The sequence below is a fragment of the Dendronephthya gigantea genome, unplaced genomic scaffold (genome assembly GCF_004324835.1).
Source record: "Dendronephthya gigantea isolate DGI-Jeju-01 unplaced genomic scaffold, DenGig_1.0 000296F, whole genome shotgun sequence".
Taxonomy (NCBI): Eukaryota; Metazoa; Cnidaria; class Anthozoa; order Malacalcyonacea; family Nephtheidae; genus Dendronephthya; species Dendronephthya gigantea.
In genome coordinates, this window is record NW_021163306.1 from 39 (window position 1) to 72,127 (window position 72,089).

General features: G+C 36.6%; 2 protein-coding genes and 1 long non-coding RNA gene across 8 annotated transcripts; 1 reads left to right on the forward strand and 2 right to left on the reverse strand.

Moving 5' to 3' along the window:
• Positions 1-12,393: 12,393 nt before the first annotated feature.
• Positions 12,394-19,529, forward strand: LOC114541497. The gene is made up of 6 exons (XM_028561413.1): positions 12,394-12,733; positions 15,684-16,127; positions 16,595-16,665; positions 17,386-17,492; positions 17,853-17,962; positions 18,331-19,529. Exons 2-6 carry the CDS (start codon positions 15,915-15,917, stop codon positions 18,724-18,726), a joined length of 897 nt encoding a protein of 298 aa, XP_028417214.1. The 5' UTR covers positions 12,394-12,733; positions 15,684-15,914; the 3' UTR covers positions 18,727-19,529.
• Positions 19,530-20,265: 736 nt separating this feature from the next.
• LOC114541498 (calcium/calmodulin-dependent protein kinase type II delta chain-like) lies at positions 20,266-26,695 on the reverse strand. Of its 6 annotated transcripts, none has more exons than XR_003689288.1 (4): positions 26,548-26,621; positions 26,292-26,462; positions 25,865-25,945; positions 20,266-20,305 (listed from the first exon to the last, which is right to left on the reverse strand). XR_003689288.1 is itself a non-coding variant. In XM_028561415.1 (3 exons), the coding sequence occupies exons 1-3, from the start codon at positions 26,557-26,559 to the stop codon at positions 25,868-25,870; spliced, it is 258 nt and encodes an 85-aa protein (XP_028417216.1). In that variant the 5' UTR covers positions 26,560-26,621; the 3' UTR covers positions 25,728-25,867. The 6 variants fall into 6 exon arrangements, 2 of the variants coding, with proteins under 2 accessions (XP_028417216.1, XP_028417215.1); XR_003689289.1 differs by lacking the exon at positions 20,266-20,305 and adding an exon at positions 23,110-23,149; XR_003689290.1 differs by lacking the exon at positions 20,266-20,305 and having other exon boundaries at positions 25,728-25,945; positions 26,292-26,459; positions 26,612-26,695.
• Positions 26,696-27,240: 545 nt separating this feature from the next.
• LOC114541499 lies at positions 27,241-27,682 on the reverse strand. Its single transcript, XR_003689291.1, has 3 exons — positions 27,643-27,682; positions 27,367-27,442; positions 27,241-27,284 (listed from the first exon to the last, which is right to left on the reverse strand). It is a non-coding gene; the product is annotated as an uncharacterized LOC114541499 (long non-coding RNA).
• Positions 27,683-72,089: the final 44,407 nt, after the last annotated feature.

Consider the following 72,089-nt stretch of genomic DNA (forward strand, 5'->3'; position numbering starts at 1 on the left):
GCTTCACTTTTAAAGTGTTGTTGTATAGTATACCAATGCCTCCCCCTCTACCTTGTTGTCTCGAGATATTGTTAAAGGAGTAGCCCTTCGGGGTGAAATTCCCAAAAGATATATGATCAAATTTGTCAGGGTGAAGCCAGGTTTCTGTAATCGCAAATATATCAAATTCATTCTCAACCACATAGTCTTTGACTAAATTCGCTTTGTTCCGAATAGACCGGCAGTTGAAAAGACCAAAAGAACAAAGCTGAGTAACAGCTGTATCAGGAGTGTTGGCAATGCCTGATAAAGGAATATTGATGAGATTGATTCTCTTAATATAATTTCTGCCATATATATTTACAGGCTTTGGGACACGGTCCGTGATTCTAACAGGGATAGCTTCCTGATGATTTGCAGGATGATAGTGATTGTATAGTGTGGCGGTGGTGTTTGCGAAGTAGGTATTATAGCAAATATTCCTATAGGTCATATGGAACAACCAACCTTTCTGTAGATTCAACTGCCCAAGCATTGAACTAAGCTCCTCAGGATTATTAGCGGGTCGAAACGTGTTCATCAAACGTAACTGCTTTCGATGTTGATACATCTCATCCGACTGATTATTATCAAAAGATTGAGGACCAGGATTAGACGAAACATCCACACACATTGTTAGATCCTGCTTGAAGGCTTCGTACACAGGACTAGACTAACAAATCCATGTTTCGTTTCTTTAGCAATCGCAAATGAGACTTTGTATTTAGATTCAAAACCAACTCGTTGTATGTTGACCCGACATCGAAAAGCAATATCTCCACAAATACTCAAGGTTATGCCATCCGCAGCCAATCCATCCAAATCCGTGCAATTAGTACTCTTAAATGCCATATTAATTGGTCGATATGTACGAAACTCGTAGATGAGATAAATATCATAAAAAATATATAGAGCTGCCGACCAACCGACATATTGGTCGTGAATTAAGCAGTACGAAAACACAATATTCATTTCCATACACCAAAAGATGGTGATTCAATGATAACATCACGTTATCAGCTTTAGAGAATTTCTTTAAAAACTTGTTTAACGAATCGGATAGAAGCAAACGGGAACGAGAAGAAGAAGAAGTTGTGAAATCATTGTAAGTGTGTTTATTTCTATTTAAACCCGACAACTTTACTTGTTCAGGGAAAGACATATTAGAGTTGTTTACAAGTAAAAGCTATGTACACACACCTTGGGTGGTGGTGGACAAAATATTGAATCATTATTATTTATTCTAGATCACTAGCTGCCTGTGAAGGAACATACAAAATTTTACTAGAATGCTACAAAAACAGCTGGATTGAAGGTTGTCAAACTGAAATGGTCTCCCAAGTGGCAAATCGATTGCTCGAATCCTACCATAACCGTGTTTCATTATAAATCTGTGAAAAGGATAAAGTAAATTAAATGAACATGGCCGTTCAGCACAAGAACTTGTAGTCGATTGGAGAAGACAATTGTCTCCCAAGCGGTAAATCGATGGTTCGAATCCTACCATAACCGATTTTCATTATAAACTTCGTCATAAGAAATACAGTAATTAAATAACCATGGCCATTCCCCATAAGATCTTGTAGTCTAGTGGCTAATGCAATTGTCTCCCAAGTGTTAAATCGATGGTTCGAATCCTGCCATGACCTTTTTCATTATGAACTTCGTGAAAAGAATAAAGTAAACTAAATAACCATGGCCGTTCAGCACAAGACCTTGCAGACTAGTGGCTAAGACAACTGTCTCCTAAGTAGTAAATCGATGTTTCGAATCCTACCAAAACCATTTTTTATTATGAACTTCATGAAAGAATGAAGTAAACTAAATAACCATGGGCATCCAGCACAAGACCTTTTGGTCTAGTGGCGAAGACGATGGTCTCCCATGTGTTAAATCGATGGTTCGAATCCTACCATAACCGTTTTTTCATTATGATCTTCGTGAAAACGATAAAGTAGATCAAATAAACATAGCCGTTCCCCGAAAACTTTTGGTCTAGTGGCCAAGACAATTTTCTCCAAAGTTTTAAATCGATATTTGGAATCCTGCCAAAACTTTTTTTATTGTGAACTTCGTAAAAGGATAAAGTAAACTAAATAACCATGGCCATCCAGCACAAGATCTTGCAGTCTAGTGGCGAGGACAATGGTCTCAGAAGTGGTAAATCGATGGTTCGAATCCTACCATAACCGTTTTTCATTATGAACTTCGTACAAAGGGTATCGCTTCAAGAAGCTTTGGTTCTAAATGATGTTTTGCCTCCTCACCTTTTAGCAGATGCTTTTAATAAAGCCTTAATTTTTGGGTACAGTTAATAAGAAACGCGATACGACTTTAATTGTGACAAGTATACTCAGTTCAACACTTGGTTTATTATGGAATAAGGTCATAGCCTCGACGGCAGACAAACTGAAAGACGGCGAAATTCGTAAGATTGTCGTACGCGAGTTAAATGATATCAAGTCTAAAATCGATGGCCTTTCTAGATCAACTTCACTCGCCAGTTATAATTTTCTAGAAGAAGGAGTAGAGTTACTCAGTGTTTCTCTCGATAAATCAAATCTTGAGCAGAAAGAGAGCGAAACTCAGGACGAACCAGGTGAACTTTCGAGCGTTATTCTGTCTGGTATCTTAAACCAAGCAATAGAGCTTCCTCCAGCAGGAAAAAGCTTAAAATCAACTCGGACAGAGAGTTAGAAACTGCGAGAAAAAGATTCGAGGAAGCGCGCAAGGCAGCAACCACTGCTTTCTGGAATGAGGCATTTAGTATCGAAGATCGAATTTTTGCAGCGAAGCTACGAATAGTTTCAAAAATAGTGGAACATCTCGATTGTCCTGAGACCGCAATCACCGAATGTTTATCGTTTGGAAGAAGCTGCATAGCTTACAAGCCATTCAACTGATTCAAGAGATATTCTCAGTGTCTTTGAACGATGGAGTCAAATCGTTGTTGAATAAAACTCAACGGGTGGAGAACGTCTGTCGGTTATGTTAATCAACTATGTTTTGTTTCAATATGTTTGCAAATTCAGTAATAAATGTTCATTTGAAGTGTCCGCCTGCATGCTAACGATTGAACTTCCCACTCGCAGTTTTCATCCATATAATAAGCTGGCACGAAATTTCAGCAAGAAATTCTATAAAAGAGGAATTGCCTCATCCTCCAAACGAACAGACCCTTCATGAAAAAAAAGAGCTTCTCCATATGCTGTGAAAAGTCAGGGGTGTTCTTACTTTCCCTCGTACTCCGCCTTATTAGAAAATCATGATTATCAAGGAGGAAGGAAAAATTAAACAGATTGAATTACCTGAAATTACAGGCAATATTTTAATGGCCCTTTCTGTTGATATCAATAACAATGTTTACGTGCTAAAAACATACTGGTGAAGGATTCCTGTTGACGATATTGAACGAGAATTACAATGTAAAAGCAGAAGACAAATTAGATTTGCTCGAGGACAAATATCTTCTGTAGTTAGAATCGCAATATGCAAAGACGATGATATCATCATCATCCAACACAGAGGCCTGATGTGTATGTTTGTAACAAGATGTGTCAATTGAAATACAAATTTGACAACGACTCAAGTGAGGCATTTTCATTGAGTATTTCCTAGCAGAATGAAATCATGATACCAACAAACGATCATACGGCAGTTCAAATACACACCAAGGAAGGAAATCTGAAGACAACAATAAAAGTCCCAGACCATCATAAAGTTGTCAGAGTGGCATGCATTTCACTAGGTTATTTGTAAAATATTGGTTCTAACCGTGGTAGGGGAAAAAATTCCTATTTCTTTCTGCGCTACCCTGAAGCAGGCGGGAAGCTGGAAACTCTTACCTTCTTTTGTAAAGTTGTCGATGTGCAGTATCCATATCTGGTATCCCATAATGGCCCTATTGTTGTTGTAAGAGAAGGAAACTTCACTTACCTATGATGAGACTCAATTGTTATAAACAACCATTTTCTGCCTAAAACACAGTAAATATACTACCGCTACTTTCCTGAAACAGTAACAGGTACCTTTCAATAAACTAAAGTAAAGCAAACAATAGATGTTGCTAGATTTATAAAATTTGTGAGCTGTTTCATTCACGTGGTCTTGTTTCCGTTGTAAGGAACACAAGCGTAACTTATATTTAAATATTGATCCAAAAAAGTTCTTTGATCTTGAAATTAAATTAAAGATAATCATGTTTTTGTCTATCGTTTTATGCCAAATTTTTCCAGGCTTATTTTTTCGGTGAAGCCAAAAAACGACTTAATAATTATGACGAAGTTTCTATCCCATGTGCATGATGATACGATTTTAATTCAACGCCAATGTTTCTTCATATGAATTGATTTTTGTATCAAATAACCGAAGACATGCGGATCTCGTTCAAGTAAACTTTCCTATTCATAATGGAATATTGAGGGTACGTGACATTTTACTAAACCTTTGTGACGATTTGCTGACAAGTGCAATTTTCGTAATTCGGGTGTGTGTGTACATTGACATATTCCAACTTCGCAGGCCAGGCTATTCTACCTACGCTCCACAACCCACGCTGCGGCGAAAACCCTGGTTAAGGCTGGTCATGTGATAGCGCAAAAATTTTTAATTAGCGGTTAGTTCATATGCAAGGGAGGGGCGGAAAAGGGCTATCTTTAAAGGCTAGTTTCCACTCAGGAAAATTCTCCTTTGGATCGGAGGGGACGGAAAAGTTTCTTTTGTATAAACGCCGCCTGAGAACTCAGCGACAAAAGAAATTTACTGTCCATTCCGATCCAAAGGAGATTTTTCCTGAGTGGAAACTAGCCTTAAAACCAGTTACGGGGAATCGAGGAAGGGAACGGGGGACGATAAAACAAGGAAAAGGAAAAGCCAGAATCTTTAAAACTTTAAATCAAGGAATGAGAAAAGCCGGAATCTTAAAAACAAAGAATGGGAAGAGCCGAAATTTTTAAAACAAGGATAGAGAAAAGCCGGAATCTTACGGCTGGAAGTTTGTAACTAAATTAGTTACTCAATTTATGCGCGAAATACAAAATATTAGGCATTTATAATTGGCTTTGGTTAGCTTTGTCGGGGAGCGAGAAAAAAAATTGCTGATCTCTCCCACTTTTTCCTCGCCTTCCCCGACACAGCTAACCCAAGCGAAATATAAATGCCTAATATTAATACATAAGATATGCTTGCGGAGGAGGCTAGCATTAAGCATAGTAGAGACTTCTTCTGCTATCTTTCGTTAAGCAATAGGAGGTATAATATCGGGTCCTGTAGACTTGTTGGGATTTAGCTCTCGTAATGAACCCAAAACGTCAGAACATGTAATATCTCTAAAGCTGAATAAATTATCGTACCATTTATCTTAAATTTTACTACGCTATTAGTTGTGTGTAGGGTATTGAGCGTTGCGTTTCAATACATAAAATCGGTGCTGTTATCAGAAAAATCCATAACTTATCTACTCGTTCACATATATCAAAAGAAGAAGATGGCAGCAGCAATTGAAAATGTAAACATGTCTTAATATGTACCTCTCCAATACCGACATCTCTCTGATATGAACATATCAAGTCAAGTCCGGAATTGCAAGTTAACCCATCCCCTGCTAATGATGTGATTTATTGCGTGAAGTGCGTGAAGAGATAAACAATTGTGATATCAACAGCCCGTGTAACTCAGGTATATTTACTAGTCAAGGCCCTGTAAAGGAGTTTGTGTGCATTTCATGCAAAACAGGTTATCTCAATTGTTTAAGGGTAAAATGACCATGGCGGTCATAACCGCCATAGCTCTAAATCCTGAATTATCAAAGCTACAGTCTTTCTGAATTGCTTATATGGTTCAGAATGGTTGCTTTTAGGGGTGGTCACTGGAGGGTGAAATTATCATCAGTTTTATATTTTACAAGCAAATTATGTTTACCATTCCAGGTCAACTGCTAATTAGGCATAAAATTACTGATTACCCGGAAAAGTCTAATTTTTTCTATTTCTAAAAATGTTCGCCATATGAAAAAAATGCTTTTAATATATTTATTATAAATTTCCAAAGAAATAACGATGTTTTGTTGCGATACGACATATTTCATTTCACTTAACCCCACTAAAACACAATTTCAGCCATATTTTGCAAATTTAATCGCTGTTTTTCGTCGTCCGTCGCAAGCGCCTTCTAAACATGGTACTCTAACACGACTCTAGTTGACTAAAGAATTCTTTTCGCCATTGATTTCATCAATTATGTCGCCATTGCAATGGCATAATCCTCAACAACTCCACCAAGTCCACCTTCGTCACTCAAGCCATTTTCAATTGTAGTAAATCATATCTGTAAGTCAAAAGCAATTGCTTGTCAATACAAAACAACTTTATACTGAAATATGTAAAGTAGATGGATATTAGAATAAAAACAAATTAAAAAAAAAATGTTCGTGATATTTGTAGCAATACAATCGACTTGCAAACTTCAACAAATGTTTTAATTCCCATCGACAACTCTGGTGACGGGTTGCAAATTTAAGTTTGGGAAGGTTTGACTTGGCTTTCTTTGATAATTTTCCACTTGGTGAGTTTTTCTCTCCAAATGTTGCACTTTCTCTTCATGTCATAGATGTTTCAAAATATAAAGTGATTTTTATAGAGATGAATGAAAGAGTGCAATGGAATAATGGTTTTCAGTCGAGGCCTAAAGAAGTCTTTCAGCACTTTTTGAAATAGTATAGCTAGTAATTTTCAATAAGTGACCGTAAGTAACGGGTTCAAACGGCTCACTCCTTTCACTTACTTGCGAATGCCACACAGAGAGAAAGATACATAAATATATGCGAGTGAATAATACTGATTATTACTGAAAATGAAAAAAATAGGAATGATCTAGCAACGGCTTCAGCCAGTGCTTCTTCTCTCAGCAATAAAAAACTCCATAATTCGAAACTCGCTAAAGTGCAAAATTAATGTTTCGAAGTTTTCTGAGCGTCATTTAGTAATACCAGCAAGTGTGTTGAAGGTTTTGAGGTATACGATACTCATCAAAATTTAAATTAAAATTTAAATTACAAAATTTATCCTACCTTCATTTTGCTATCGGAAACTGCAGTAGAACGAGATTGAAGCTATAACACAAATTGAAAATACCAGTTACGGATTTTTGTTAGCGTTCAAAGTATTCTACAAACATCGTGCTTATAAAATGTCTCAATATTTTGAACCATGTTTCATGGATTTGTTTTCAAGAAATAATAGATGGACAGAAGAAACAAAATGAGGCTCACATCAAATCTCATAGTTGGAGAAAGAATAAAATTAGACCTCTAGATCTCCCAACCTAGGTTGATCTTTTTGTTATTTTTCGGAATAATTTTATTCATAAAAATTTATCATGTTCGCTCTCTGTTGTCATTTCCTACCATCTGTTGAGACCTCTGTGCCGCTAGGCAAGCTACAGCGAAAGAGCACTGGCTTCCACTGTGATATCTTATCTGTGAAGTCTTATCAGTGCCCGTTTCGTTGAAGAAACGATGAACCAAGATTCAACTTCGCGTCATAAAATCTTGAAACATCAGCCCGACTTTCTTCATATTTCAACTGAAGGCATTTCCGTGAAGTACTTTAGATAAAAAGTCATTTATATCCGGATTGGGTTCCTCCTCCAGGCAAGAGTCGTGCATTGACCACGTATAACGAAACATTCTGAGCTCATCAGTGAAGGATGAACAAATCGTAAAGGTTTTATTGCAACTCATAAGAATTACCAAAGGATATATTTTAAAAATCTATTATATTACGAGCGTCTTCCTTAAGTCTAGCGACCTACATTGTTCCGGTACCGCATGAGAAACTCTAGCTCAAATCCTCTTGATCTGACGTATTCTTTGTAACCAATTACAGCCTAGGTATCTGTAGTTTTTTTCTGATTTTGGTGAATAACTGACGCAATCTTAAAAAGAAAAACATTCGTATACCGTCAATATCACATCCGGACATTTAAATTACCCTAAGTTACTGACCAAATTTATTTAACATGCATTGCAATATGACGAACCAACTTCGGCAGGTTTTTATCGGAAATAACTCTAGGGCCATAATTTGTATTGTTTAGAATATCCCTGAGTTCATCTTTAACGTTCAAACACACGATATTACTGTCGTTATCAATGGAAATGTCAAATACGTTCCTAAGAGCTTTCACTAGAAGAATATTAAAACTTGGTCGCTCCTGCAAATATATTTTGTTGCTTAAGCATGAATACGCTGGGCAACAGTGTATGCAATTTAAACAATGATACTGAAAGAATTTTCCTTACCTGACTAATTGAGGCCTCGTTTTTGTTTCTCTTAAGCTCAACTTTTAAAACTTCAGGCTCCGTGCCCTTTGCAGTGAATTCTCACACAAACTTTTCCTGCCGAACAATATGCGCATGACATGTTCGAAGTTGCCTGCTTGTTGACTGTAACCGTGATCAACACATTGCCAAGCAACCAACTTCTTGACACTCCATTGCGCAGGAGTCGTTCAACACTGCAGTTTATAAAACAAAAAATAGTCATCTTCCTGAAACAGTGCAGAAATACGAAAAAACATACAGACCTTTTTGGTTGGGTCAAATAAGAAGAAAATGTATATTTGACCATCATATCACCCACGATTTCCATCATCTCTGAACTAAGTGTGTTGCTTGGTCTTCCTTTGATTTCTCAAGGGAGTTTGGGAGTGAATGGAATTTGGTGGGGGGATTAGTGACTAAGGGTATGGGTTTGCAGCATCTGAAGATATATCTGCGTTGTTAAGACTCTAAAGGAATACAAGGACAAATGATTGAAAACGAGCTTGCATTAAGCAAATTATGTAACATGAATGGACAAGTTTATGTAACAACACTGCCTAAGCTGTATAAAGTTTTAAACACCACTTCTTATATCTATTGAAAATTTAGCAAGCAATCTCCGTGGCCATAGAATGACATGTGGACTTACTTTTGTAATCAATGGCACGAATTGTGTTCTTACAACAGTGGACAGTTGACAAACCAGGATGAAATGACATTATCCGCAGAGTTACGTGTATTGAGAGTATCTAAGGTGAAACATATCAGTTCGTTTATATTTTATTCAATTTCACAAAGCCAATAATAAAAAGTTTGAGATGTTATCGCGTTAAACAAACCTCGATGATGCTGTGTGAGGCAAACATATTCCAATGACTTGTTTCAAATGGATCGCTGTGAAGTTTTTGTACTAATCACGAAGCTTTGACAATGCTATTTAAACGTTTTAAAAGAATGTTAGCAACTTTTCGTCGAATACGATTGAGTGTTTATACAACCTAGCTCTCCTTAGGGGGTACATTGATATTTCATAAAAGATTTCTTAATTTACGTAACTTCAAGAAACATACCAGAGAGAAATTCTAACAGTGGTATGACAACTTGAGGCGTTGGCGAAAGTTTAGTAAACTTTTCCAGATATGTTGGGAGCAGCCTAAGGACAGAAAATTTAGAAATTATTACCCAAATAATCTTGTGAAGGAGTATCTCGCATAACAAGAGACGTTACATTTAGGCTGGAGTTTATTGAAAAACATTTCTGTAAATTCACTGAGCACATTATCAAGGCACGATTTCAAATATCTCGAAAGTAATAAACTTCTAAAACGCTGCAATTACTTAAATCAACTTCATTCTTTACAAAGTGCTAATGGACATAAAAAACGTCTCAAATTCCAGACAATCTTAAGTAGCCATACCTTGCCATAACTGAAGACATTTCTAACATACATATGGTGAGACAAGATACGCTTAACGTCGTGGAATGAGCAACCAAACCAATCTCCAAAGTACGCATCAGACAAAACTAGACGAAATATACAACAACGTTTAAGCGAGAACAGACAACCGCTGAAAATAAAGTGAAGCAGGTTCTTACCTGTTCATCTTGCCCAATAAAAATGTGGTACGTACACAGCTCTGTTAATACCTGCACATGTTACAATAAAAGATCCAATTAAATCATTAGTATAGTATGATATAATTATGGTATAAATTGGTTATGCTATGGTATGGTGTGATATAATTATGGTATGATATGGTTATCGTATGGTATGATTTGGTCATGGTATGGTATGGTGTGATATAATTTTGGGATTATATGGTTATCGTATGGTATGATATGGTTATCGTATGGTATGATTTGGTTATGGTTAGTTATGGTATGATATGATTATATGATATGATTATATGATATGATTATATGATATGATGTGGTATGGTTATGGTTATGGTATGGTATGGTTTTGGTATAGTTATGGTAAGATATTATGATAGATGCAAAAAACTGAATGATAAGAACCGTACTGGAAAAATTCTAGCGTACAAATGAGGTCGGCGCATATCATGAGGAACACGAAATAATCCAGGAAGAAAATCATAATTTCAAACCTGAATGCAAAGTAAAATTTTTAGTTCATGATTTTAGTGTGAAAAGTGCACAACTTTACATCCCTTACCATTTTAGATAACACTGTACATATTGAACGTAAGTAGTGCTTTCGAGAATGTATCAAGTTTTTATCTTGCAGTGCCTCCGGAAAGTTTCTCAGAACAACATCCAACACCTCCCATTCCAATTTCTAGAAAATGAAGAAAGTTGAACTTCAATCGAAACTTAATGCCAGATGATATATTATGATAGAAAAGTTTACCTGTTGTAAGCACACAGGAATAACATTCATCGCCTCGCTGTAAGGCAGTGAAACAATCCCGGTTGTCTTATCTTCTGCAGAACTAAAACAAAAATGAGAATGTATTACACTAACAAGAAAAGGAATTTTGGAAGCAGAATACCTGACATGCCTTGCACTATCATCATTAACCAACGTTTTCCTTTCAGAACAATTAACATACGAAGTGAATTTGACTTTTCCACTTTTGTCTTGCACAAGGCCTTGACGTTGTCAGCTCGCAGACTGAGAAAACATTGAAGAATCTTTACAAAAAAACAATGTAAGATATCATAGAAAAATCGCAAGAAATAACATTGAATTTGGCTTACCACAAGTCGTATCTCCGATGCAATAGACGTCCGATAGCCATTGTCATAATGAGTTTTTATGTGGTACACTAATATATTGAATATTCGTTCTGCAATTACATAATAGGAAAGGGAGAATAAAAAAAAATTATATAACATCAGTGTAAAATGAATGATGGAACTGTACAGAAAAATATGGTGTAGGCATAACACGTGGCCCTGCGAAGTAGTTGGCACTAAGAACCATGCTGTCATGCCTGCCATCACCAGACATCATCAGATAATCTTGGTTTTTTAATGTTGAAAATAATCCGTTTTGATACTTTTTCCTAGGAAGATATATCACAGGGAATATTTTTTTCCTACAATTATTATATACAAGTACTATAATATCTAATTCCCTTCTGGTCCCTATTAGGCTATTACTCCTGACAATATTGTCGCACAGAAGAAAAACATTAAATATCTCAGCAAGTATTTGGGCTAAAGACCCCGGAATACCAGTAAACGATAGCGGTTAAAACGATTCTTTGAATAGTATATTCCAACCAGCATATAGTTATAACCTGCATTTGTATTATACGTGAAAATAAGAATTAAATAATAGCTTGCTTTGTTATCTGAAATTACTCACCCATTGCAAAATATATTTTGGAAATTCCATATTTTTTCGCTTTTTTGGTCTCTGTTGTCTTCAAAATGTCTAGAATTTGACATGTTATCATTCTGTTTTAAATCTGAGTAATTCTTGGTGTAGTATGTGCAAAAAAATCAAAGAAAGAGCAATTTATAAGTTCTAAGCGATAATCATTGCTAATCACGCGTGCTTAAGGCAAGCTCGAATCGGACCTAGGTCAGATTTTCGGCTTTTGGCCCGAAATTTTTCACAGGACGAAAAGCGTGCCATTAATTAGCTTTAGCAAAAATACTAAAGGTATTAAATGCGTATCTATAACTTTTAATAAGCCGACTAAAGGTGATTAAAGAAAAAGTTACATTTAATCGCATTTATTTTGAATAAAACATCTCTTTTGGAAACCGATAGATTTAATTGCATTTAGTGAGCATTTTAAAGTGGGTTAAAGCCGACATTAGTGCGCGTATAGTTTAATAAACTTTAACCAGTTGTTTAAATGTTGATTAAAGGCAGAGATAGCATTTAATCACCTTTAATTTGATTTTAAATGAAGACAAAACCTGACACCTACTTTAATTCCGTTAGGACGGCAATTTAATAGGATTAAATATATTGTTATTGCAACAATTATATGGTAACAAATAAACATGATGATATCTGATACGTTTGTTATTATCGAGTAACGTAATGCTATAATGCGCCTTTATTTCACCTGAATTTAAGCACTTCGAGACACTGTCGGACAATATACAAGAAATAAGAAAGACTTCTTATTGTGCAAATTCGCTCATTAGTATAATTATAAAGTGCGGAAGTGATTGATATACAAGTTTATATAAATTTGGCCAAAGTGCGTGGCAGTTATAATACGATATGGATAAGGCGAACAGTTACGTGTTTTGCGACCACTGCGAACAAAACGTTTCGGAAACAACATTCCGTAGACATATGGCTTTAAAACAATCTCGCCAGCTGAAGAGAAGTTTGAAGAAAGATTCTTCAACGTCTTCATCCGACACAGACGGAGAAAGTGATTGTAACAGTTACAGTTTCAAAGGTGAGAGTGTTTTGCATGCAAGTCCATAATATACAGCTATATCATTATTAGCACACTGTCCACCAATTCCATAAATTCAGTAACCAATATGTATGGCTTTGATTGTACATTGATACCAAACAGAAATGGCAAACCTTATATAAGAAAGTATTATGAAATTATAAATAAATAAAATAAGTCATGAGTCTTCTTGATTTCATGTACAGTACAATTTTACACAATCTGAATACAGAGACATTGAATGAAGTTGATCATGAACAATCAACTATTAAAGCAGAAGTTTCTCAGCTTTAATTTTGAGTGAAAATACAAACTTCAGGATCAGTTTTGCTAGAAGAGTTCCCATACTGCTAATCATTATTCCACATGATCATACCTAACGGTAAACAGGCCTATCCCCAACATTGATAATTGGTGGTGTGGGGGGGATGGGTGTCATTAATATATCCATGTAAATATGAACATGAATATATGAATATCACACCCCTCCCAACTATCCACGTAAACTCTGTTACAGTGCCGTAAGTTTCAAGTATGCTGTAATCATAATAATTAATCATTTTCATACCAGGGTGATCAAATGAATTAATCATCATGGCTTCCTTTTCCACATCAGTTCTACTTGTATGGCTTTTAAACTGTTTCACAGCAACTACATGCCCTCTGTACATCTTTTTTACACAGGATGCCAAATGTCCCCTCACCAATTTTATTTTTTCGTCCACTTGACAATATTTTCAAGTTGGCTGGGTCAATTTCATGGATAGACCTAGAAAAATTTAAATAAATAAAGCCAGGTTGATAGAAAATATTTAGGCTTGAATATTGTTCAGCTTAAACTGCTATTCAGTATACTAATAGTTGAATGCATAAGGTGGCAATGCCCCCTACTTATTTTTTACTTGTCTAATGTCAGATTATTTCATTTGTCAGGGGGAAGCTCTGCCACTTAATGTGTTAACTACAAAAGCTGACAATCTCTCGAGTTAACGCATTAAGTGGCAATGTGCCCGGCATGCCCTACTTATTTTTTACTTGTCTAACGGCAGACAATTTTACTCATTAGTGTGGAAGCTCTGCCCCTTAATGGGTTAATATAAAGATCAAATGATCTTCAAGACAGTGTTGTTTCATGAATTGACAGCTACTGTAAGCACAACTATTGTTTCAAAAGGTTGGAGACATATGGTCATATCTGTAGCTAGCATTTCATGAGTACCCCATTAATGTTCAAATGCTTTCTCTTCTTAATTGGCCAGTACAATAGTAACTCCAAACGAGCAGAACATTTTGAGCACATTCTAGCTTCGGAAAAAAAGCTAGTAAAGTGAGCTAAAATTTACAACATTTCACAACCAAACTTTGAAAATATACTCAATTTAGTATGCTCTTTTCCAGCTTTGGTGATTATTTGAATCTCCTTGTCTATTTCAGTCCATAATTGGAATTGTCAATTGTGTCTAAAGTTTTTATGAATCATGCAAGATAAATGTACTAGGGACAGAGGATTCTAAATACTATACTATTACACCATTTATATCAGACCCCTATGTACAAAGGCCCAAATCAAACATTCATCCCATCGCTTTCCACCCACAGCAAAGTTTGTATTGAGTATTGAATGAAAAGTTGCAGGGGAAATTTAAATTTCACACAAAATTTGAATTATAGTTTGATCACTGTATCATCATTCAATCAAATGCAGATTCAAAAAGATTTTGTCTAATCGGGCAATCAGACAAAAAAGCCTGAATCTGGCTTTTTACATGCAGCATGGTAAAGAATATATCAGGTCCTCCTTCATTTGTCGCTGCCAATCAATCATAGCGAATGAAACATACTGTAGGCCTGGGCATGATACTTAGGTTACATTGTGTGGTCAATGTTCCACTTCATTTAATAATAATAACCCCTGCCTAAATGCAGTTTTCTAAGATGTGGCCAGAACTGGCCAAATGAATTCTGTTAAGGTTGGAAAAAAAATTTCATTTCTGCAAGGGGTTCTTAAATCCAGCGTTAAAAAAGCACATATTAATATTATTCAATCAAAATTGCTTAGATTCTGGAGGGTCAAATATACTCCATAAGGGGGGGGGGGGGAAATACTGAATATAATGTGGGGTGCTTTAATGCAGTATAACAGTATTAAGTAAATACACACAAGTTTAGCAATCTTATCGATATAACCCTGCTTCTAAAACTGCTCAAATTAAATATAAGGAGCAATACATGTACTTACATACGAGACGTAGTACGCAAAGACTTTCCTCTCACTTTCTCCAAAAAAACTCGGCCTTCGATCTCATTTCAGTCGTTGTGGCTTTCATTCTTTCTCAATATTTTCTTTATTTTCTTCTCCAGCCGTCTTTGCTTGACATCTGGTCTCTTTACGTTTCCTTTCTCGTAATTTCTGTTACGTCGGCGACGTTTAAGGCGCACTTCCTCGACATTATTTGGTCTGGAGAGACGACGCTGCTTTCGCAGGTATAAACAATTCTGTTCAGCCTCTGGGTGGCACTGGGCTTTTAGCTTCCAGAAGGCTGCGCATTCCACTGGTAGCAAGTGCGCCACTCGCTGTGTGGAAAGACTGGTTAAAATGTGCCATTTCAACCGGTTTTGCGCAAGGTATACCACCAAAAGCTTTACAGAATTTTTCAATTTAGGCTTTTCAAAATATTTGTCGTTCGTTGTCATTGCGCCCAAAGTACGTAATGTGTGCTTCCCGCGCTTTTGCGTTATTTAACAATTATGAATTTATGATATTTGTCTCCGATCGGATAACTGTCCCCTATAGGGTGGGTAGGCAACTCATAATATGTCTGTTCTATAAATAACGCGACTAAAACAATGGCGGATTATCGTTGTAGAGGAAATGTGCACGGAATCAATTTTTAAATGACTTAGTATTCGTAAGGAAGCCCAATTTACATTTAGGCCAGTGCTTTTCTAGGTTATCTGGGTAAAGACTTTGATGTTCGTGTGTTATACCTAACGGAAGAAATATGATAACGATAGAATCCTGCTGTGAAAGTTTTCTACAACCAATGAAATATTGGACGTGATCGCGCTCAATTATAAATCTACATACAATTCAACAATCAACTGTGTCAATGTGTTCAAAGTCCTTTCGCGACAAACAGCTGAATCTGACTTCACTGGATTTTTCGACATATCCACTGAAATGTCTTTGCCCGATCAGTACGTTTTATTATTACAAAATGTGGTCGAGGAAAACAGGCTCTTGAGAGCTCAAATGGCTAATACCATTTCAAGCAATGAAAGTGCTTTGAAAAATATTGAAACAAAAATGGACATCTTGTCCCAGACAACTTCACCTGGCAGACGAGTCAGACAGACCGGGCAGAACAAACATAAAGTGCCCAAAGCTTGCAGTGTAAGTAAATACAGTTTCATTTTTTCCTATTAACCATTTCATCTGAATGGCTTTATGCCTTTATCCGTTGACCGTTTATGTTGAATAACAGATTTTAATAATATGAGGACAAAAATGTCCATATTGTTTGAATTGGTCTTTGTTTATATATAGTTATCTTTGTATGTTTTAAAGTCTTTATAAATGTCTCCTTATTATGGTAATATAATTATATTTACTATCAACCTATTCACTGCTTGTACCATAACACTAAAGGAGTAAAATGTCTGGTGTTACACAGAGAAAATCCAGGGGGCATGTCTAGGCACATTGCCACCAATTTAGGCTGACTTTTCAACTAAATGTTCAACTAAAAGCCAACCAAAGGTTTAACAGAAATCAATTGTAAGAACTGTAAAACCATGTTTAAAAAACCATTATTTTTAGATATTTAATTTTGAAAATGTGTTTACTATGTTCTTCAATAGAATAATGTCCGAAGAAAACTCAAGGCTCTTAGGAGTGCTGATGAAAATATGCACTTTAGATTAACTGAAAGGTAATGCATAAAGGCAACTTCTTTCAAATACTAATTTATATTAATAAAACTGGTGAAGTCATGTTACCGAGATGATGTACATTGTTTACCTTTCCGATGTTACTATTTTAGATTGAGTCTTATCTTATTTTTATTGATTGTAATTAATATATTACCAATTAAGCACCAGCACTCTCCCTTAATGAGTAAAATAGTCTGGTGTTAGACAGAGTAAAACGCCAAAGTAGGGCGCATCAGGGCGCAAACTTGATGGGTAACCCATTAAGTAGCAATGTGCCCCAGGACACCCTACTTATATTTTTTACTTGTCTATTGCCAGACGAAATACTCGTCAGTGGGGAAGCTCTGCCACTTAATGGGTTAAACTGCATATTAGACTGGAAGTTGTGCTGACATGCTATAAATATAAATTATACCAGTCTTTGAAATTTTGTTTGAAGCCTTCAGAATTCTATGTGAGGCCTTCAGAATTGTGCGATATATGTTGAATTCAGAACATGTGATAATTATGCAAAATTCTGAAGGCCTTAAAATAAATTCATAATGGCATACATAAAATTCTAAAGGCTGGTATATTTTAATAGTGTGTCCCTTTGTACCACGTACAAGAACACTATCTTTTGAACAGTAACTCTCAAACTGAGCATGGAAGTTCGACAGTATGCTACACAGGTTAAGCACAAGTAATAATTTTGAACTAATTAAGTTTCTTGTTTCTAGCCCCGATTCTCAGCAAAATTCACAGCTATTTAAAAGAGTGGCAGAAGAACTGCAACATGAATTTGGTGGTCAGGAAAATTGTCCTTGGCCAACGGTTGTTTTAAAAGGTATATACTCAGAGTTTTAACTTGTAATGTAAAAGAAATATAGCAGCAATAAATCAGTTGACTAATATGTTCCTTAGTTCTCCAGTCTCTGAGTATAGACGTCTAATAGGATAGGGATTCAACCCTTTTTGCGGGAGTCGTGTAATTTATTTTAACAAGGCGCATCCAATGAATTACGACATATGAAAACCAGGTTTAAACCTTCGTCACAGGGAAAACCTTTCTCTGCGCTGGTGGTGCCCCATACGCACAGCTTTTTTGCAACTATGTTTTCAAATTGGGTTTTCCCTCGTGAAAGTAAGTTTCCTAGAAATTAGGGCCCTGAATCTAGAAGGTGATTGTTGCTTTTTTATGTTTTAGAGGCGTTTAAGAGGTATTTCAAGTCATGCAAAGCAAAACAGAAAAGAGTTGCTCTTGGAACAGAACAGCAACACGTTCAAATTTGCAGGAGAAGGAGCAGAAAGGAGGAGGTATGTTTTTACAATATCTTTTTAAAAATAGTTGATACTTAATGATTATTTTAGCTTTGCTTCATACTTGATTGAACACGACTATCTAACTACTTTTAACGTAACAGTTAAACAGTGTAGTAGGTTATATGCAACTACATGGAAAATAAGAAAATTCTTCGATGTTTCGAGCGAAGCCCCATCAAGAAGTTGGTTGTAGTACTTAGTTGGATAACCTACTACACTGACATGTAAGACTCGAACTCCGAAGAGAAAAACCACCGGAAGCAAAATTAGCAACTGGATTTTAGGCGAGACTATACTTAGCACCACAATCCCAAACACTTACCCAAGTAAGAATATAATTATTCGACGATATTTGCTTTTAGAAACTAGCGAGAAGATTAAAAACGATCGAGAAAATGGGTTGGAACCAGACGAAAGTGGCAAAGGTGGCAGACGTCATGAGAATGGACTATATGTCCTCTGAAAAAAGCGAGGTAGACGAGGAAACAAATAGGATTAAACACTACAAGGTTCGGAAGCTTTCTTGGGAAAGCAGAGAATTAAAGCGAACTAAGAAGAAGCTTGATAAAAACCACAAGGATTCGCTACCTGGATTGTCCAAACGAGCTGTTACACCAAGAGAGGAAGGAGAACCCTCCGGTAAACCAAAACCAGCCAACTGTCCTGGTTGGGCGTGTGTTGTTCTAACTGAAGACCCGACAAATGAACCAGTTGGAGCACAATATTTAGCCGAGGATGATTTGAATCTGTCACGATAGACTCTTTAGTTAAAAATTGCTACAAAATTATTTCAGTTACATGTACATTGACGATGGACATCCTAGAAGATGCAAATAATTATGTATGCTAGTCCGATGCTCTACCAAATGAGCTACAAGGCCAAGTCGGTTCTTAAATATATGTTTACTCCGAACTCAAAGTTCAGTGCCCTTGTTTATTGGTCTCTAGACGCGCAATATATTTTTGAAAATATATTGGCTATTGCGCGTCTGGAGATCGATGCACTGAACTGTAATTTAATTGTTGAAAACACCATATTATTCACCGTACCAGAAACATCACATCATGCAATAATATTAGTATAGGAATCATGGATGTATACTATACATTACGACTTATCTATTTATTTAAAATGATGAATTTTTGTAAATACACGGGTATAGAGGGAAATAAATGCTTTTTTGCAATGAACTGGTGATGCTTGTATTTGTTTGACTATAGCTAGCTATACGTGTAGCTTGTACCAAATATAACGATTAGAAATTTAAGTTTTATTGCGAGTTGAGCTTGTAATTGAATGGAAATCAGTTTCTTCGTTTATTTACATGGAATAGGTTATATAAGTATAACAGCCATGCAGCTAACGAATTAACAAAAGCTGAATTATTGTGAATATAATAGGTTAATTAAAGACAGTTTAAATGTGCATTTACGCAAGGTTTAATCAATGTTTTAAGGCGATTAATCTATACTTATCTCACGCTTTATCGACCTTTAAACAATGTATTAAATCTACTTTTAATACACTTTAGCCAACTAGCACATTTATGATTAAAATCGACTTTAGTAAAAAAAGTCAAGATATTAAGGGCAATTATACGTTCCTTTAAACTGCCTTAATCTGCATTTAATCCACTTAATTAAATCTGCCTTTAGCACACTTTAATCAACATTTAGTCTTAAGTATTAATCCCGCCGTTAATACACTTAGTACTGAACATTAAACGTGTCTAAAGGTGTGTTTAGTGTATTTAATAAATCGCATTAAGTGTAACTAAACACCAATAAAATACACGATTAATCTGCCTTTACAACCGTATTAAGGGCACGCTTTTCGTCCTGTGTTTATTATTGTGAAATATTATTGCCGGTGATGCGATAATTCATATCATCAGGTATGTTTATATAAAAAATGGGCAAAAATCTTCTAAAGGCTTGACTTTGACGCTAAAGATATCAAAATAATCCTGAATATGTGAGCTAAACCACTGCAACCGGTTTTCGTTTGCATTTGGGCAATATCCAAAGAATTAGGCCGCTTTGATGTGTAATATTGAATATATACAACACGTGAATATCGTAGCTGTGAATAGCTATGTATGCATGGCGGTAAAACGCCGTATTTCCACTGGAATTTGCAATATTTAGCCTTAAAATTTACTACATTTGCGAATTTGTCAGTTTGCTATATTTACTATTATTCCATGCCATGCCCAATTCTACAATATTCTGAAAGGTTCAGTAGTTAAATGTACCACAGAATTCAAGTGCTACAACAGTTTGAAAGATTTACTTGCCTTTTAAATTCCGACTTTCCTGTTCGATGGGGTTCTAAAGCTGGTAGGGGAATAAAGCCTTTTAATAATGATTGAACTGTAATTTTTTGTGAACTTCATGAGAGAAATAATGGAACAAATACACTCATACTGTGATACATTGGCTTGGAATATGGTCCAAAACGTGTGAAATCGAACATTTGTTGTGCAATCACCTTGAAAATATCAAAGAAACGGTATCAAATTTTGAATATAGATTAACCAATCTGATTTGTTTTTATTGAACCAATCGTGGAGTACAAAAATTGACCAATGACAAATTGACCTGTGTACAGAAATAACCAATCAAGTTGTCTTAATTTTGCTGAATTATGCAAGAGCCTACAGGCTATAAAACAGAGCCGTCTGCCACCGTTTTTCTCAGGTAAGTGAGTTCTTTCTTTAGGTAGGATCAAGGTATGTATAATTAATTTTTTAAATAGAAGTAGACCCCGTGGCCCCACTGTTAGCTAAGAATCTCTCTCCCCGTATCTGGAAACACGGCTCACTGCTTGTCTAACTGTGTTTTGCTTTTCGTTTTCTAGGGAGCTACTAATAATTTTTTTTTGTGTTTTTCAGACAAAGACGATCGTAGTTTAGTTTCAGTATCCAACCCTAAGAAGCCACCCCATATCCATGCCGTCAGTTAAACCCCAGCCAGCAATTGCCTTCATGCTAATTGTGATGCTTAATTTTCTAGGAACAACTCACCATATTTTTGTCGTTTCAGCTACAGAGTTAGTGGGTTGTGGGTTGTTGGATGTTGTGTCGTCGGTTGTGTGTTTTGTGTTGTGTTGTGTTGTACTGTCTTGTCCTCTACGTTTCGTATTGTCTGCCAGTCGGTTTGGGAGAAGCCCTGTAGCTCTCTCTTTTTCCTGGCCACACAAAGAACACATTTTGCGGATACTCCTTTTTAGGAGTTCATGGGTTCGAATCCCATGAATGTGTCAATTTCGCGCTGATATCTAATGTGGTCCGTCTCAAATACAAAAGCACAACATCCAACGGACAATCTGCATCCTTTCATCACACCAACTACAAGTGTTGTCATCATACAACAGAATTGAACTTCCAACGGAGCAAAGAGTAACCAATACCCAAGATGAAGTTCTTGTACCTTCTCAAACAGGACAGAATGCGGCACTTGTTAATGAAGTATTCTCGATGTTTAAGGGATCGTCTCAGTTAGACGTCCGATCAGAGGATATTTCAAAGTGGTAAGCTCATTTAAACTTGTGATTACTCTGCGAATACTTCACCCATTTTAATAAATATGAGACCACTAAACTTATTGCTGTCCGGTCGTAAACGGCGCACACAGATAATTTCGGTTTTATCTGGAAGTGTTTTATCAATTCAACTAGAAATTGTATTATCTTAAAGAAAAAACATTTACCTATTTGTATAACTTTAGTTCATTTCAAAAGCTTTCCTATAAGCAGAGATATTTATTGCAGAACTTGTACTTTTTAAATTGAATGTTAGAGAAGCAAAAATACGCAAAGCCTTCCAAAAATCTCGCAAAAAACCTCCAAATATTTGTAGCTTACATTGGGATCAATATTTTCATATATTTTACTCGAAATACAGTTGCTTTGGCGATTTGTAGTGATATTTCCAACAAATGTGTTTACAAACGGAAACCCGAAAATGTGCATATAATTATCACCATATTAACGAAAATTTGACAATTATGACCTCTAGAGACAATTTTACCCAGAAATCGATTTCTGGGCTTATTTTACCCCCACGGGGTAGGCAACATTACGTTTTTGACACCTCTAACCTCACGCGACAACCACTTGTGCATGCAGCTGAGCAACGCCTCGCTATACACAATAACAAATTAAAAAATCTATATTTTTCGAGTTTTTCTGCCCATCCTGACTTAAATCCTATCAGAAAAGATAACTAATGCCTTTACAGTTTATATGTAACGGTTAAAAGACGACAGGATAAAAAATAACGAAGAAAATAACGAAATTCTAAAGGCGAGTTATATTTCCATTTTGTAATCCTGTGTAATTTGATATGATTTTTAGAGCTGCACTGCAGTGTCAGGTTAACAACAATATTGATTAATTTCTTGATTAGAAATTTTCGAGCTATATTTTGGTGGTATTTTTGTGCTTTTTAAATTAAACGGATTAATTTCAACATTAAAAAACCAAGATGATTTCATGATATCTGGTGATGGAAGCATGACAGCATTGGTCATAGCGCTAAGTATTATGCGTACACAATATTTCACTGGTGTTATAAAAAAAATTTTTTTTTCTCCCTTTCCTATTATGTAATTGCATTTACCAATATATATGTAACTGTCAGGGGTGGGGGTATTATGTGAATATGAAAGAAAACAACCTGCATTTTGTTCTGTATATTCTTGTGTTATAGAAGTCAAAAATACATGCTGTTACTATATTGTATAGTCCCTTGTGATTCATATACAATTATAGTTTCAATTGTGTGATAGTTATGTTTTTGTAATCTCAATTGCAGATTCTATGGCATATAGAGTCGAATTGGTACGGCAAAATATCTTTGAGAATTGAAGTTTATGGCGGTTCTTCAGGTATGTTCTGGCAATTCACTGAAATACTATTTGTTCGCTAAGGAATGTTGTCCCATGGTAGCGGTACGCATGAACCTGGGATATCACAATGCTGATAGCCTCACAACCCTGGACAATAATATAATAATTTACTTGTTCCTTGTGTTTCAATTTTAGATCAAATAAAGTATGGCAACCCAGGAGTTGCTAACAATTATTACCTTTCTCTTATCACTGACTACACCTCCATCCATCGCTGTGCCATACATGGATTTGATGGACTGACATACCAAGCAAGGTAAATATTGCAGGCTACATGGTATATGTTCAGTTTATTATTATGTCATATTAGGACTGTTGGACATTATTTTTTTATTCAGTAATTCCCCTATATGGGAATGTGATAAAATTCGATGTTAACCCCCAAGTAAAGATTTCACAAAATCAATGGAAATAACGCTGTACCTCGACTGGTTTCAATTCTGGAGGAGCCGTGTATGGCAAAATTATATGCATTATCATTTCATTTTTGTTGATGATTGTTCGATGGTGTTTTGGTGCCAGAAGATAATTGATACTAATTATTGGCCCACGTACTGAAGACACATAACATCCCAGATAATAGCAACAAGTGTTGGGAATGCGGATAAGTCGACAGGACATGGTCGCTTAAATGAGGCAGCTTCCTGGTCTGCACGGAAAAATAACCAGGACCAAATGCATTTGGCAAGAAAGATGTTTGTCGGAGCGATTTCACTCAAAGTCGTCGTGATTATAATTAGTGGGTGAAGACCTATTCTGTGTCCTGTAGTTCCGACGGGCAAAAATTCGATCATTACAAAATAAATGGACTAGTCAGGGTTAGCTGGATTAATAAGCAAGGCTTCTACATATTACCCTGTCATGTTATATGCATCACATCATTTCCATGCGGTCATATATAACTTTTAATGTGTGATTAAGATTAATTGTTTAACAAATTATTCATTTCATTAGAGACTCGCTGGTGGAAAATGTCCTATCACCAACTGTAACCGCGCTTTACATCCGCATTCATCCAAATATATGCAACATATCTTTGAGAATTGAAGTTTATAGCTGTTTTTCAGGTATGTTCTAGCAATTCACTGAAATACTATTTGTTCACTAAGGAATGAGAAATGACTGAGAGATCCATCTGACTGAAATATATAGCGAAAATTTTTCAATAAGTGGCTTATGTAAGAGCGAGTTTTTGATTTAGAAATAAATTCTTTACACCCTACCAGCGGGTTTTTCAGGTTTTTTACTAACTTAGGTGCATTGGAATACAAGTAAAAATAAGGCGTGTTTTAGAAGTTATACCTGGACGAGGAATCCAGCATATCATTATGAGGAACAAAGCTATTATAGCGGTATATACTCAGGGCTATCACAATCAAGTTTAGTGTTATCGCTTTATTTCAATGCTTGCTGCACGGTCGGATTCTAACAATTAAAGGAAAATCAAGCGAAAAGTTTCACACGTACAAAAGTATAGGTATGGAACTGGGGCCGTTGTTCGAAAGATGGATAACTTATCCAACGGATAAGTCCTATCCAACGGATAAATCTGGATAGTTATCCATTGGATAAAAACGCGTTGCAGGAAGCGTGGATAGTGAAGTGGATAGCTATCCAATATATAAGTTAAAATTTACCAGAAGAAAACAGGATTATTCTGAAATTTCGTACCACAACGTCAGCTGTTGCTAAGCATTTACAACATTGAATTCATAATCATTACGAATTCTCGAGTATAGTTACTGAATGGAAAAGACTTGAACAAGTGATTTGCTCGAACTTTGCACTTCACATCATAGTGATTTTATTAATTAAACACATTGCAATTTTATTCCTTGACCTTGCAACGCTTTGCCTTTCGGTCCCATAGCAAATTTAGAAACACTATTTTAATGTTTGTGAATGAAATTACTTAGATATTAGCAAGTTTCCTTGGAATAGGTTGAATCTTTCTTTGCATATTCGCGTTTATAAACTGATTAGAAGCGTATAGTAAATTTACCACCTGTTATAAATGCGAGGATGTCCAAAAAATCTTCGGTCGAACGGAATGTGTAGGCAACGTGAAACGCTGCTGCGACAAATTGCACTTCGAAAACATTTTTAATATATAGTGAATACAATCATGATGTGTATTAGTTTGTTGAAACACAGTAAGAAGAATATTGCATTTTTGTCCTATTTTATATAAATGTTTACAGTGTTACCTTGTATCTTTGAATTTATCCACTGGATAGTGGATTTAAACCACCTCCGGACCTTCGACACATTTATCCGGTAGATAGCGATTTTTATCCTCTGGTTTAAGTTATACAAGCTTCGTGCAACCCAAATCACACGCTGGATAAAACTTATCCGTTGGATAGTGAGTTATCCGTTGGATAGCGACTTATCCACCTTTCGAACAACCGGCCCCTGTTCTTTTATTTATCGGAATAACTAGTGATGTGATCTTACATGAAGCATTTTCAGTCATGCTGCTAAACTGTCGTGCTGGCTTCGCCACTGAGTATTTTATTTGCTCGCAGAGCCTCGTCTGCCGAACGTGACCGTCGGCCAGTCTTCACCATGTACGGTGACAGTTATTTTCTGCCTTTTAACTTGCCGACATGCAATGTTTCATTGCACGGTGAGTTTTCAACTTTACTGAAGGCGCTACTATACAATATGCAATTTTCCTTACAACTTGCAATGCAATTATAATTCCGAAAGATGTTAATTTTTAAAGAGTGTTCGAAATACTAAGGAAACGTTAGCAGATCGTAATAGATGTTCGTATTTGACAACTTTAGATGCCTCAGGAGTAGAATGGTTTTGCAATTTGCCAGGAAAGTTGCGTAGTGTAACAGCGCCTTGAGATTGTTTCGGAAAGCTGGTTAAATTTCGATGTAACTTGCAAACATGTAATGTTTCATTGCAATTGCGAGTTGAAAATAAGGGTCATTGGACGGAAGAACGGGACAAGTATCGTAGTTTTCAACATACCTTTTATAAGGGCGGAGACATTGATCTTCCATCCACGGTCGGTTTTATCATTTTTTCTGCTTTTTCTATCATTTCTTTATCCTACAAAAGACACAAAAAAACTTTTAAATCGTGGATCAATCTAACACTTTAAAAGCTTTTTCTCCTAACTGAACTAATTTTTTTATACCGTATAGTTCTGTCAGTTCTAAAATTGTCCTTCATGGAGGTCCAGTAGGGGTCATCCCGTATTGATGCAGTGTTACTACAGGAGGAAACCTGAACTAAACTGACTTTATTTATGCTGGATAGCTGTATCAGTTCTAAACTTCAACCAAACTAATTCTAACAATTCGAAAAAGCTGGGACTTCAGACGAAAAAGGTCAGCCGATTTTGAAAAATCTTAGATGCGGGGTGTTATAAGGCGGTTAGTAATTTCATCATCACCTTCATCCAAGGATGTTCCAGAGCTTCTGAAACCGTGATGCATTTTCTGTGACCAACAGTAAGCAGTTTTGTTATAAGATCCTTAGCTTCACTGCTAACATTCTTCCAGAGGTTGTTCGGAAATTTATACGACCCTTCTTTGACTTGTTTCTCCAATGGGTTATTTGCCTGCTTTGAAAATAAAGAAGATCCGGAAAGTCTAAAACACGTTAACTTTTCATTGACGTACTCCAATTTTGAAATGAGGTTAAGCTACCTCCAGCTTCATTACAAATCGTGTTCACTACGTGAATTTGAGTAAACTGAAGTATATGGCATACCAAACATATAGTATAACTCCCAGGCTCCAGCAGTCACACGATTTCTTGTAGGATCGTTCTTCAGGCTACGGGATTAACATTTTGTAGCGAGGTAACTTGGTGTACCACAGAGTGTTTCCATATAGGAATTCTGATCTAAAAAATTAATTGTTATCATTGAGATCTGTAACAATGAGAAATAACTGAACCTAAAACGTTTGCAGAATGCGCTCTGCTTTCGTAAAACGAAATAACGGAAAAAAATCGGAATTGAGATTATAGTGACTTCCAGGATTTGCTGGCAATGGTCACATCGAATGGTTTCTTCAAAGACAATTTAAAGGGCAATTTAAACACAAGTTCAATACACAACCGACACAAACCTTTATAAGCGTTTCATCATACGAGGAACACAATAAAACATTTTCTGGCTAAGAAGAAAAAGTTAAATTATGGTCGTTAAAGTTTAGGATATAAAGACAGTAGTGATAAATAAATTAGGGCGTGCTTACCTTCCAATCCCTGTTAGTGATGCCATTTTCATGTAAATGCTAAAAATACGAAACAGTATGAATAAAGTTAGTTTAGTTCAGGCTCCTGCAGTAACACTGGATCAATAACAGATGATCCTTAGCTTGGTGTCATTAAAAGCTCCAATCTCTTCGTGATATTTTCCATAAACTTTAGTCATCGCCTGTGAATGAAATATTCCAATTTGTTTAATTCATTCTTCGAAGGCTACACATGGCTACATTCCCGCTAAACGACATCCTCACCTGAAGGCACATTGCTTTCATAGTTGGTTTAGTTGTCAATAGGAATCAGTGATACAGATCGTTAGACAACTCGAGCCTGAAAACAAAATAGAAAAGTCGATCGAATCTTGAATGGTTTCATCCATGATTCTATACTTCTCTACTACATTCTGCAGGACAAATAACATTGCGTGAACTGTGCAGCAATATAGAGAATAGGGGGAAGCCAGACAGAAAAGCACATGGAAAGTAGTTTGAATATTTGCAAACCCTGATAGATAAATGTCGTGGACTCACACATTTGTTATCGGCGTCTCCTCGTCGTTTTGTTCCAACAAGACTCTCAAATAATAGTCACCTGATAGCAGAGATACGTTACTGAGTTTTTCCTATCGAGGAATAAGGGGGGGACGCTTTATGAAGAACTGTTAAAAAGCTAGAGCAGTTAGGCTTATCACTAACCTGTTTCAGTTCATCAGCTAAACATTCATACAGGACTTCAAACTAAAGGTGATTCCAAAAGACAACGTAGTTTCCACTCAGATCTTTTTCCATTGCAAATGCGTGCAAATCAGATTCGAGTGCCCCAGAAGTTCCTCTCGCGTCTGTCACATTGAAAACATAAGAAATTGTTTCATACTCTTTTACGAGAACAGTTTAGAGAAAGAGGTCAGGACTATTGAATTTGTCTTGTTATACTCATAGCGACAGGAAATCCTCCATTACATTTCCATATCCTATATTTTCAACGGAAACTAACCTTAACTTCGAGACTACCTTGTAATTCCAAATCAGGTTGTACGCTGTCAGATCTTGACTGAATCTGTAAAAAAGATCCGCTTAAATATCATTGCTTTTTCATCTTTCAAACGACTAAACATTTTCCCATTTTCTTAATACGAACACTTACTTGTAATAAAAAAACTGGATTTAAATTCTCACATCTTTCCTGGATTTGAATCCTATTTTTGTCCTCCAATGCGAGAGATATCCTTCAAGTTGATTCCTCAACGTTCCCCTCGTTTTTCCAGAGCTCTAAGACACAAGTATAGCACGTGAAATAACAGGCTTATACGTACATGCAAGCATGCATTATGAAATTTTGGAACACGATTGTTGATTTAAAACGTACTTCTGCAAGCTTTACATTGTCACGAATTGATAAACGATCTTCTTCAGTCTCTGGTGGCTGAAGGAAAGATAAAAACTTTCCAACAAAATTGTTTCTTTACAAAAAGGTTTTACACTTCTGAATGAATTACCATTTAATTATTTCCTCAGTGGGGCAGTTGGCACAGTTTAAGGATGAATGATGGAGTTTAGTTACCAAAGCAGTTGATACCACTTAGTCATGAATACGATTGGTTAGTCAGAATCACCTCAATGGGTTTATGTAAATAATGGCCCTCGCAAAAAAGTTTTCAAAAATTTCTTACTTCGTCAGGGCTTTCAAGGTAATAGAGCAAACCAGCAGGCTGTGAAAATCGTATTCAAATTTATTACATAATTGTTTATGAACCAAAAATTATGAACAGGAAATCTCGCATTTAAACTTTCTTGTATATTTTAGACATTAAAAACTATAACTACTTTAATACGAACATTATTCGCGCAAGTAATGCCATTGCTGTTGGATGATGCAATGCCAACAATAATGATTATAAATTACTTATGGAGTATGCTTGTTAGTCTCAATTGAACTATTTACAGATGATTTTCTTGTATGATTGCATGGCGACTTTAGTAATTATAATAACTTGTAGGTACACCACGTAAGTATTAAATACTGCAAAGCTTTCGGTCCGTTAACCCGGACCTTCATCAGTGCAATTACTTGAATACACGTTTGCGCGTCACTTAAATATCATGTTAGTCGTGATTAGTTTGCTCGCGCTATTAATTAAACGGTTTCATTTAATTAAGTTCTAACTAATGCGCGCGCCCTAGACAAGTATTTGACTAAGAGACACCGAAAAGAGCACGCCACGTACTATTAAGTGGCTTTCCCTCTTGGACGATAGTTTGATGTTTATAAATTTCAATAGATTCTCTCATTTTACGAGAGACAGCAAACTTATCGTTTGCTAAAATGGTAGCATCGTTCCATTTAATGCGATGATCATAAGTCCATGCATGGTGAGCTACTGCAGACTTATCCAGTTTACCTTTCTCGCAGTTCGTCTTATGTTCTTTAAGACGTATTGAGAGATTTCTACCGGTCTCTCCAATGTAAACCAAACCACATTCACATGGAATGCGGTACACACCAGGTTTCTGTTGTTCATCGACGCCATCCTTGTGTGTGTAAAGAGCGCGAAACAATTTGTTATTGCTAGAATGGTAAACTTGTATTCCAACTTCTTTTAAAATCCTAACGATTTTATATGAAGCTGGGCCAATATATGGTAAACAGACAGAGGATAGATATTCCGTGTCTTGCCTCTGTCTTTGCTGTTCATTCATAGCATGTTCTATGAATTTCTTAGGATAACCATTCATGTGCAGAACATCCTTCAAATGCTTTAACTCTGAGTCAATGCTATTTGAATCACAAATTGTTTTGGCACGGTTGATTAATGTTTTGCATACTGATCTTTTAATGCTAGGATGGTGAAATGAACTATAATTCAGATATCTGTCAGTGTGTGTTGGTTTTCTATAAACTTTATGGCCCAAAGTCCCGTTCTCTTTTACATCAAATAAGATATCTAAGAAAGATATAGAGTTATCTTTCTGTATTTCTAATGTGAATTTAATTGAAGGGTGTATACTATTAATGTGATCTAAAAATTTATTCAAATTTTCTAAACCATGCGACCAACTACTTAATGTGTCATCTACATATCTAAACCAGAAACCAGGTTTTAAACATGCTGTAGCTATAGCTTTCTTTTCAAATTCTTCCATGAATAAATTAGCCATAACTGGTGATAAGGGACTACCCATAGGAGCACCATGAGTTTGCTCGTAGTATTTCTCCCGCCACTGAAAACTAGTTGTATTCAGGCACAATTTCAGTAGTTCATATATACTCTCAGGAGAAAGGCTAGTCCTTTTAGAGAGGGTATCATCTGAAAGCAGCCTGTCTTTCGCAATGTTACACGCCTCATCTACTGGTACATTAGTAAATAAACTAACTACATCGAAACTGACAAGAATTTCATTTTTACCTAATCTAACATCTTGCATATTCGTAACAAATTCTTTAGAATTAACTACATGATGTTCAGTTTGACCAACAACTGGTTTTAAAATTCTAGCAAGATATTTAGCTAAATTATAAGTCGGTGAACCTTGGGATGCAACTATAGGCCTAAGAGGTACACCTGATTTATGTATTTTGGGTAAACCATAAAATTTTGGGCACACACTACATGAAGGTCTCAAATAATCATGAAGGTTTTGAGACAAAATACCTGATTTCCTAAGTTCAGATAGTTTAGAACATACTTTACGTTCAATATTGGCTGTAGGATCACGTTTTAGCTCTTTATATGTTGGAGTTTCAAGAAGAGCATGGATTTTACTTTCGTACTCTGCACGATTTAATAAAACCGTAGCATTACCCTTATCAGCCTTTAAAATATGTATAGACTTATCTGCCCTTAGGTTCCTCACTGCATCCTTCTGCTCCTTGGAAAGATTAGACTTGGGTAAAGTTGTACGTCGCAAGACCTCAGTTACTTTAACACGAATGTTAATTTTGCTGTTGCAAAAAGAATGATAGATGCTTCTTTTACGCGTACCTTTAATAAAGCTCGCTCAACACAGATCGCCAAATACACAAGATTGACGTCCGAAAGATCAAAAGATAAAAGAAGACAAGAAGATTTGGCTGTTGACACTCTAAGACGCACTGTTGTTAACCAAAATGCGCGAAAACTTATGCCGGTTGAAGAAGAAGTCTTGGCATTGGGTTTAAATTTCGCTGTTGTACCACACAAGATTCCTAAAGAAGAAATCGTTCAACATCTGGAACCAAAGTTGAATCATCTCAGAGATGATATAGCATCCAACATTCGTGTTAAAGTAACTGAGGTCTTGCGACGTACAACTTTACCCAAGTCTAATCTTTCCAAGGAGCAGAAGGATGCAGTGAGGAACCTAAGGGCAGATAAGTCTATACATATTTTAAAGGCTGATAAGGGTAATGCTACGGTTTTATTAAATCGTGCAGAGTACGAAAGTAAAATCCATGCTCTTCTTGAAACTCCAACATATAAAGAGCTAAAACGTGATCCTACAGCCATATTGAACGTAAAGTATGTTCTAAACTATCTGAACTTAGGAAATCAGGTATTTTGTCTCAAAACCTTCATGATTATTTGAGACCTTCATGTAGTGTGTGCCCAAAATTTTATGGTTTACCCAAAATACATAAATCAGGTGTACCTCTTAGGCCTATAGTTGCATCCCAAGGTTCACCGACTTATAATTAGCTAAATATCTTGCTAGAATTTTAAAACCAGTTGTTGGTCAAACTGAACATCATGTAGTTAATTCTAAAGAATTTGTTACGAATATGCAAGATGTTAGATTAGGTAAAAATGAAATTCTTGTCAGTTTCGATGTAGTTAGTTTATTTACTAATGTACCAGTAGATGAGGCGTGTAACATTGCGAAAGACAGGCTGCTTTCAGATGATACCCTCTCTAAAAGGACTAGCCTTCTCCTGAGAGTATATATGAACTACTGAAATTGTGCCTGAATACAACTAGTTTTCAGTGGCGGGAGAAATACTACGAGCAAACTCATGGTGCTCCTATGGGTAGTCCCTTATCACCAGTTATGGCTAATTTATTCATGGAAGAATTTGAAAAGAAAGCTATAGCTACAGCATGTTTAAAACCTGGTTTCTGGTTTAGATATGTAGATGACACATTAAGTAGTTGGTCGCATGTTTAGAAAATTTGAATAAATTTTTAGATCACATTAATAGTATACACCCTTCAATTAAATTAACATTAGAAATACAGAAAGATAACTCTATATCTTTCTTAGATATCTTATTTGATGTAAAAGAGAACGGGACTTTGGGCCATAAAGTTTATAGAAAACCAACACACACTGACAGATATCTGAATTATAGTTCATTTCACCATCCTAGCATTAAAAGATCAGTATGCAAAACATTAATCAACCGTGCCAAAACAAATTTGTGATTCAAATAGCATTGACTCAGAGTTAAAGCATTTGAAGGATGTTCTGCACATGAATGGTTATCCTAAGAAATTCATAGAACATGCTATGAATGAACAGCAAAGACAGAGGCAAGACACGGAATATCTATCCTCTGTCTGTTTACCATATATTGGCCCAGCTTCATATAAAATCGTTAGGATTTTAAAAGAAGTTGGAATACAAGTTTACCATTCTAGCAATAACAAATTGTTTCGCGCTCTTTACACACACAAGGATGGCGTCGATGAACAACAGAAACCTGGTGTGTACCGCATTCCATGTGAATGTGGTTTGGTTTACATTGGAGAGACCGGTAGAAATCTCTCAATACGTCTTAAAGAACATAAGACGAACTGCGAGAAAGGTAAACTGGATAAGTCTGCAGTAGCTCACCATGCATGGACTTATGATCATCGCATTAAATGGAACGATGCTACCATTTTAGCAAACGATAAGTTTGCTGTCTCTCGTAAAATGAGAGAATCTATTGAAATTTATAAACATCAAACTATCGTCCAAGAGGGAAAGCCACTTAATAGTACGTGGCGTGCTCTTTTCGGTGTCTCTTAGTCAAATACTTGTCTAGGGCGCGCGCATTAGTTAGAACTTAATTAAATGAAACCGTTTAATTAATAGCGCGAGCAAACTAATCACGACTAACATGATATTTAAGTGACGCGCAAACGTGTATTCAAGTAATTGCACTGATGAAGGTCCGGGTTAACGGACCGAAAGCTTTGCAGTATTTAATACTTACGTGGTGTACCTACAAGTTATTATAATTATTTACAGATGGCTAGTATATAGAGGATTATAAAATCACAAGTTTTAAGATGAATCTGAGAATGTTGCTAAAATACAACTCTGGTCCTGCGGATGGAATAGAGGCTATACCTCTGCAACAATTTGTTAATTTATCACACTAATTCGCACCTGTTCAATAGCGAACGTTTATCAGTGCTTTGCGTAAACATGGCCATGCGTAAGCGTTTTGGTAAAGCGCCCTCGGCAAGCGCCAGAACTTGTATTTTTGTTGCGATTTCTTCATCAGCTTCCTAAAGTGAAGTTCTAACTAAATATTAACAGATGATTTTAGGCACTTCACACGATGCAGGAATATTCTTGAGGTTTTAAAGGGTCTTAATTTCGAGTGGTGTTATACGCACTTCAAATTCAAGCAGGGAACAGTTGATGGAAAAATGAGTCAACTGTACGTCTTCAGTGACAAGAGCATTGCACCGGCATCGCAAAAGCGTAGGTTCGATTCCTGCCGGAGGATCTATAGTTCACTCATTTTTCCGTCATCTGTTCCTGGCTTGATTTGAAGTGTGTATAATACCTCTCAAAATTAAGACCCTTTAAAACCTCTTAAATATCAACTGAACTAATATGTACATTCATCACGGCTAAAAAAATGCAGAGCGTTATAAATGACGTTCGTCAAAGGCAGAAAATTCTCAATGGATGAATGAATGAATAAAACGTACCTCGATTATCACCTTCAGAACCATGCCAGCACCTTTCACAATTGTTGTCGACGGATGCTGAAATTGTTGAGGAACGAATTCAAAACCACGATTGGTAAGAACCATTAGCGGGGCAATAGTAAAACATACATAAGCGAAGAAATGGTAAAATTGGTACTATTATTTAGTTTTGTCGTAAACCTACCTGGAACAATCGATAAATGCAATGACCCATTTCTAGACAAACAAATAACAGACTTCATGAGTTGCTCCTATGCATGGGTCAAGCTAGTGGACGTGGTAAACTTCAGCAAAAAGGTAAAGAGAGAAAGGCTATTTAATCAACTCTCAATCTCAGTCAAAGAGCCATAAACTACCAAGAAGACAAGTTGAATGAAAAGCTCCTCAAATTTCTTTGTAGCATACCTGCAACTTTCTCCAGTAATTTCCCAAACTGTTCATCATCTGTTGTCTCACTAAGAGGAATATGCAATAATCGATTTATTGTAACAGACTACATGAGTTGATTCAAAATATTAGAAGCAATCACACCTTACTATTATTTTAACATGAATGTCCAACTTCACCCCCGTATTTTTTTAATATATTGCAAAGCAACTAGAACAAACCTGTAAGGAGGACACAGAGCAAACGTTAGAAAATCAAGCAATCCACTTATAACTAAAACCCCAGTAGAACGAATATAGAAGAAAAGTTTTCATGGTTAATCTATTTCTTGTGTTTAGTTAGAAAGGTAGTTCAGAGTATGGCAGTGTTTACACTAGAGACCTATACCTGACCTAAGATCAACCTTAAGCAGTTAGTTCTGTAGTGAAAATCACAGGACTGACCTAAGACTGACCTAGGATCGACCTCAGACCATGTTTTCAGGCCAAGCATTAGAGGTGGCCTGGGAACATGGTATTAGGTCAGTCCTAGGTAAGTCTCAGGTCAGTCTGGCGGTGTAAAACTACTTTTACTGACCCAAGTGTACTCGAATGTGAATTAGAGTCTTTGATGTCGGCAGTTTTTTAATTTTACAAGAAATTGTTGTTTGCGATAGCTACTAATAGTGTACGAAGCGTATGGACAGAAAATGAGACCCGAAAGGCAGTTGCTACGAATCACTTGCTGGGTTTTGCAAGGGAATTTCTCTTCCAAAACAAAGCTATATACATACAAGAGGGATGGAAAAATAAAATGCAAGGGTTCAGCATAGATTATAGGCAACCAACACCGCACATCTTACCACATTTATCGTGAGAATTTCCAACAAACTGCTTAGAAATTTTTCAGAGGATAACAAAGAGCTTTTGTTTATCTGTTCTTGTCGAATGTCATAGTTATCGTGCGTTGGCTATATAAAAAAACAGAATTGGTTTCGATAAAATTGGATCCTGTTAACATTCAGATTTCAAAGTTGGCTGAGTTTATGTGGATTGCAAGTTAAAGGGGTAACACTAATGACAGTGACAGATTTGGCAACATATTACCAGGAAATTCATCGTTAAAGTGTTGGCGCTTTCCTTTATACGGAAAAAACGGCAAGACCGGTCCTATTGTTGATCTCGGTACAGACAGATTACTGGTATTTTAGAGTGTTTCAAGAACTCTGCGTTCAAGTATATCGTTACTTGCATCTGTCTAGCTCGGAAATTTCGCAACTATATTCTTAACGAAATACTCTATTTTAAATTTAAATATGACCGGTCTGACCATTTTGGCCGCTTAAAGGAAAGCCCTCTCTTTACCTGCATCAGAGCACACAGCATGTCGACAGCGGCGTGAGTCACGGCTTCATTATTCCTCTTCAAAGCTTTCACAGTTTTCACACCAACCTTCTCATAGAAGCTGTAAAAACAAAACAGAAACACGGTCTAGAGAAAGTGCATGAGCTGGTTGAGTAAACAGCGTGTGTTATGGTTAAAGATAAACGTTTCTCACCTACTGAGCGTTGTGAAACCTGCTTTGGATCCAACCTAATGTCTCAAAGCGTGAAACAGTGCTTCGAGATCTTTATCTGATATTTTGTTTTGGTCTCCTGCAAATAGACGAGACATTTTAACTATTTTATGTATATATTGAACACCTGTGAAGGTAATAGCAGTCAGAATATGTATATTTTAGGGTTGAACACTAAATATAATTATTGGCAAAGATATACCTTCGTGAGCAATGAGCATTGTGATTGCATTAATGATAAGTCTTTCTTTATTCTCCGGGAAAATTCCTTACAAAATATTTAAAATCGTTTGAAATATATATTGGAGTTTAAAAGACTTAATATTCCAGCCGTACTTCTGGCGAGAAAATTTCAAATCTACCATTTCATGGATTCGGACCCAGTCAACTCAGCAACCAGAGTTACCGCAGCGTAGTCCCTAGGCCTCTTAACGTTTCTTATACGCGGCGAGGCGGGAACTGAGAGGCCTAGAACAAAATGTTTTGTATTTTGGCTAAAGTGGGGACTTTTTGTCCCCACTTTCTGTATTGAGGTCAGTTTACGATCCACGACGCGGTTAACTGGCCTTGTTCGACGTCGCTAGTCAAATATTTGCTTGAAATAACCTACGGGATATTAATTATACTGTCAGGACTTCGAAATATTCATACAAACGTTTCAATGTCATTTGCTGTCGACGCTATCGACTATAAAGTAAACTCGAGTCCATACGTACATGGTTATGATTATAATAAGCTTCAATCTGCCAATTTAAATTATTCTCCCTTCCTTTATAACGATTATTGTTGTAAATCTAGGTCAACTAATGCATACTAAAATATGCAGAAAACTAACGTGCGTATGAAAAACACATGAGTGGAAAACAGCCTTAATCCAGATTTTGACAGAACATTAAAACTCAGTAAAAATGCAATGATATTCTCTACACAGGATTTTGTCTGCAGAAAAGTACAAAATAAGAAATTGTCAACTTACGTCATGGGTGACTGCATGAAGTAGACCGCTGTAGGAAATATTGCAGTTAAATCTCTACACATCTTCGAGAGAATATTAGAGAAAAACCCGAAGGCGTTGCATGTTCATTACTCCAGTCATCGTTTAAACCTTATTGTTGCCAAAGCGTGTTCAATTCTTCCAGTGAAAAATATGTTGAGTCAGGCACAAAATATCGCCAGCTTTTTTATCAGTTTCCCTATCCGCTCACAGTATCTAAGTAAAAAGATGAAAGAGTTTGGTTTAACCCGTAACAAGCTCGAAAAGCCTTCCACGACACGATGGGTAGAACGAATAAGATCCCGCGATGGTTGTTTGGATGCATTCAAAGTTATCTACGAAACACTCAATTTTATGCAGTTTGGAGGATCGCAGGAAGGGCCATTTCCTAGATTAGCTAGTGACGCACAGTCTCATTTTCGCAACGTGGAGAAATTTGAATTTATGGCTGCTCTCATTCACCCAACATGTTCTGGATCATACTTTGTCATTGACGGTCCAATTAAAGAAGAAAAAAAAATCGATATTGCGGAATCAATAAACAGATTAATCTTTTAAAGGATGAAATGGCAAAACTACGTGCCTCTGTAGATTTATTCCACAATGAATACTACGACAAGCTGTTGGAATTAGCTAATAACCTCGACGTGGCTGAGTGTTTTCCCCGGGTATGTAAAGCTCAAACAAAATGTGATAATCATCGTACCAGTACAGCAGGTGGTTACAACAGATTAACAGTAACCATTAAGAGTCGTGCATAGGTCACGTGATAACGAAACATTCTGAGCTCATCAATGAACAATTGTAAAGGTTTTATTGTAACTCATAGGAAAACCTAAGGATATATTTTGTAAAATCTATTATATTACGAGTGTCTTTCTCTAAGTCTACCGACCCCTGAATTCCCCACGCTATCGTCACCCTGTAATAAATAAGTAACGTTGCAAGTCCTCACCTTCATTCACAAGGATTAAATTACGTAATTCGAAGTGCAAAATTGAGATTACCGGTTTCTGAGTTTACCGGTTTATAATGCTCAGTATTTAATAATCCGTAAGACCAATTTATCATTATTATTACTTGACTTACGGATTCATTAAGTTTATCCTCGTCTTAACTCAAAAAAGTTTTCAAAGGACTTTCATCCAGAAGGGATTTACCAGGAACAGGCTAAAATTAAACAGATGTTGAGATTATTGCACGATGATGATTCGTGATCTTAAAATTGCTACCTTTTGAAACTCTTAACGAGTTAATAAGCCTTGACTGTTCCCTGTGAAAGAAAATTTGGTAAATATAGTCATATTAAAATATATATTTCCTCCATATTGCAAAGGTAATTTCGCTTGCCTTCAGTTTCTTCCTTGTGTAAAACAGTGTCTTTGGAACCTGGTACGACATCAATCTGAAACGATTGTAAAATGAAAAAGCTAGTCTAAATCAAAGATCTCTTTCTTTTCTGCTTCCCCTGCCAGTCATGTTAGTAGCAATGTAAGGGATGGATAGTGAATGTTCTTGCACGAAATAAATTTCATGCAAAGCGAGTATGAAGAGAAATTCTTACCATAAAAGCGCTTGGTTCATATCTCGGCCTACGACTCAAATATCGAGTTCGTTGAACAAATGCCGAACCAAGATTCAACTTTTGACCGGAATCTTGTAATAAAATCGACGAGGGTGAAGATCTGCCGTGTTCTGTAAGCAGCATCTTTTGTTCTGCGCTGTCTAAAATGCAGGCAGATAATTTGTTCATTTCGTAAATGCGCGAACAATGGCCGATCTGTTTTAACATTACAAACCTGACTCCTTGAGTTCGGTTTTCTTCATTTCAACATCATCCCGGGTATCTTCAATATTAGTTTCCTCATCTTCTCTACACGATGCGAGGCGATCTTTGACAATATCTACAATCAATGTACGCTGTCTGTGCTCTTGCTAAGAAGTTCTGTTGTAGTTTCAAGGCGTTGTCTGGCTCCTTCTTTAATGAGTTCGGCCGATAAATCATCTGAAATACAACAATATCAATTTGACATTCCGCCAACAGAATGCCCAACCGAAACATTGAACAGGTTTGACCCATCGTTGACAAGTTGTGGGCGAAAACATTCAGAGCACAATTTGACTGAGAAAATAAATGGGCTTACCAAAGAGTTGTTTTGGAATTAAACTTTCATAAATCTCAGTCTTTCCCACCGCTGGTCGTCACAAGATGTTTGAGTCACAAGATTTCTGTACTGAGCCTACGGTACCAGTGGGCTTTAAATCGCGGGTAAGAAGGTCAGATGCTTTGGTATCGAATTTTGTGTTTGGCACCTGGCTAGAATCATCTGCACGAGTTTTTCTATCAGTTGAAGAAGCCTGGAAATGACAAATACGTTCCTAAGAGCTTTCACTAGAAGAATAAAAACTTGGTCGCTCTTGCAAATATATCTATTGAAAATTCAGCAAGCAATCCCCGGCAAAGAATGACATGTGGACTTACTTTCGTAAAAATGGCACGAATTGTTTTCTTAACAATAGCGGACAGTTGACAAACCAGGATGAATGACATTATCAGCAAGAGCTACAGTGTATTGAGAGTATCTAAGGTGAAACATATCAGTTCGTTTATATTTTAATCATTTTGACAAAACCAATAATAAAAAGTTTCAGATGTTATCGCGTTGAGCCAACTTCGATGATTCTGTGTAAGGCAAACATATTCCAAAGACTTGTTTCAACTGGATCGCTGTGAAGTTTTTGTACAAAGCACAAAGCTGTTACAATGCGATTTAAACGATTTAAAAGAATGCTACCAACTTTTCGCCGAATACGATTGTGTGTTTACACAACCTAGCTCTCTTTAGGGGGTACATTGATATTTTGTAACAGATTTCATAATTTACGTAACTTCAAGAAACATACCAGAGGGAAATCTAGCAGTGGTATGGCAACTTGAGTCGTTGGCGAAAGTTTAGTAAACTTTTCCAGATATTGTGGGAGCAGTCTAAGGACAGAAAATTTAGTAATTATTACTTAAAAAATCATATATTTGTGAAGGGGTATCTCGCATCACAAGAGACGTTACGTTTAGGCTGGAGTTTATTGAAAAACGTTTCTGTAAATTCACTGAGCACATCATCAAGGCACGATTTCAAATATCTCCAAAGAAATAAACTTCTAAAACGCTGCAACTACTTAAATCAACTTCATTCTTACAAAGTGCTAATGGACATAAAAAACGTCTCAAATTCCAGACTATTTTAAGTAGCCATACCTTGCCATAACTGAAGGCATTTCTAACATACATATGGTGAGACAAGATACGCTTAACGTCGCGAAATGAGCAACCAAGTACGCATTAGACAACACTAGACGAAATATACAACAACGTTTAAGCAAGAACAGACAACCGCTGAAAATAAAGTCCCGCAGATTCTTACCTGTTCATCTTGACCAATAAAAATGTGGTACGTACACAGCTCCGTTATTACCTGCACGTGTTACAATAAAATATCCAATTAAATCATTAGTATGGTATGATATAATTATGGTATAAATTGGTTATGGTATGGTGTGATATAATTATGGTATGATATGCATGGTTATGGTATGGTATGATTTCGTTATGGTATGGTATGGTGTGATATTATTATGGTAAGATATGGTTATCGTACGGTATGATTTAGTTATGGTTAGTTATGGTATGATATGATTATATGATATGATTATATGATATGAATATGATATGATATGGTATGGTTATGGTATGGTATGGTTTTGGTATATTTATGGTAAGATATTATGATATATGCAAAAAACTGATTGATAAGAACCGTACTGGAAAAATTCTAGCGTACAAATGAGGTCGGCGCATATCATGAGGAACACGAAATAATCCAGGAAGAAAATCGTAATTTGAAACCTGAATGCAAAGTAAAATTTTTAGTTCATGATTTTGGTGTGAAAGTACACAACTTCACTTCCCTTCCCATTTTAGAGAAGACTGTAGATATTGAACGTAAATATTGCTTTCCAGAAAGTATCAAGTTTTTATCTTGCAGTGCCTCTGGAAAGTTCCTCAGAACAACATCCATCACCTCCCATTCCAATTCCTAGAAAATGAAGAAAGTTGAACTTCAATCTTAATGCCAGATGGATATATTATGATAGAAAAGTTTACCTGTTGTAAGCACACAAGAATAACATTCATCGCCTCGCTGTAAGGCAGTGAAACAATCCCGTTTGTCTTATCTTCTGCAGAACTAAAACAAAAATGAGAATGTATTACGCAAACAAGAAAAGGATTTTGGAAGCAGAATACCTGACATACGTGGCACTATCGTCATTAACCAACCTTTTCTTTCAGAACAAACAAAATACGAAGTGAATTAAACTTTTCTTTTTGTCTTGCACAAGGCCTAGACGTTGTCAGCTCGCAGACTGAGGAAACATTGAAGAATCTTTAAGAAAACACAATGTGAGACATCATAAAAAAATCGCGAGAAATAAAATTGAATTTGCCTTACCGAAAGCCGTATTTCCGATGCACTATACGTCCGATAGCCATTGTCATAATGAGTTTTTATGTGGTACACTAATATATTGAATATTCGTTCGGCTCGTTCTTGAGGTTTACGAAACAATTTCATCTGCAAAAATAGAATGAAATTACTGAAAGAGAAGCAAGTGTGGCATTAAATTACACTTATTTTTGTTCACGAAAATAACTTCATCACAATGAACGAATATGTGTGGACAATCTCTGCATGTCCTTCATTACCTTGAACAAGCGTACTAATCCTAATACAGCCTCCTTGATGTCTTTCTATGCTGTTTCATCCTGAGGCTGCAGCAACAAAGACAAATTACAGTGATTAGATGTAATTTTATGTCTCTAGATGTTCCTACATATACCTTGCAGTCTCTATAATTACCTTACATGTTCTTTACATGACGGCTTAACGTATCGCTTGAGAGGATCAACTGGACAGTGGCAATCTGGAATTGATAAATGAAATATATATCCTTTTACTTCACTGATGCGTTTGCATTCACGACCCCCGTGTAAAACGATCCAATTTGCGGATATATAGTTAGGTTCAGGTCAGGAAGCTTTCACTGATAAGAAAGAGTTTTCTATTGAAGTACAGTATCAGCTCATCACGAATGAAGAGGGAAATTGGAGTGGAGAAATGAAACCGTCTGAAAATGATTGTATTGAGTACCTTCTCGATTATATGCAAAACATCGCAAACTTTCGGTGAATCAGAGGATTCAATAACATCGACCAGAAGCTGGACAGCTCGGATCCGCACAGAAATATCCCGATCTTTGACAATGTGGTCTAAATGTGACAACACTGAATTCTCAAGTATTTCTTCCTGTAAAAAACAAGGAGTTATAAAACTAGAAAAAGATTCATAATATCGCTAATGTCTAGAAAAATGGACTAAAATTTATTCAAAGTACTAAAATTTTATACCTCATATAGTGGAGATAACGTTCCTAATATGTTACAAAGCACATTTAGAGCTTTAATTCGGTTGGCCGTCCTCTCTTCACATCTAAAAAAAATTCCCATTAGGATAAGACTGAGGCTACATAGAAATACACCACGAACTTAAAAAAAAATCAACATACCAAAATATTACATTTTTACATAACAAAATATAAAGAAAAAAGAAGACCACACACTTGAAGTATTTCTCCACCAAATCTTTAATATTTTCAAACCAGTTTTCGCAGTAAGGATGAAGAGACTGGGAACGATGAGAAACCAGGAGAATAACTGAGGATTACTGCAAACAACGACATTTCATTTAGCTGCAAACAACGACATTTTATTTAGCTAAGTGGATTCCGTTAGATTTCATATATTTTATTAATTTTGTCCTCAAAGAAAGTCATAAAATTGTTAGCTAGATTCTCATCAGATTGGCACACAGAATATTGAGAATCAGGGGTATAATGTAGTAACTTTCCAACGGTTTTAAATAATTTCTTTTGGTCACTCCCATTATCTCTAACAATTTCAGAATAATAACGAGTACGACTTTCCTATAATAGCTCACTGACACGGCGACATTGCTGACTGTATTTTAGACGATCACAGGATTGTCTTGACTTACGCCATACCCGCTCGAGTTTCCTTCTGATACGTTTCTCGTTTTTAATTTGTTCAGTGTACCAAGGTGCAGCTGGACGAATAATTATCTCTCTGGAAATAAGTGGTACATGATGATCCAGAATTTTGGGCAGCTCCGAGTTGTACTGGTTGACTTTCGCACTTATATCAGCCGTGTTCCCAGTGTTAATCGGAGATAGCCTAATTTCATTAAGGAACGAGTCCATATTGATTGCTTTAATTTTACGTGACTCCACGACCCTTCTCTGAAACAATGGTTTTTTAAAATTGAGTTCATATGTAACCGTGTAATGGTCAGATATAGATGGATCATGAACGTCAATAGATTGAACAATATTTTCCTCATGGCGAGACAAGATAAGGTCTAACGTGTGACCAGCAAAGTGTGTTGGTTGTTTGTACACGTTGTTCCAGATTAAAAGAATCAACAAGATTGAGAATTTTTTTTGTTGTTAATTCCGACTTATCGTCTACATGGAGGTCGATATAATACGATTATATTTAGAATTTGAGATGACACATTGATTTGCATACCCATCACTTCGAAAGACTTAATGTGTGAGAACATTTTCGCCGAGTCCAGCTTCACTTTTAAAGTGTTGTTGTATAGTATACCAATGCCTCCCCCTCTACCTTGTTGTCTCGAGATATTGTTAAAGGAGTAGCCCTTCGGGGTGAAATTCCCAAAAGATATATGATCAAATTTGTCAGGGTGAAGCCAGGTTTCTGTAATCGCAAATATATCAAATTCATTCTCAACCACATAGTCTTTGACTAAATTCGCTTTGTTCCGAATAGACCGGCAGTTGAAAAGACCAAAAGAACAAAGCTGAGTAACAGCTGTATCAGGAGTGTTGGCAATGCCTGATAAAGGAATATTGATGAGATTGATTCTCTTAATATAATTTCTGCCATATATATTTACAGGCTTTGGGACACGGTCCGTGATTCTAACAGGGATAGCTTCCTGATGATTTGCAGGATGATAGTGATTGTATAGTGTGGCGGTGGTGTTTGCGAAGTAGGTATTATAGCAAATATTCCTATAGGTCATATGGAACAACCAACCTTTCTGTAGATTCAACTGCCCAAGCATTGAACTAAGCTCCTCAGGATTATTAGCGGGTCGAAACGTGTTCATCAAACGTAACTGCTTTCGATGTTGATACATCTCATCCGACTGATTATTATCAAAAGATTGAGGACCAGGATTAGACGAAACATCCACACACATTGTTAGATCCTGCTTGAAGGCTTCGTACACAGGACTAGACTAACAAATCCATGTTTCGTTTCTTTAGCAATCGCAAATGAGACTTTGTATTTAGATTCAAAACCAACTCGTTTATGTTGACCCGACATCGAAAAGCAATATCTCCACAAATACTCAAGGTTATGCCATCCGCAGCCAATCCATCCAAATCCGTGCAATTAGTACTCTTAAATGCCATATTAATTGGTCGAGATATGTACGAAACTCGTTAGATGAGATAAATATCATAAAAAATATATAGAGCTGCCGACCAACCGACATATTGGTCGTGAATTAAGCAGTACGAAAACACAATATTCATTTCCATACACCAAAAGATGGTGATTCAATGATAACATCACGTTATCAGCTTTAGAGAATTTCTTTAAAAACTTGTTTAACGAATCGGATAGAAGCAAACGGGAACGAGAAGAAGAAGAAGTTGTGAAATCATTGTAAGTGTGTTTATTTCTATTTAAACCCGACAACTTTACTTGCTCAGGGAAAGACATATTAGAGTTGTTTACAAGTAAAAGCTATGTACACACACCTTGGGTGGTGGTGGACAAAATATTGAATCATTGGTTATTTTTATTCTAGATCACTAGCTGCCTGTGAAGGAACATACAAAATTTTACTAGAATGCTACAAAAACAGCTGGATTGAAGGTTGTCAAACTGAAATGGTCTCCCAAGTGGCAAATCGATTGCTCGAATCCTACCATAACCGTGTTTCATTATAAATCTGTGAAAAGGATAAAGTAAATTAAATGAACATGGCCGTTCAGCACAAGAACTTGTAGTCGATTGGAGAAGACAATTGTCTCCCAAGCGGTAAATCGATGGTTCGAATCCTACCATAACCGATTTTCATTATAAACTTCGTCATAAGAAATACAGTAAATAAATAACCATGGCCATTCCCCATAAGATCTTGTAGTCTAGTGGCTAATGCAATTGTCTCCCAAGTGTTAAATCGATGGTTCGAATCCTGCCATGACCTTTTTCATTATGAACTTCGTGAAAAGAATAAAGTAAACTAAATAACCATGGCCGTTCAGCACAAGACCTTGCAGACTAGTGGCTAAGACAACTGTCTCCTAAGTAGTAAATCGATGTTTCGAATCCTACCAAAACCATTTTTTATTATGAACTTCATGAAAAGAATGAAGTAAACTAAATAACCATGGGCATCCAGCACAAGACCTTTTGGTCTAGTGGCGAAGACGATGGTCTCCCATGTGTTAAATCGATGGTTCGAATCCTACCATAACCGTTTTTTCATTATGATCTTCGTGAAAACGATAAAGTAGATCAAATAAACATAGCCGTTCCCCGAAGAACTTTTGGTCTAGTGGCCAAGACAATTTTCTCCAAAGTTTTAAATCGATATTTGGAATCCTGCCAAAACTATTTTTTATTGTGAACTTCGTAAAAGGATAAAGTAAACTAAATAACCATGGCCATCCAGCACAAGATCTTGCAGTCTAGTGGCGAGGACAATGGTCTCAGAAGTGGTAAATCGATGGTTCGAATCCTACCATAACCGTTTTTCATTATGAACTTCGTACAAAGGGTATCGCTTCAAGAAGCTTTGGTTCTAAATGATGTTTTGCCTCCTCACCTTTTAGCAGATGCTTTTAATAAAGCCTTAATTTTTGGGTACAGTTAATAAGAAACGCGATACGACTTTAATTGTGAAAGTATACTCAGTTCAACACTTGGTTTATTATGGAATAAGGTCATAGCCTCGACGGCAGACAAACTGAAAGACGGCGAAATTCGTAAGATTGTCGTACGCGAGTTAAATGATATCAAGTCTAAAATCGATGGCCTTTCTAGATCAACTTCACTCGCCAGTTATAATTTTCTAGAAGAAGGAGTAGAGTTACTCAGTGTTTCTCTCGATAAATCAAATCTTTAGCAGAAAGAGAGCGAAACTCAGGACGAACCAGGTGAACTTTCGAGCGTTATTCTGTCTGGTATCTTAAACCAAGCAATAGAGCTTCCTCCAGCCAGGAAAAAGCTTAAAATCAACTCGGACAGAGAGTTAGAAACTGCGAGAAAAAGATTCGAGGAAGCGCGCAAGGCAGCAACCACTGCTTTCTGGAATGAGGCATTTAGTATCGAAGATCGAATTTTTGCAGCGAAGCTACGAATAGTTTCAAAAATAGTGGAACATCTCGATTGTCCTGAGACCGCAATCACCGAATGTTTATTGTTTTGGAAGAAGCTGCATAGCGTACAAGCCATTCAACTGATTCAAGAGATATTCTCAGTGTCTTTGAATGATGGAGTCAAATCGTTGTTGAATAAAACTCAACGGGTGGAGAACGTCTGTCGGTTATGTTAATCAACTATGTTTTGTTTCAATATGTTTGCAAATTCAGTAATAAATGTTCATTTGAATTGTCCGCCTGCATGCCAACGATTGAACTTCCCACTCGCAGTTTTCATCCAATAATAAGCTGGCACGAAATTTCAGCAAGAAATTCTATAAAAGAGGAATTGCCTCATCCTCCAAACGAACAGACCCTTCATGAATAAAAAGAGCTTCTCCATATGCTGTGAAAAGTCAGGGGGTGTTCTTACTTTCCCTCGTACTCCGCCTTATTAGAAAATCATGATTATCCAGGAGGAAGGAAAAATTAAACAGATTGAATTACCTGAAATTATAGGCAATATTTTAATGGCCCTTTCTGTTGATATCAATAACAATGTTTACGTGCTAAAAACATACTGGTAAAGGATTCCTGTTGACGATATTGAACGAGAATTACAATGTAAAAGCAGAAGACAAATTAGATTTGCTCGAGGACAAAATATCTTCTGTAGTTAGAATCGCAATATGCAAAGACGATGATATCATCATCATCCAACACAGAGGCCTGATGTGTATGTTTGTAACAAGATGTGTCAATTGAAATACAAATTTGACAACGACTCAAGTGAGGCATTTTCATTGAGTATTTCCCAGCAGAATGAAATCATGATACCAACAAACGATCATACGGCAGTTCAAATACACACCAAGGAAGGAAATCTGAAGACAACAATAAAAGTCCCAGACCATCATAAAGTTGTCAGAGTGGCATTTCACTAGGTTATTTGTAAAATATTGGTTCTAACCGTGGTAGGGGAAAAAATTCCTATTTCTTTCTGCGCTACCCTGAAGCAGGCGGGAAGCTGGAAACTCTTACCTTCTTTTGTAAAGTTGTCGATGTGCAGTATCCATATCTGGTATCCCATAATGGCCCTATTGTTGTTGTAAGAGAAGGAAACTTCACTTACCTATGATGAGACTCAATTGTTATAAACAACCATTTTCTGCCTAAAACACAGTAAATATACTACCGCTACTTTCCTGAAACAGTAACAGGAACCTTTCAATAAACTAAAGTAAAGCAAACAATAGATGTTGCTAGATTTATAAAATTTGTGAGCTGTTTCATTCACGTGGTCTTGTTTCCGTTGTAAGGAACACAAGCGTAACTTATATTTAAATATTGATCCAAAAAACGTTCTTTGATCTTGAAATTAAATTAAAGATAATCATGTTTTTGTCTATCGTTTTATGCCAAATTTTTCCAGGCTTATTTTTTCGGTGAAGCCAAAAAACGACTTAATAATTATGACGAAGTTTCTATCCCATGTGCATGATGATACGATTTTACGCCAATGTTTCTTCATATGAATTGATTTTTGTATCAAATAACCGAAGACATGCGGATCTCGTTCAAGTAAACTTTCCTATTCATAATGGAATATTGAGGGTACGTGACATTTTACTAAACCTTTGTGACGATTTGCTGACAAGTGCAATTTTCGTAATTCGGGTGTGTGTGTACATTGACATATTCCAACTTCGCAGGCCAGGCTATTCTACCTACGCTCCACGACCCACGCTGCGGCGAAAACCCTGGTTAAGGCTGGTCATGTGACAGCGCAAAAATTTTTAATTAGCGGTTAGTTCATATGCAAGGGAGGGGCGGAAAAGGGCTATCTTTAAAGGCTAGTTTCCACTCAGGAAAATTCTCCTTTGGATCGGAGGGGACGGAAAAGTTTCTTTTGTATAAACGCCGCCTGAGAACTCAGCGACAAAAGAAATTTTACTGTCCATTCCGATCCAAAGGAGATTTTTCCTGAGTGGAAACTAGCCTTAAAACCAGTTACGGGGAATCGAGGAAGGGAACGGGGGACGATAAAACAAGGAATAGGAAAAGCCAGCATCTTTAAAACAAGGAAAGGGAAAAGCCGGAATCTTTAAATCAAGGAATGAGAAAAGCCGGAATCTTAAAAACAAAGAATGGGAAGAGCCGAAATTTTTATAACCGGGAATGAGAAAAGCCGGGATCTTTAAAACAAGGATAGAGAAAAGCCGGAATCTTACGGCTGGAAGTTTGTAACTAAATTAGTTACTCAATTTCCGCGCGAAATACAAAATATGGCAATTTGGCATGGCTATATTTCCGTATTTTACCAATTAAAGTTGTCAAAGATCTTTTCCGTCAGTTCACTCAATTGCTTTCAAAGACGATGCTCGAAAATTTTGTCAACGGTTATCAGTATGGTAACCGGTGCTCTAATTGGTTTTGGAAAGGCGATCGCCCTTTTTGTGCACTGAAATCCATTCATCCCGTTTCCAGTCCAACGGTCACACTCCATGTCGGATTACTTTATTGTATAATGCATTAAGCTTGCCTCCTCCGCAGGCATCTCTTATGTATTTATATTAGGCATTTATAATTGGCTTTGGTTAGCTTTGTCGGGGAGCGAGAAAAAAAATTGCTGATCTCTCCCACTTTTTCCTCGCCTTCCCCGACACAGCTAACCCAAGCGAAATATAAATGCCTAATATTAATACATAAGATATGCTTGCGGAGGAGGCTAGCATTAAGCAAAGTAGAGACTTCTTCTGCTATCTTTCGTTAAGCAATAGGAGGTATAATATCGGGTCCTGTAGCCTTGTTGGGATTTAGCTCTTGGTTTGAATAGCCAACAACATTCCATCATAATCAAATTAATTTTATGTAATAAATATATCTAGTTATGTTAGTTATTAAGTTAATAAAAGGATACTGTACGAGTGACTGCTAATCAGTTAAGCGTCAGGAGAAGTACGAGATAGAACGAACGGTTGATTTACAAATAGTTGTGTTAGACAAAGTCCTACGGGGATCCACCCTTCAGGTACTGAACTTTATCTGTTTGCATGTATGTTTGTAGTGTGATTAGTGTTTATGTTAATGTTTAAGTTTAGTTTGATTCATCTTATGAACTAAGAAAATGATTGGAATGCATGTATCTTTATACCTTTTACTTATATATAGTTAAACTTAATCTTTTCTATAGAATATATTTTCAATAAATATTAAAGAAATTCCCGTTCAACTTGCGTTTAAAGTAGCAGTGCCAAACAGCTCACGTAATGAACCCAAAACGTCAGAACATGTAATCTCTCTAAAGCTGAATAAATTATCGTACCATTTATCTTGAATTTTACTACGCTACTAGTTGTGTGTATGGTATTGAGCGTTGCATTTCAATACATGAAATCGGTGCTGTTATCAGAAAAATCCATAACTTATCTACTCGTTCACATATATTAAAAGAAGATGGCAGCAGCAATTGAAAATGTAAACATGTCTTTTTTTTTTTTTTAATTTATTGTGATTATTGTGATTATTATTAAAATACTTGAATGGCAGTTCAAAAACGAACTGAAAAACACAAGTTTACAAGTATCAGAAATAAGACTATTTACATATTTACAGTGATAAAATACTCAGAAATACAATTACTAACATGTTAATACCATAACTACAAAAAGATATGCTAACATTAGGTTCTAAAATATTAAAATATTAAAATGAGTTCCATTTACGTATGCAATACGGCAAAAAGCTATCATTATAGCGTTTCGTTCGACATTTAAAAAGAGAGATCGATCGAGGATGTCTGAGATCGTACTCATGGGTTAAAAGTTTGGGTAATAGACTAGAAATTTTACCCGAAGGGTCATTATAATTATTTTTATAAAAGGTTCTGCATAACCGTTCCCTTCTCGCTTCTAAGGTAGGTAAATTCAGGTCTTTAAGGCTTTCGGTGTAGGACAAATGGGGAAAAATAATTTTGAACGCACGTTGCTGAATATGTTCCAATTCAACGGTGAGGAAATTAGGTAATGAGGTATGCCAAACTGGACATGCATATTCCAGGACAGGTCTGATGAAACTACAATATACCGCCTTAAGATCACTAGGTTGGACACCATTTCTTCTTAATAGCCTTAAGGCATACAGGCGTTTGCTTGCTTTAGAGGATATGTGCCTGATGTGTGTGGTCCACTTGAGATCGGAGGTTAAATTTACTCCCAGGAGTTTGATAGAGTTCACAGCCTCCAGAGGTAGGTTATTGACAAGCAAGGGTTGTGCCGGGGGTTGATTGATCAAGAAGGACACGGTGAAATCTTTAGTTTTTTTACGTTTAATTTCATGTTGTTCACATTCGACCACTGAGACACCTTATCGAGTTCTTGCTGTAATTTTGGAAAATCCGGTTCACATACTCTAACAACTTCAGAAATAGCACAATCATCAACGTACTTGTACAGTGGTAGTTCACTGGATAGATCATTGACCATTATAAGAAAGAACAAAGGCCCCAATTTTGTGCCTTGCGGAACTCCAGCATTGATTTCTTTCCAATCAGATTTACAAGATTTTAATTTAACGCGCTGTTGTCTGCCTTGAAGGAAACTTGAACACCAGTTTAATAACACGGGTGGAACGTTGAGGAGTTGTAATTTGCGCATTAGAATGTTATGGTCAATTCGATCAAACGCTTTGGAAAAATCAATAAAGCAGGATCGAATAATGGTATTAGGTGTTTCCAGGGCCGAAAGCCAATGGTGGATTAGGTGCACGAGGGCGTGAGTCGTTGAGGACTTTTTCACACAGCCAAACTGGAGGGGATCAATGAATGGCATAACAATGGGTGCAAGCCAATTGAACACGAAAGACTCAAGGATCTTGCTCAGTACTGCCGTGAGGGATATAGGTCTAAGGTCCGTATCAATAGATTTCGGTGTAGGGATCTTGCTTAAAGGGAGAACATCCGCGCATTTCCACAGATCAGGTACACGACCTTCTCTAATGGAAGAGTTAAACATGGAGCATACAGGGTAGCTAATATTAGCGGCACATGTTTTCAGGATCCAATTGGGGATCTCATCAGGTCCTACAGACTTACGATCGTTAACACCTGCCAATGCAAGTTCAACAGCATCACGCGTAATGACGTATCTATCAGGAACATTGGAAACGGGTACTGGAGTGAAATTTAAATGCGGTATATCAGCAGCAGCACTGCAGAAGGATTCATTAATGACGGTGGCAAGTTCAAAGTCTCTCAAGACGGTGCCGTTTATGGCTAGACTATTAAACGGAGGGGGGTTGGACATTCCTGACAACTGCTTGATACCGTCCCACCACTTTTTAGGATTGCTCTGGTTCATGTGATTGATTTTGTCGTTATAGAATCTTCGACGTGCACTTTTACAGAGTTTTATCACTTTATTGCGATAAACATTAAATTTGGGAAGGTCATTATTCAACCAAGCTTGTTGACGTTTCTTAATGGATTCTTTAATAGCGGGAGTAATCCATGGTTTATCGTTGGGATGGAGTTTAACAGTACGCATGGGAATACATGAATTCAAAGCACCATGAACCACAGACTGGAACAAATCCAGTTGATCGTCACATGAATTTAGCCTCATGAGCGGTGTCCAATTGACCGAGTCCAGGCAGGATATCAAGTTTCGTTTGTTGGAAACACGATAATCACGCTTTTGGAGTCGTGTGGTGGGTAGGCTTGGAGCATGTGGTGAAGTGGGTTGAAGTAATATGCTAGAATGATCAGATTGGCCAATAGGTGGCAGGATGGTAGCATCGTAGTAAGCCGATAAAGTTGAAAATGCTTGATCAAGGATATTACTTCCCCTGGTAGGCTTGGTGACCAGAGTTTTCAATCTAAAGGAATTGCACAGATTTCCTGGCTTAAATTGGTTAAAATCTCCGAGAACCAGGACAGCGGAATTAGGATAGTTGGCCAGTGAGGAATCTAAACATTTGAAGATATGCGTTCGAAGCGCGTGGTCATCGCTTTGGGGGGGTGATAAACTGTTCCCAGGATAATGGAGTTTATTCCTCGGGGTAATCGATCCATTTTGATTAAAAACCATTGACTCTCAATTTCAGGATCGCCTAAGTCAGTTAATTCGGTAAAATTAAGGTTTGAGTTAAAATAGGAACAAAGACCACCACCGCGCTGGTTATTCATTCTATCACGTCGGCAAGATACATAACCAGGAATACGTATAGACTCATTAGTTATTTGTGGATTTAACCATGTTTCAGTAATTACGGCAACGTCACACAGTTCGATAGAAATTGATGCAGAAACTTCGTCTAACTTGTTGACCATCGACCTAACATTACTAAACCAAATCTTGGGAAAGCGTGGGATCGTAACATGAGTCTTCAATGGGATTAATAATCTAAAATTGGGAACCCAGATGCGCTCCCGCCGTTTGTTTTTTCTGTAAGTAATCCTAGTAGGTATTCTCATCTCTGCTGGCTGATATTGTTCCGTGTTACTCGATGAACATAGTGGAGGTATTCCTTCCACGACTTCATTTGTTCTATGGGGTCTATTTGAAGACTCGAGTTGAACTTTATCAGGGGCTTTATAAGCGTTAGCGGCTGCCAGAAATGGACCCTTGTTGGATTCCGAGGCGGCCTTGGACGGTAGTTTCTCCTTGGACGGTGGTTTCTTCTGGACGCTTTTAAAAAATTTTGATCACGATTTCTGACTAGGTGTCGATGGGTTATAGGGGGGTGATTTGCGTCTTGAATTCCAGGTATAGAGCTGCAGTGCCTGGGTCTTGCAGGGAAAGGCTTCTTGCACAATTCGCTTTCGCAGTCTTGCTTTTGATGGAATGCTTTGTGTTGTTTAGCACGGTAATGATGAACCTGTTGCGTTAGAGAGTCATTTGCATTTTGTTGATTTCCATTTAGATTATCTAGATTTGGACTAAGACACCGGTGGCTTTTATTTGCATTTGGGAGATGACCGGCAGTTGGATCTTTTAGTTGGATCTTTCTGACTAGATGTCGATCAGTTATAGAGGGGTGATTTGAGTCTTGAATTCTAGGTATAGAGCCACAACGCCTAGGTCTTGCAGGGAAAGGCATCTTGCGCAATTCGCTTTCACAATCGTGTTTTTGGAGGAATGCTTTGTGTTGTTTGGCGCGGTAATGATAAACCTGTTGTCTTAGTGAATCATTTGCATCTGGTTGATTTGCATTTAGTTGATCAAGATTTGGACTAAGACAATGGTGGCTTTTATTTCCATTAGGGAGATGACCTGCAGTTGGATCATTTTGTTCGACATCAGTAACAATGATGACTGAATCATTAGCAGCTGTTAAGCCTCTCGTTATACGGTTATGGTTTTGATATTCAAGCACCGATTCGTGACCCAGACCATTGGGTAGTTTACTTTTGCCATTAACTGAGGCTAATCCGACAGGACTTAAATCTGTATTGTTCTCTATGTTCGCTGTTCCCTTTAGATATGATTTAATTAACAAAATCTCATCTTTGAGACGGTTTACCTCATGCTCTAAAGCACTGTTCTTTGCCTTTTCTCCCTCAAGATCAATATGTAGGCAAGCTACTTCTTTAGACAGTTTAGATACTATGATTGATGGGGGATCACCACGGGAATCGTTTAGGGCCTGCATTGAGTCGACCTTGCTATTCAGAATTTCAATCTCCAACATTATATTTTCTAAATACTCACAGTTGTTATCATGATGGTCAATACTTTTAAAAGCATTTTCCGGCATATCTTTAGGTGGCGTCAATAGGTCGATCAAACAGGCTTTTGCTGTTTCTCCAACTGTTCCTTTGAAAGTTAAGGTATTTAACTTTCCGGGATACCATGTCATAGATAGATCTGTGCTATGGGCATCAAAACACTTTGAAACGCCTCCTGACCGCCGCCACTTGCCTTGTTGACCGAAGGCATTCGCCACAAAATCTTGCAAGGATTCGTAGCTATCCTGCCATTTAATTCGCTTACCATCGTAAGAAATGCTATCCGATGTTATATACTTATTTATATTGAGGAAATCAAAGGCGTCAATGAGATTTTTATTTGTAGACTCGGAGCTATGAACACTGTGTCCATCCGCCATGACGTTATGACACGTTATGTCTTAATATGTACCTCTCCAATAGCGACATCTCTCTGATATGAACATATCAAGTCAAGTCCGGAATTGCAAAGTTAACCCATCCCCTGCTAATGATGTGATTTATTGCAAGTGCGTGAAGAGATAAACAATTCTGATATCAACAGCCCGTGTAACTCAGGTATATTTACTAGTCAAGGCCCTGTAAAGGAGTTTGTGTGCATTTCATGCAAAACAGGTTATCTCAATTGTTTTCGGGTAAAATGACCATGGCGGTCATAACCGCCATAGCTCTAAATCCTGAATTATCAAAGCTACAGTCTTTCTGAATTGCTTATATGGTTCAGAATGGTTGCTTTTAGGGGTGGTCACTGGAGGGTGAAATTATCATCAGTTTTATATTTTACAAGCAAATTATGTTTACCATTCCAGGTAAACTGCTAATTAGGCATAAAATTACTGATTCACCCGGAAAAGTCTAATATTTTCTATTTTCTAAAAATGTTCGCCATATGATGAAAAAAATGCTTTTAATATATTTATTATAAATTTCCAAAGAAATAACGATGTTTTGTTGCGATACGACATATTTCATTTCACTTAACCCCCACTAAAACACAATTTCAGACATATTTTGCAAATTTAATCGCTGTTTTTCGTCGTCCGTCGCAAGCGCCTTCTAAACATGGTACTCTAACACGACTCTAGACTAAAGAATTCTTTTCGCCATTGATTTCATCAATTATGTCGCCATTGCAATGGCATAATCCTCAACAACTCCACCAAGTCCACCTTCGTCAATCAAGCCATTTTCAATATTGTAGTAAATCACATCTGTAAGTCAAAAGCAATTGCTTGTCAATACAAAACAACTTTATACTGAAATATGTAAAGTAGAATGGATATTAGAATAAAAACAAATTAAAAAAAAATGTTCGTGATATTTGTAGCAATACAATCGACTTGCAAACTTCAGCAAATGTTTTAATTCCCATCGACATCTCTGGTGACGGGTTGCAAATTTTAAGGTTGGGAAGGTTTGACTTGGCTTTCTTTGATAATTTTCCACTTGGTGAGTTTTTCTCTCCAAATGTTGCACTTTCTCTTCATGTCATAGATGTTTCAAAATATAAAGCGATTTTTTTATAGAGATGAATGAAAGAGTGCAATGGAATAATGGTTTTCAGTCGAGGCCTAAAGAGAAGTCTTTCAGCACTTTTTGTAAATAGTATAGCTAGTAATTTTCAATAAGTGACCGTAAGTAAGAACGGGTTCAAACGGCTCACTCCTTTCACTTACTTGCGAATGCCACTACAGAGAGTAAGATACATAAATATATGCGAGTGAATAATACTGATTATTACTGAAAATGAAAAAAATGAGGAATGATCTAGCAACGGCTTCAGCCAGTGCTTCTTCTCTCAGCAATAAAAAACTCCATAATTCGAAACTCGCTAAAGTGCAAAATTAATGTTTCGAAGTTTTCTGAGCGTCATTTAGTAATACCAGCAAAGTGGTGTTCAAGGTTTTGAAGTATACGATACTTCATCAAATTTAGATTAAAATTTAAATTACAATTAATTTATCCTACCTTTCATTTTTGCTATCGGAAACTGCAGTAGAACGAGATTGAAGCTATAAACACAAATTGAAAATACCAGTTACGGATTTTTGTTAAGCGTTGCAAAGTATTCTACAAACATCGTGCTTATAAAATGTCTCAATATTTTGAACCATGTTTCATGGTATTTGTTTTCAAGAAATAATAGATGGACAGAAGAAACAAAAATGAGGCTAACATCAAATCTCATAGTTGGAGAAAGAATAAAATTAGACCTCTAGATGTCACCCAACCAGGTTGATCTTTTTTGTTATTTTCGGAATAATTTTATTCATAAAAATTTTATCATGTTCGCTCTCTGTTGTCATTTCCTACCATCTGTTGAGACCTCTGTGCCGCTAGGCAAGCTACAGCGAAAGAGCACTAACTTCCACTGTGATATCTTATCTGTGAAGTCTTATCAGTGCCCGTTTCGTTGAAGAAACGATGAACCAAGATTCAACTTCGCGTCATAAAATCTTTGAAACATCAGCCCGACTTTCTTCATATATCAACTGAAGGCATTTCCGTGAAGTACTTTAGATAAAAAAGTCATTTATATCCGGATTGGGTTCCTCCTCCAGGGCAAGAGTCGTGCATTGACCACGTGATAACGAAACATTCTGAGCTCATCAGTGAAGGATGAACAATTGTAAAGGTTTTATTGCAACTCATAAGAATTACCAAAGGATATATTTTGTAAAATCTATTATATTACGAGCGTCTTTCCTTAAGTCTAGCGAACTACATTGTTCCGGTACCGCATGAGAAACTCTAGCTCGAATCCTCTTGATCTGACGTATTCTTTGTAACCAATTACAGCCTAGGTATCTGTAGTTTTCTTCTGATTTTGGTGAATAACCGACGCAATCTTAAAAAGAAAAACATTCGTATACCGTCAATATCACATCCGGACATTTAAATTACCCTAAGTTACTGACCAAATTTATTTAACATGCATTGCAATATGACGAACCAACTTCGACAGGTTTTTATCGGAAATAACTCTAGGGCCATAATTTGTATTGTTTAGAATATCCCTGAGTTCATCTTTAACGTTCAAACACACGATATTACTGTCGTTGTCAATGGAAATGTCAAATACGTTTCTAAGAGCTTTCACTAGAAGAATATTAAAACTTGCTCGCTCTTGCAAATATATTTTGTTGCTTAAGCATGAATACGCTGGGCAGACAGTGTATGCCAATTTAAACAATGATACTGAAAGAATTTTCCTTACCTGACTAATTGAGGCCTCGTTTTTGTTTCTCTTAAGCTCAACTTTTACAACCTCAGGCTCCGTGCCCTTCTGCAGTGAATCATCTCACACAAACACTTTTCCTGCCGAACAATATGCGCATGACATGTTCGAAGTTGCCTGCTTGTTGACTGTAACCGTGATCAACACATTGCCAAGCAACCAACTTCTTGACACTCCATTGCGCAGGAGTCGTTCAACAACTGCAGTTCTATAAAAACAACAAAATAGTCATCTTCCCTGAAACACAGTGCAGAAAAATACGAAACCAACATACAGACCATTTTGGTTGGGTCAAATAAGAAGAAAATGTATATTTGACCATCATATCACCCACGATTTCCATCATCTCTGAACTAAGTGTGTTGCTTGAGTCTTCCTTTGATTTCTCAAGGGAGTTTGGGAGTGAATGGAATTTGGTGGGGGGATTAGTGACTAAGGGTATAGGTTTGCAGCATCTGAAGATATATCTGCGTTGTTAAGACTCTAAAGGAATACAAGGACAAATGATTGAAAACGAGCTTGCATATAAGCAAAATTATGTAACATGAAATGGACAAGTTTATGTAACAACACTGCCTAAGCTGTATAAAGTTTAAACACCACTTCTTAATATCTATTGAAAATTTAGCAAGCAATCTCCGTGGCCATAGAATGACATGTGGACTTACTTTTGTAATCAATGGCACGAATTGTTTTCTTAACAACAGTGGACAGTTGACAAACCAGGATGAAATGACATTATCAGCAAGAGTTACCGTGTATTGAGAGTATCTAAGGTGAAACATATCAGTTCGTTTATATTTTATTCAATTTCACAAAGCCAATAATAAAAAGTTTGAGAAACATTTGAAAAACATTTCTGTAAATTCACTGGGCACATTATCAAGGCACCATTTCAAATATCTCGAAAGTAATAAACTTCTAAAACGCTGCAATTACTTAAATCAACTTCATTCTCTCCATTTTACAAAGTGCTAATGGACATAAAAAAACGTCTCAAATTCCAGACAATCTTAAGTAGCCATACCTTGCCATAACTGAATACATTTCTAACATACATATGGTGAGACAAGATACGCTTAACGTCGTGGAATGAGCAACCAAACCAATCTCCAAAGTACGCATCAGACAAAACTAGACGAAATATACAACAACGTTTAAGCGAGAACGGACAACCGCTGAAAATAAAGTGAAGCAGGTTCTTACCTGTTCATCTTGCCCAATAAAAATGTGGTACGTACACAGCTCTGTTAATACCTGCACATGTTACAATAAAAGATCCAATTAAATCATTAGTATAGTATGATATAATTATGGTATAAATTGGTTATGCTATGGTATGGTGTGATATAATTATGGTATGATATGGTTATCGTATGGTATGATTTGGTCATGGTATGGTATGGTGTGATATAATTTTGGGATTATATGGTTATCGTATGGTATGATATGGTTATCGTATGGTATGATTTGTTATGGTTAGTTATGGTAGATATGATTATATGATATGATTATATGATATGATTATATGATATGATGTGGTATGGTTATGGTTATGGTATGGTATGGTTTTTGGTATAGTTGATGGTAAGATATATGATAGATGCAAAAAACTGAATGATAAGAACCGTACTGGAAAAATTCTAGCGTACAAATGAGGTCGGCGCATATCATGAGGAACACGAAATAATCCAGGAAGAAAATCATAATTTCAAACCTGAATGCAAAGTAAAATTTTTAGTTCATGAATTTAGTGTGAAAAGTGCACAACTTTACATCCCTTACCATTTTAGATAACACTGTACATATTGAACGTAAGTAGTGCTTTCGAGAATGTATCAAGTTTTTATCTTGCAGTGCCTCCGGAAAGTTTCTCTCAGAACAACATCCAACACCTCCCATTCCAATTTCTAGAAAATGAAGAAAGTTGAACTTCAATCGAAACTTAATGCCAGATGATATATTATGATAGAAAAGTTTACCTGTTTTAAGCGCACAGGAATAACATTCATCGCCTCGCTGTAAGGCAGTGAAACAATCCCGGTTGTCTTATCTTCTGCAGAACTAAAACAAAAATGAGAATGTATTACACTAACAAGAAAAGGAATTTTGGAAGCAGAATACCTGACATGCCTTGCACTATCATCATTAACCAACGTTTTCCTTTCAGAACAATTAACATACAAAGTGAATTTGACTTTTCCACTTTTGTCTTGCACAAGGCCTTGACGTTGTCAGCTCGCAGACTGAGAAAACATTGAAGAATCTTTACAAAAAAACAATGTAAGATATCATAGAAAAATCGCAAGAAATAACATTGAATTTGGCTTACCACAAGTCGTATCTCCGATGCAATAGACGTCCGATAGCCATTGTCATAATGAGTTTTTATGTGGTACACTAATATATTGAATATTCGTTCTGCAATTACATAATAGGAAAGGGAGAATAAAAAAAAAATTATATAACATCAGTGTAAAATGAATGATGGAACTGTACAGAAAAATATGGTGTAGGCATAACATGTGGCCCTGCGAAGTAGTTGGCACTAAGAACCATGCTTTCATGCCTGCCATCACCAGACATCATCAGATAATCTTGGTTTTTCAATGTTGAAAATAATCCGTTTTGATACTTTTTCCTATGAAGATATATCACAGGGAATATTTTTTTCCTACAATTATTATATACAAGTACTATAATATCTAATTCCCGTGTGGTCCCTATTAGGCTATTACTCCTCACAATATTGTCGCACAGAAGAAAAACATTAAATATCTCAGCAAGTATTTGGGCTAAAGACCCCGGAATACCAGTAAACGATAGCGGTTAAAACGATTCTTGAATAATATTCCAACCAGCATATAGTTATAACCTGCATTTGTATTATACGTGAAAATAAGAATTAAAATAATAGCTTGCTTTGTTATCTGAAATTACTCACCCATTGCAAAATATATTTTGGAAATTCCATATTTTTTCGCTTTTTTGGTCTCTGTTGTCTTCAAAATGTCTAGAATTTGACATGTTATCATTCTGTTTTAATTTTGAGTAATTCTTGGTGTTAGTATGTGCAAAAAAAATCAAAAGAAAGAGCATTTTATAAGTTCTAAGCGATAATCATTGCTAATCACGTGCTTAACGCAAGCTCGAATCGGACCTAGGTCAGATTTTCGGCTTTTGGCCCGAAATTTTTTATTATTGTGAAATATTATTGCCGGTTGATGCGATAATTCATATCATCAGGTATGTTTATATAAAAAATGGGCAAAAATCTTCTAAAGGCTTGATTTTGACGCTAAAGATATCAAAATAATCCTGAATATGTGAGCTAAACCACTGCAACCGGTTTTCGTTTGCATTTGGGCAATATCCAAAGAATTAGGCCGCTTTGATGTGTAATATTGAATATATACAACACGTGAATATCGTAGCTGTGAATAGCTATGTATGCATTGGCGGTTAAAACGCCGTATTTCCACTGGAATTTGCAATATTTAGCCTTGAAATTTACTACATTTGCGAATTTGTCAGTTTGCTATATTTACTATTATTCCATGCCATGCCCAATTCTACAATATTCTGAAAGGTTCAGTAGTTAAATGTACCACAGAATTCAAGTGCTACAACAGTTTGAAAGATTTACTTGCCTTTTAAATTCCGACTTTCCTGTTCGATGGGGTTCTAAAGCTGGTAGGGAATAAAGCCTTTTAATAATGATTGAACTGTAATTTCTTGTGAACTTCATGAGAGAAATAATGGAACAAATACACTCATACTGTGATACATGGCTTGGAATATGCTCCAAAACGTTGGAAATCGAACATTTGTTGTGCAATCACCTTGCAAATATCAAAGAAACGGTATCAAATTTTGAATATAGATTAACCAATCTGATTGGTTTTTTATTGAACCAATCGTGGAGTACAAAAATTGACCAATGACAAATTGACCTGTGTACAGAAATAACCAATCAAGTTGTCTTAATTTTGCTGAATTATGCAAGAGCCTCAGGCTATAAAACAGAGCCGTCTGCGACAGTTTTTCTCAGGTAAGTGAGTTCTTTCTTTAGGTAGGATCAAGGTATGTATAAATTAATTTTTTAAATAGAAGTAGACCCCGTGGCCCCGCTGTAGCTAAGAATCTCTGTCCCCGTATCTGGAAACACGGCTCACTGCTTGTCTAACTGTGTTTTGCTTTTCGTTTTCTAGGGAGCTACTAATAATTTTTTTTGTGTTTTTCAGACAAAGACGATCGTAGTTTAGTTTCAGTATCCAACCCTAAGAAGCCACCCCATATCCATGCCGTCAGTTAAACCCCAGCCAGCAATTGCCTTCATGCTAATTGTGATGCTTATTTTCTAGGAACAACTCACCATATTTTTTGTCGTTTCAGCTACAGAGTTAGTGGGTTGTGGGTTGTTGGATGTTGTGTCGTCGGTTGTGTGTTTTGTGTTGTGTTGTGTTGTACTGTCTTGTCCTCTACGTTTCGTATTGTCTGCCAGTCGGTTTGGGAGAAGCCCTGTAGCTCTCTCTTTTTCCTGGCCACACAAAGAACACATTTTGCGGATACTCCTTTTTAGGAGTTCATGGGTTCGAATCCCATGAATGTGTCAATTTCGCGCTGATATCTAATGTGGTCCGTCTCAAATACAAAAGCACAACATCCAACGGACAATCTGCATCCTTTCATCACACCAACTACAAGTGTTGTCCTCATACAACAGAATGGAACTTCCAACGGAGCAAAGAGTAACCAATACCCAAGATGAAGTTCTTGTACCTTCTCAAACAGGACAGAATGCGGCACTTGTTAATGAAGTATTCTCGATGTTTAAGGGATCCTCAGTTAGACGTCCGATCAGAGGATATTTCAAAGTGGTAAGCTCATTTAAACTTGTGATTACTCTGCGAATACTTCACCCATTTTAATAAATATGAGACCACTAAACTCATTGCTGTCCGGTCGTAAACGGCGCACACAGATAATTTCGGTTTTATCTGGAAGTGTTTTATCAATTCAACTAGAAATTGTATTATCTTAAAGAAAAAACATTTACCTATTTGTATAACTTTAGTTCATTTCAAAAGCTTTCCTATAAGCCAAGATATTTATTGCAGAACTTGTACTTTTTAAATTGAATGTTAGAGAAGCAAAAATACGCAAAGCCTTCCAAAAATCTCGCCTAAAAACCTCCAAATATTTGTAGCTTACATTGGGATCAATATTTTCATATATTTTACTCGAAATACAGTTGCTTTGGCGATTTGTAGTGATATTTCCAACAAATGTGTTTACAAACGGAAACCCGAAAATGTGCATATAATTATCACCATATTAGCGAAAATTTGACAATTATGACCTCTAGGGACAATTTTACCCAGAAATCGATTTCTGGGCTTATTTTACCCCCACGGGGTAGGCAACATTACGTTTTTGACACCTCTAACCTCACGCGACAACCACTTGTGCATGCGGCTGAGCAACGCCTCGCTATACACAATAACAAATAAAAAAATCTATATTTTTCGAGTTTTTCTGCCCATCCTGACTTAAATCCTATCAGAAAAGATAACTAATGCCTTTACAGTTTATATGTAACGGTTAAAAGACGACAGGATAAAAAATAACGAAGAAAATAACGAAATTCCAAAGGCGAGTTATATTTCCATTTTGTAATCCTGTGTAATTTGATATGATTTTTAGAGCTGCACTGCAGTGTCAGGTTAACAGCAATATTGATTAATTTCTTGATTAGAAATTTTCGAGCTATATTTTGGTGGTATTTTTGTGCTTTTTAAATTAAACGGATTAATTTCAACATTAAAAAACCAAGATGATTTCATGATATCTGGTGATGGAAGCATGACAGCATGGGTCATAGCGCTAAGTATTATGCGTACACAATATTTCACTGGTGTTATAAAAAATAGATTTTTTTTCTCCCTTTCCTATTATGTAATTGCATTTACCAATATATATGTAACTGTCAGGGGTGGGGGTATTATGTGAATATGAAAGAAAACAACCTGCATTTTGTTCTGTATATTCTTGTGTTATAGAAGTCAAAAATACATGCTGTTACTTATACTGTATAGGCCCTTGTGATTCATATACAATTATAGTTTCAATTGTGTGATAGTTATGTTCTTGTTTTGTAATCTCAATTGTAGATTCTATGGCATATAGAGTCGAATTGGTACGGCAAAATATCTTTGAGAATTGAAGTTTATGGCGGTTCTTCAGGTATGTTCTGGCAATTCACTGAAATACTATTTGTTGGCTAAGGAATGTTGTCCCATGGTAGCGGTACGCATGAACCTGGGATATCACAATGCTGATAGCCTCACAACCCTGGACAATAATATAATAATTTACTTGTTCCTTGTGTTTCAATTTTAGATCAAATAAAGTATGGCAACCCAGGAGTTGCTAACAATTATTACCTTTCTCTTATCACTGACTACACCTCCATCCATCGCTGTGCCATACATGGATTTGATGGACTGACATACCAAGCAAGGTAAATATTGCAGGCTACATGGTATATGTTCAGTTTATTATTATGTCATATTAGGACTGTTGGACATTATTTTTTTATTCAGTAATTCCCCTATATAGGAATGTGATAAAATTCGATGTTATCCCCCAAGTAAAGATTTCACAAAGTCAATGGAAATAACGCTGTACCTCGACTGGTTTCAATTCTGGAGGAGCCGTGTATGGCAAAATTATATGCATTATCATTTCATTTTTGTTGATGATTGTTCGATGGTGTTTTGGTGCCAGAAGATAATTGATACTAATTATTGGCCCACGTACTGAAGACACATAACATCCCAGATAATAGCAACAAGTGTTGGGAATGCGGATAAGTCGACAGGACATGGTCGCTTAAATGAGGCAGCTTCCTGGTCTGCACGGAAAAATAACCAGGACCAAATGCATTCGGCAAGAAAGATGTTTGTCGGAGCGATTTCACTCAAAGTCGTCGTGATTATAATTAGTGGGTGAAGACCTATTCTGTGTCCTGTAGTTCCGACAAGCAAAAATTCGATCATTACAAAATAAATGGACTTGTCAGGGTTAGCTGGATTAATAAGCAAGGCTTCTACAGATTACCCTGTCACGTTATATGCATCACATCATTTCCATGCGGTCATATATAACTTTTAATGTGTTATTAAGAATAATTGTTTAACAAATTATTCATTTCATTAGAGACTCGCTGGTGGAAAATGTCCTATCACCAACTGTAACCGCGCTTTACATCCGCATTCATCCAAAGACAAGGTACGCAACATATCTTTGAGAATTGAAGTTTATAGCTGTTTTTCAGGTATGTTCTAGCAATTCACTGAAATACTATTTGTTCACTAAGGAATGAGAAATGACTGAGAGATCCATCTGACTGAAATATATAGCGAAAATTTTTCAATAAGTGGCTTATGTAAGAGCGAGTTTTTGATTTAGAAATAAATTCTTTACACCCTACCAGCGGGTTTGTCAGGTTTTTTACTAACTTAGGTGCATTGGAATACAAGTAAAAATAAGGCGTGTTTTAGAAGTTATACCTGGACGAGGAATCCAGCATATCATTATGAGGAACAAAGCTATTATAGCGGTATATACTCAGGGCTATCACAATCAAGTTTAGTGTTATCGCTTTATTTCAATGTTTGCTGCACGGTCGGATTCTCAGAATTAAAAGAAAATCAAGCGAAAAGTTTCACACGTACAAAAGTATAGGTATGGAACTGGGGCCGGTTGTTCGAAAGATGGATAACTTATCAAACGGATAAGTCCTATCCAACGGATAAATCTGGATAATTATCCATTTGATAAAAACGCGTTGCAGGAAGCGTGGATAGTGAAGTGGATAGCTACCCAATAGATAAGTTAAAATTAACCAGAAGAAAACAGTATTATTCTGAAATTTCGTACCACAACGTCAGCTGTTGCTAAGCATTTACAACATTGAATTTATAATCATTACGAATTCTCGAATATAGTTATTGAATGGAAAAGGCTTGAACAAGTGATTTGCTCGAACTTTGCACTTCACATCATAGTGATTTTATTAATTAAACACATTGCAATTTTATTCCTTGACCTTGCAACGCTTTGCCTTTCGGTCCAATAGCAAATTTAGAAACACTATTTTAATGTTCGTGAATGAAATTACTTAGATATTAGCAAGTTTCCTTGGAATAGGTTGAATCTTTCTTTGCATATTCGCGTTTATAAACTGATTAGAAGCGTATAGTAAATTTACCACCTGTTATAAATGCGAGGTTGTCCAAAAAATCGCCGGTCGAACGGAATGTGTAGGCAACGTGAAACGCTGCTGCGACAAATTGCACTTCGAAAACATTTTTAATATATAGTGAATACAATCATGATGTGTATTAGTTTGTTGAAACACAGTAAGAGGAATATTGCATTTTTGTCCTATTTTATATAAATGTTTACAGTGTTACCTTGTATCTTTGAATTTATCCACTGGATAGTGGATTTAAACCACCTCCGGACCTTGGATAAATTTATCCGGTAGATAGCGATTTTCATCCTCTGGATAAAGTTATACAAGCTTCGTGCAACCCAAATCACACGCTGGATAAAACTTATCCGTTGGATAGTGAGTTATCCGTTGGATAGCGACTTATCCACCTTTCGAACAACCGGCCCCTGTTCTTTTATTTATCGGAATAACTAGTGATGTGATCTTACATGAAGCATTTTCAGTCATGCTGCTAAATTGTCGTGCTGGCTTCGCCACTGAGTATTTTATTTGCTCGCAGAGCCTCGTCTGCTGAACGTGACCGTCGGCAATTTTCCTTACAACTTGCAATGCAATTATAACTCCGAAGGATGTTAATTTGTAAAGAGTGTTCGAAATACTAAGGAAACGTTAGCAGATCGTAATAGATGTTCGTATTTGACAACTTTAGATGCCTCAGGAGTAGAATGGTTTTGCAATTTGCAAGGAAAGTTGCGTAGTGTAACAGCGCTTTGAGATTGTTTCGGAAAGCTGGTTAAATTTCGATGTAACTTGCAAACATGTAATGTTTCATTGCAATTGCGAGTTGAAAATAAGGGTCATTGGACGGAAGAACGGGACAAGTATCGTAATTTTCAACATACCTTTTATAAGAGCGGAGACATTGATCTTCCATCCACGGTCGGTTTTATCATTTTTTCTGCTTTTTCTATCATTTCTTTATCCTACAAAAGACAAAAACCTTGTTAAATCGTGGATCAATCTAACACTTTTAAAAGCTTTCTCTCCTAACTGAACTAATTTTATTTATACCATATAGTTCTATCAGTTCTAAATTGTCCTTCATGGAGGTCCAGTAGGGGTCATCCCGTATTGATCCAGTGTTACTACAGGAGGAAACCTGAACTAAACTGACTTTATTTATGCTGGATAGCTGTATCAGTTCTAAACTTCAACCAAACTAATTCTAACAATTCGAAAAAGCTGGGACTTCAGACGAAAAAGGTCAGCCGATTTTGAAAAATCTTAGATGCGGGGTGTTATAAGGCGGTTAGTAATTTCATCATCACCTTCATCCAAGGATGTTCCAGAGCTTCTGAAACCGTGATGCATTTTCTGTGACTAACCGTAAGCAGTTTTGTTATAAGATCCTTAGCTTCACTGCTAACATTCTTCCAGAGGTTGTTCGGAAATTTATACGACCCTTCTTTAACTTGTTTCTCCAATGGGTTATTTGCCTGCTTTGAAAATAAAGAAGATCCGGAAAGTCTAAAAGACGTTAACTTTTCATTGACGTACTCCAATTTTGAAATGAGTTTAACCTACCTCCAGCTTCATTACAAATCGTGTTCACTACGTGAATTTGAGTAAACTGAAGTATATGGCATACCAAACATATAACACACGATTTCTTGTAGGATCGTTCTTCGGGCTACGGGATTAACATTTTGGTAGCGAGGTAACTTGGTACCACAGATTGTTTCCATATAGGAATTCTGATCTAAAAAATTAATTGTTATCATTGAGAAACTGTAACAATGAGAAATAACTGAACCTAAAACGTTTGCAGAATGCGCTCTGCTTTCGTAAAACGAAATCAGGGACAAAACTCGGAATTGAGATTATAGTGACTTCCAGGATTTGCTGGCAATGGTCACATCGAATGGTTTCTTCAAATACAATTTAAAGGGCAATTTAAACACAAGTTCAATACACAACCGACACAAACCTTTACAAGCGTTTCGTCATACGAGGAACACAATAAAACATTTTCTGGCTAGAGAAGAAAAAGTTAAATTATGGTCGTTAAAGTTTAGGATATAAAGAGAGTAGTGATAAATAAATTAGGGCGTGCTTACCTTCCAATCCCTGTTAGTGGTGCCATTTTCATGTAAATGCTAAAAATACGAAACAGTATGAATAAAGTTAGTTTAGTTCAGGCTTCTGCAGTAACACTGGATCAATAACAGATGATCCTTAGCTTGGTGTCATTAAAAGCTCCAATCTCTTCGTGATATTTTCCATAAACTTTAGTCATCGCCTGTGAATGAAATATTCCAATTTGTTTAATTCATTCTTCGAAGGCTACACATGGCTACATTCCCGCTAAACGACATCCTCACCTGAAGGCACATTGCTTTCATAGTTGGTTTAGTTAAAAATGCAAAAAAATGCAGAGCGTTATAAATGACGTTCGTCAAAGGCAGAAAATTCTCAATGGATGAATGAATGAATAAAACGTACCTCGATTATCGCCTTCAGAACCATGCCAGCACCTTTCACAATTGCTGTCGACGGATGCTGAAATTGTTGAGGAACGAATTCAAAACCACGATTGGTAAGAACCATTAGCGGGGCAATAATAAAACATACATATGCGAAGAAATGGTAAAATTGGTACTATAATTTAGTTTTGTCGTAAACCTACCTGGAACAATCGATAAACGCAATGACCCATTTCTAGACAAACAAATAACAGACTTCATGAGTTGCTCCTATGCATGGGTCAAGCTAGTGGACGTGGTAAACTTCACCAAAAAGGTAAAGAGAGAAAGGCTATTTAATCAACTCTCAACCTCAGTCAAAGAGCCATAAACTACCAAGAAGACAAGTTGAATGAAAAGCTCCTCAAATTTCTTTGTAGCATACCTGCAACTTTCTCCAGTAATTTCCCAAACCGTTCATCATCTGTTGTCTCACTAAGAGGAATATGCAATAGTCGATTTATTGTAACAGACTACATGAGTTGATTCCAAATATTGGAAGCAATCACACCTTACTATTAGTTTAACATGAATGTCCAACTTCACCCCCGTATTATTTTAATATATTGCAAAGCAACTAGAACAAACCTGTAAGGAGGACACAGAGCAAACGTCAGAAAATCAAGCAATCCACTTATAACTAAAACCCCAGTAGAACGAATATAGCAGAAAAGTTTTCATGGTTAATCTATTTCTTGTTTTTAGTTAGAAAGGTAGTTCAAATTAGAAAGGCAGTTGCTACGAATCACTTGCTGGGTTTTGCAAGGGAATTTCTCTTCTAAAACAAAGCTATATACATACAAGAGGGATGGAAAAATAAAATGCAAGGGTTCAGCATAGATTATAGGCAACCAACACCGCACATCTTACAACATTTATCGTGAGAATTTCCAACAAACTGCTTAGAAATTTTTCAAAGGATAACAAAGAGCTTTTATTTATCTGTTCTTGTCGAATGTCATAGTTATCGTGCGTTGGCTATATAAAAAAACAGAATTGGTTTCGATAAAATTGGATCCTGTTAACATTCAGATTTCAAAGTTGGCTAAGTTTATGTGGATTGCAAGTTAAAGGGGTAACACTAATGACAGTGACAGATTTGGCAACATATTACCAGGAAATTCATCGTTAAAGTGTTGGCGCTTTCCTTTATACGGAAAAAACGGCCAGACCGGTCCTATTTTTGATCTCGGTACAGACAGATTACTGGTATTTTAGAGTGTTTCAAGAACTCTGCGTTCAAGTATATCGTTACTTGCATCTGTCTAGCTCGGAAATTTCGCAACTATATTCTTAACGAAATACTCTATCTTAAATTTAAATATGACCGGTCTGACCATTTTGGCCGCTTAAAGGAAAGCCCTCTCTTTACCTGCATCAGAGCACACAGTATGTCGACAGCGGCGTGAGTCACGGCTTCATTATTCTTCTTCAAAGCTTTCACAGTTTTCACACCAACCTTCTCATAGAAGCTGTAAAAACAAAACAGAAACAGACACGGTCTAGAGAAAGTGAGCTGGTTGAGTAAACAGCGTGTGTTGTGGTTAAAGATAAACGTTTCTCACCTAGTAAGCGTTGTGAAACCTGCTTTGATCCAACCTAATGTCTCAAAGCGTGAAACAGTGCTTTGAGATCTTTATCTGATATTTTGTTTTGGTCTCCTGCAAATAGACGAAACATTTTAACTATTTTATGTATATATTGAATACCTGTGAAGGTAATAGCAGTCAGAATATGTATATTTTAGGGGTGAACACTAAATATATTTATTGGCAAAGATATACAATACCTTCGTGAGCAATGAGCATTGTGATGGCATTAATGATAAGTCTTTCTTTATTCTCCGGGAAAAGTCCTTACAAAATATTTAAAATCGTTTGAAATATAAATTGGAGTTTAAAAGACTTAATATTCCAGCCGTACTTCTGGCGAGAAAATTTCAAATCTACCATTTCATGGATTCGGACCCAGTCAACTCAGCAACCAGAGTTACCGCAGCGTAGTCCCTAGGCCTCTTAACGTTTCTTATACGCGGCGAGCCGGGAACTGAGAGGCCTAGAACAAAATGTTTTGTATTTTGGCTATTTTGTCCCCACTTTCTGTATTGAGGTCAGTTTACGATCCACGACGCGGTTAACTGGCCTTGTTCGACGTCGCTAGTCAAATATTTGCTTGAAATAACCTACGGGATATTAATTATACTGTCAGGACTTCGAAATATCCATACAAACGTTTCAATGTCATTTGCTGTCGACGCTATCGACTATCAAGTAAACTCGAGTCCGTGCGTACATGGTTATGATTATAATAAGCTTCAATCTGCCAATTTAAATTATTCTCGCTTCCTTTATAACGAATATTGTTGTAAATCTAGGTCAACTAATGCATACTAAAATAAGCAGAAAACTAACGTGTGTATGAAAAACACGTGAGTGGAAAAGAGCCTTAATCCAGATTTTGACAGAGCATTAAAACTCAGTAAAAATGCAATAATATTCTCTACACAGGATTTTGTCTGCAGAAAAGTACAAAATAAGAAATTGTAAACTTACGTCTTGGGTGACTGCATGAAGTAGACCGCTGTAGGAAATATTGCAGTTAAATCTCTACACATCTTCGGTTAAATTTCCTGCAAGGAACCAGTAGTAAGACAATATAAGCTTTTGGAGATATTTCAAAAATTTAAAGTGAAATAAAAAGAGAAATATTTCACCTGGAGACGCAGCGAGGAATTTTAAATGACTGCTTTCTACTTCTTCGTCAACAACGTTATACAATGGACCCCAACGATAACCTTGAAAAATATATCATCTTAAAAAAACAATTCTTCTTTTGCTGTATGTGATGTATTGCACTGACTAATAGGAATACCTGACGAGAAGTGTAATTGTTTGTGTGTTATATGAGATCCCATACGTCAGGAGGAGAATGAAATGAGGGTTCGTATTTACGGCAATCATAGCAGTGCGAGATTTTCATCAGGAAAATTTTGACCATAATTTTCGCGCAATCATTTATGAAAAAGCGTACAGTACCGTCTCTTCGTTGGAGTCGTTTTTACACAAACATCTCCATTTCCACTGCCTCTAACCCCGTGTAGCTAACCAGCTAATGATATATCCCTAGATTGAGTGAAATACAAACATTCAGAACAAGAAATATTTTATATAGCTTCATACAAAATCTGCTTTTTAAACTACCTGTCGGAAGACGAGTAATTTCAGCTGACCGCTTGTGTATTCCAGCCCGAACAACTGAGGATGGTCTCGATAGCTAATTATTGAAAATATTTGACAGAAAAAGAAGTTTTAAAACTATGATATACTATAATACACAAGTCTTAACCAAACGGTATATTCTGGAAAGTAACTGCAAAAATAAAACTATTTTAAGTCGGCTGGATACTTTTTTGCAATTGGACATGTTCAAAATGGAAACGTGAAATAAAAAAGATGATAAAAGCAGTAAACTTGAATCCAGGTCAGAAGACATGGAGTGTTTGGAGTGTTTGGAGTGTTTGGAGTGTTTAGAGTGTTTGGAGTGTTTGGAGTGTTTGGAGTGTTTGGAGTGTTTGGAGTGTTTGGAGTGTTTGGAGTGTTTGGAGTGTTTGTTTTTTTTTCTTTAAAGGTCTGAGATTAACAATTACTGGAACTGACATGGAATGTCGCATGACTTACTGAGCTAAGGGGATGAAGGCTGACGATGTTGAACATATATTATAGTAATAATAGTTTATAGTTTATTATATATTATAGTAATAGAGTTGATGTTCGCGGGCATAAATGTGTTTTTGGCCCTCCTCGCGGAACACATTTTAACCCTCGCTACGCTCGGGCTAAAATGAGTTCGAAGTCGGGCCAAAACACATTTATGACC

What these genes read in the sequence shown, in the direction of transcription:
- LOC114541497 (XM_028561413.1), top strand. Translation starts at nt 15,915, where the DNA reads ATGTCTTTGCCCGATCAGTACGTTTTATTATTACAAAATGTGGTCGAG. An exon ending in AAGTGCCCAAAGCTTGCAGT is followed by an intron (nt 16,128 to 16,594) that starts GTAAGTAAATAC and finishes GTTCTTCAATAG; the next exon opens with AATAATGTCCGAAGAAAACT. An exon ending in GAAGGAGCAGAAAGGAGGAG is followed by an intron (nt 17,963 to 18,330) that starts GTATGTTTTTAC and finishes ATTTGCTTTTAG; the next exon opens with AAACTAGCGAGAAGATTAAA.
- LOC114541498 (XM_028561414.1), bottom strand. An exon ending in TGGAACATCCTTGGATGAAG is followed by an intron (nt 25,946 to 26,291) that starts GTGATGATGAAA and finishes TGTCTTTTGTAG; the next exon opens with GATAAAGAAATGATAGAAAA.